The sequence below is a fragment of the Chelonoidis abingdonii genome, chromosome 9 (genome assembly GCF_003597395.2).
Source record: "Chelonoidis abingdonii isolate Lonesome George chromosome 9, CheloAbing_2.0, whole genome shotgun sequence".
Taxonomy (NCBI): domain Eukaryota; kingdom Metazoa; phylum Chordata; order Testudines; family Testudinidae; genus Chelonoidis; species Chelonoidis abingdonii.
This window is the reverse complement of record NC_133777.1, coordinates 41,076,761-41,147,280: the sequence shown is the minus strand read 5'-3', so window position 1 is coordinate 41,147,280 and position 70,520 is coordinate 41,076,761. Positions and strand designations below refer to the sequence as shown.

General features: G+C 53.2%; 1 protein-coding gene across 1 annotated transcript; it reads left to right on the top strand.

Moving 5' to 3' along the window:
* Nucleotides 1-27,923: 27,923 nt before the first annotated feature.
* On the top strand, nt 27,924-64,054 carry SHF (Src homology 2 domain containing F). The gene is made up of 6 exons (XM_032799747.2): nt 27,924-28,040; nt 39,064-39,282; nt 42,036-42,173; nt 51,506-51,659; nt 53,244-53,363; nt 62,986-64,054. The coding sequence occupies exons 1-6, from the start codon at nt 28,007-28,009 to the stop codon at nt 63,170-63,172; spliced, it is 852 nt and encodes a 283-aa protein (XP_032655638.2). The 5' UTR covers nt 27,924-28,006; the 3' UTR covers nt 63,173-64,054.
* The last annotated feature ends 6,466 nt before the right edge of the window (nt 64,055-70,520 follow it).

The following is a 70,520-nucleotide window of genomic DNA, read 5'->3' as shown; positions in this document are numbered from 1 at the left end:
CGCTCTCTCTGCCTGCACATGGAGGCAACCCCTAAATACCCACTATGAGCATCAGAAGTGTCATAGTGGACGACCCCAAAACTGTGTGTGTTCGCCTCTGATTGGCACAAGCAAGTGTTTACACCAAATAGGGAGCAGTGCCAAAAGTCTGCTTCGCCCCAAAAGGTGAGGTAATGCATATGTTTGTAGAATGGGTCGAACACTGAATGACAAAGAAGAAGGCCAGGGCAATACCGGTATGGCAAGTGATACGAGATGCAGACAGGAACCCATTCTAACACTTTTGCTTCAGTCTTAATAAGGTCTAATAGGAAGCTTAGGGATGGATGAAGATCAAAAGGAGAGGATATGGGGTGGATATTACCACATCTGAGGTAGAAGCCAACTTGAACAGCTTAATGGACAAAATCGGAGGGCCAGACAATCTCCATCCAGAATATTAAAGGAAACTGGCGCAGAAATTGCAAGCCCATTAGCAAGTAATTTTAATGAATCGGTAAACTCAGGGTTGTTCCGTATGATGAGAAATGCTAACTAGTAGTTCCTGTCTTCAGGAAAGGAAAAAAGTGATCCGAGTAATATAGTGCCTGTAGTTTGACATCTGTAGTATGTATAGGTCTTGGAAAAAATTTTGAAGGGAAAGTATTAAGACAGTTGATGGTATGGTAATTGTGAATTAACCATGGTTTTGACTAAAAGGAGTAGATCGGCAAACACACCTGATCTCCTTCTTTCGGAAGGTGAAGATTGATTGAGACAAAGAGCATCAGGTAGATCGTAATTCCTTCGATTTCAGTAAGGCATTTGCCACTGTTCACCATGGGGAATTCTATTAGTTAAATTCGGGAAAAGATGGGCATCATATGAAATTGTAGGTGCGTATAAGGACTGGTTAGAAGGGAGACTCGCAACGGTGTAGCTGATAAGGTGAAGTGTGCGAGGGGGCTGGAAGAGGGTTACTAGTGAGTCTCAACGGATCGTGTTTGGGCACATATTATTACCTTTATTACGACGTGTGCACGAAATCAGCATGGGAAGTGCTTATAGTTTGTCGTGAGACAAAGTGGCGGGTATTGCTCTAACGACAGAAAGGGACCGGATATAATACAGGAGACTGGATACGGCTCGTAGTCAATGAGAAAGTAGTAATAGGATGGAAATTGTAATAGTGAATAAGTGGCAAGGTCTGGCCGAGGATTAATGAACAATGAATTTTTTAGATTTAGCCATTGGGAACATCATTGGAGGTAGAGAGGGCGGAGGAAGACTTGGGAGTGATTGAGTTGATGACAGGATGAATATGAGCCGCCAATGCTGGTATGGCAGTTAAATAGCGAATGCAGGTTTAGGTGCATGCAGGCGGTGGTATCTAGAGCAAAGATAATAGGAGGTTTGTGTAGTGACCGTTATCAGACGCACATGGTGAGACTCATCTGGAATCTGATGTTTCAGTTCTGGTCTCCATGTGTAAGAAGATGAACTTCGGAAACGGAACTAGTTCAGAGACGGGCACTAGGAGATCCGAGGAATGGAAATGCCCTTTATGAAGGAGACTGCACAGAGGTTGGCTTGTTTACCTGGCACACAGAAGCTTGTGGGGGTGTTTGCTTCGCTTTTAATATACTTCAGGGAGTCGTACATATTAGGAGGGAGAGGAGATATTTAAGCTTGAGTGACCAATTGGTAAGAGCCAAGAAGTAAATGGGGGTAACAACTGGACATTCAGGAAGTAAGTTGACAGTACGATGGTCGAACATGTAGAGCATGAGGTTGGGTAACAGCCCAGAGAGGAGTGAGTGGGGAGCCTAGAGACATATGGTGCTGGTTTATGACTAAAAGCTTGATAAGTTTATGAAGGGATGATAGTGATAGATCAGGTTTAATTTGTGGCAACTGGGTGAATCTTTGATTATCAGCAGATAAGTCTCTCTGGTTCTGGAGGGATGTTTGGATGGGAAGGATTGAGTGACTGTCAGAGAATCTTTCCGAGGGTGCTGGCGTGGGATCTCCACAGTCAGGCGTCTAGCTGATCGGCCATATTTGGGGTCAGGAAGAATTTCCTTCGGAGGAATGCAGAGGGCGCGAGTTTTGTCGCTCTGCGTGCAGCATGGGCATGGGTCACTGCTGGTGGATCTCTGCACTTGGGTCTTCAAACCACAATTTGAAGACTTCAATAACTCGGACATAGATTAGGGGTTGTTACAGAAGTAGATGGGTAGGGTTCTGTGGCCTGCTTTGTGCAGGAGGTCAGACTAGATGTCATATTGGTCCCGTCTGACCTATGAGTCTATGAGAACATCAGGTCATGTCTCCAACCTCTTTCCCCTCGTCTGTATAATCACAAGCTCTTATTAACCAGATCCTCCCATGGCTCTCGTGTGCGACTCCTAGCATTGAAACGCACGGCTAGTGCTGGCACTACGGGACTCTCATGGGTCATTGCATATCGTGTCAGAAGCACCAGATGAACATTTCTAAATAGAAGTCCTGTTTGAGATGTGTTCTCGGTGTGACTCCTGGGCCAGAGTCGGTCACGGGAGCGAAGGGGTTAGGAATGCAGGAAAACAGTATCCGGATTTCAGAGACTGAAAAGCTGTAGAATTAAGGTAATGCACCCCCACAACATCAGTGCTGCCCCATCCATTCTGATGGATCGCAGCACCCCCACCAGCTCTTTCATTGCTGTACCCTGTCTGCAGATGAGGGCTGGGAGTTAGGACCTGTGCTTAGGGCTGAGAAGAAATGGGAGATTCCTTCATGTCTTTGGGAGGAGGGATCTTGCCTGAATCCTATTCTCTGGGGCACAGTGTTATCAGTCACAGGAATCCCCCATAGGGTCACTCCAGACCCTCTCACTGGGCTTGGTCACTTGGGTACTTGTCCAGCATGGCAGCTTCTCACCAAGGCAAGACCACGGAACATGCTTTGGTGTGGGTCGATCCCCTGCACAGCTGAGCCCACTGCCCAGGTCTCTGACCCCAACTCTCTCCTCTGCAGAGAGAGGCTGTAAAGCTGGATGAGACACCAGGCAGATCAGCAGGAGTAAGGGAAATGGGAAACCAGCAGGGAATGGGGCCTTGGCATGGAGCCTGTGGCCACATGCCTCATCTCGGTTTCTACCCAGACTGATAGGGCTTTGCCCTCTGTTCAGCAGGCAGGCTTAGATCAGTGTGACTGTAATCGTGGGTGGGGGCGGGGTCTGTCTTGGATTTGATGCAGTGAAGGCTCTGGGCTTTCTGTTTCTGTTAGGTATTTATCTGTCCCATGTTCTCAAAGTGTCTGAACTGCTCACCGTCTTTATGAATTCTCCCTTGCATAGCCCCACCCTGCCTCCCAAGGCTGGAGTCCCAATTTCAGAGATGGGAACTGAGTCCCAGAGAGACTAAGAGACTTGCTCAAGATCATACAGGATATGTGTGGCAGAGCTGTGAACTGAACTCAAGGCTCCTGTGTCCCAGGGCAGTACATTAATCACTGGGCCATCCTCCTTGTCTGCCGATGGAAATGTTTCTTGGTGCCCTGGACAGTCTGTGCTATGTCCTGCTCTAGGACTTTAGCTCAGAGGTGAGGTAGCAGGAGCAGGCTGAGAAGAGCTGCTCTGGCAGATGGAGTCTGATCAGCTGGCCTGCGAGCGCAGATGAGGGCTCAGCAGAGGTGAGGTGAAGCCAGCACAGTGCTAATGGCAATGCATGGCATTCGCTTGGTGAGCTGCTGCAGGGGTTGCTTGGAGCTCACCCGGGGCTTCTTTAACATCTTCGTTAAGGATCCGACACAGTGAGCTGCTTGCTAATGAAATTCACAGGCCTGCTGAGCAGGGAGGACGGGAAGGGACCCGAGGAGGAAGCTGGGCTGCGTGTGGGGAGTGATAATCACAAGCAGCAGGCGAGAGTGGGGCTGCGAGGCCTGGCTGAACATGGCCAATTCAGCCGCTTGCAGTGCTGGGACTGCAGGAAGAGGCTCAAGTGGTCTGGGAGCTGCGCCTCGGGCAGGCTGGTGAGTGCACTTTGGCAGCACTGGCTTTGCTGTGACTGCATAGGGTGCACTGTCCCACCCCAGGGGCCATGAGCAGGAGTGCTGGGCGGGGAGGGACAGAACATCTCAGGAGTGCAATGTGTAACTAGTGAGTCATGCCATGTGTCACTAGTGATGGCATGCGTGTGCATCAGCAACAGCTATGCCCATCAGCCCTTGGGGTTAGGCAGCGCTTAATTTGTAATGAAAGAGGTGCCAGGGCTCAAGCTGTTTTTTACATTGATAACTGATGCAGCAAGTCCAGAGGTGCCGGGGCTCTGAACTGTCAAGCCCAGAGGTGCCGGGGCTCAGCCCTGGCACAAAGTAAGCACTGGAAAAGTTACTGCTTGGGATGTGCGTGGGGCGAGGGGGGGTTATTTCTGCAGGGCAGGGCTGGCACCCCCAGTGCTGGAGGTGGCTGACATTCGGCTGGAAGGTGTGTAGTTGGCAGTGATTATGGAGAGGCTACTTGGGCTTTCAGGAGGTCTAGGGGTAGAGGGCACCAGCCTGGCAGCCTCTCTGTGCCCAGCATCTGCTTTTCTGGGGAATGCGATAGCTCGCCCACTCTGCCTGGTAAGCTGGGTGCAGTTTCCTGTCCCCAGGCGAGCCGCCTCGCCTCCCTGCATAATGCAGAATTACCGGTAGGACTCTGTGCTTGTGTGGGACGCAGCCTGTCCTCCAAGTGCAGGGCGGGCTTTGCAGGCTGCTTCCTGCTCTGCAGCTGGAAGCAGGACCTCACCCTCCCTCAGCTCTGCATGGCCTACCAGAGACACCTTCCCATGTGGTGGGGAGGGGGAGCACGGGGCCTGGCTCGGCCCTGCTCCAGTAACAGGGGTGGAGATTTCTCTCAGAAACACCCTCGCTCACGGCCTTTGGGATGTTGGCTTCACGTGGCCTTTGAGATGCTGGCTTTCTTGGGTGCTTGCTGGGTTGCTGACAGCAGCTGCCCTGGTAGGCTGTGAATAGCAGCTTGGCTCCTTTGTGCTGCCCACAGGGAATTACTCTGCCTAGTTCTGGGGGAGGGCACTTTTCGCAAAGAGAGGTCTGTGGTGGTGCTAGGCATGTCGGGAGGATCCTGGGTGTCCTCTGGCTCCATGGTGTGATGCTGCCAGTGAGGGGCACACAAAAGAGGTTCTGGGAGTGGTGTGGCAGGTTGCTGTCTGCAGGGGCAGGTTTTTCCTGCTTGTCTCTAGCTCTGCCCCTCTGAGGATCTCAAAGTGCATTGCTAGCGTTCCTGCGTTCTCTTTGTGCTGTGGAGCCAGTGTCATGGACCCCTTTGTACAGATGAGGAAACTGAGGCACAAAGGAGTGAAGTGCTGCACCCAGGGTCATATGGTGAGTCACTGGCACAAGTGGGGATAGCACCAGGAGTCCTGACTCCTTCTCCTAGCATTGGGCTATTCTGTTTCCCTTGATGGCTTGTGGTCTGGTGGCTCTGTGGGAGAAGCTGTGTCTCGAAACCACTCCCCCACCACCCCGAGCACTGGGGATGGCTGCCCTGGGGGAGTGGGGCCCTCCCGGTCTTGTCTCCACTAGCCCTATCTCTGAGGGGTCTCCCCTGGGGGCAGCTCCCTGGAGGTGGCGAAGGTGGGAATGTTCTTGTCGACAAGGGGCTGACGTCTCTCGCACTGCGTAGGACCCGCCCAGGGAAGACGCGGGTCTAGTCATAGGGACCTGCCAGGCTGTTACTCCCATTCCACCTTTACCTGCTTCTGTGGGCAGCTTCATTTAAACCAATAGGCTCATGTGACTTCATCGGCCAATAGCTGAGCCTCACCCATGACCCAAGCTCTGTTGGCTCGCGGTGATGGTACTGGGGCAATGCTCTCCTGCACCCTTCTGTTCTAGAAGTCACGTTGCATGGAAAAGCCGGCCTCCTTCACAGCTGAGCTTTACCTGCCCCCAAAGTGAAAAGCTGCAGTTCCTACGGCTCCCATGCCCTGAGCGTGTGTTCACTACGTGATCGTACAGCACACGCAGGAACACTAGCTGCTCCAGGGGAACCGCTGCTAGAGACATGGCCTTCAGAGAAGACAGCAGCTTGGGCTTGCGTTTTCCCAGCTCTGAAAAGCCCAGCGGCTTCTCTTCTGACTTGCCCCTGCGTTTCCCCTTTAGGCTAAGGCTGACAGTAATAAATATCAGCCCCAAAAGGGAAGTGTCGGAGATGGTTCTGAAGAGCCAAGGGCGCTCTTGCCTGTTCCCCAGGGATCTAAAGCTCTGGGGGTTGTTCAGTGGTTAGTGCTGTGTGCTAATCCTCTGACATTACAAGTCCTGCCCACCCTCCTGCCCACCCTCCTGGCCAGTGTCCTTAAAACAAATTCCTGCTTTCCATGCGAAGGGTGGCTGTATCCAGGGCTATCTGGACTGGGCACCAAGTGGGTGACTATCTATCAGGGAACTGGCACGGACCTTTGGAAGTAGCAGTAGTTCCGCAGAGAGCCAGAAATTAGGACATTTATAGTTCAGATTCTATAGGCACCCTTACCTCTGACCTCTGCTGCTAGGACACAAAGCCCCCTACTCAAGACAGCTGCAGCACCGTGCGCTCCTACATGCTGTGCAGCCACTACACGCTGCCGCTCTTCCAGCCCACCCCTCCATATCCCCTCTGCAGGCCAGACTTTCACACAGGCCACTTGTTCACAATAAGATTCTTTTATTTGAGTGTTTGCATAAGTTTGTATGTCGGGATGTGTGCACAACCTTGGTGTGCGTGTGTTGGAGTAAGTGCATTGTGGTGCGTGTACAAGTATGGTGTGTGTTGAATGTGGTGTGTGTGTATATGTGTGCACATTAGGGTGCTACACAATATATGCACCTGTGTGTTTGGGTTGGATTGTGCCTGTAACCCCCGGTGAACGCATGGTCCATGTCCATGTCTTGCTCAGTTCTGATCTGCACACGATGTGAGTTATTAAAGCCCCAGCTAAGGAGACCGGTTCTCCACCTCAAGTTGTAGCAGTGCTGGAGGTTCCTAATTCAATTCCCAGGAACTGATGAAAATAGTGCACAAACCAGCCTGTTTGTGTGCATTGGGGTGACGGGATGTGTGTGTTGTCACGTGCACAGGCCTGGTGTGTGTGTGGTAGTGTGAGCCTGTGCATTTGTGTCAGGGTGCGTGTGTGTGTGAGAAATATACATTTAATGTTCAGTCTCGTCTTTTTGTCCGGTTTGGTTTGTTCTTGTACAAAGTGAACGTAAGTACCCAAGCAAGATGAGGCTGCCAGTTGTGCTAACAGAGCTGAGCGCGCACACGTTTATACATCATAACACAGAATGAGTGTTGTTTTGAAAGCTCCCAAATGACATAAGAGCCCAGCAACAGATCCTGTGAGACCTGCGGGCTTGTCTGCATGTGGGGCTGTCCTGGAAGAGCCAGTGTGCTTTAAGCGCACCCCCAGCCTTAATCCCAATGAATGTTTCAGTGTCGACAAACCTGAGACCCAAGGGAGCTCTGTGGAGAGCAGGCATCACCTCCCTGGTCCTGTCTACGTCAGGGAGGGGCAAATCCTGTGCGCCGCCCAGAGTCTGGTGCTCTTCTAGCTTGGCGTGAGGGAATCACGTCACCTTTGTGTGGTTTTGAGTAGCTCCCATGTCCCCATTGCTGGATGATTGTCCTGGCATGGCTGCAGACAGAGCTATCCCAGAGCCAGCCCTGTCTCTTAGCCCAAGAGCGCCATGGCTGGGCCAGTTCTGAGCATGCTCCCCAAATAGTGGCAGGGCTGGGATCAGAGAGGAACATGGGACTGTTCTAACTATGTGTTGTTATGGGGAAGGGCTGGGCTTTTGTAAGCTCCTGCCGAGCCTCCATAGCATGCTCTGAATCATGGGAGCTTCTCGGGCCGAGACAGCGTCCCAGCACCAACAGGAGCTGAGCAGCATGCCACCATGTACCAGTAACAGGAGGCAGTTGAGTGCGGCTGCCACTTGGGAGCTGAGCTATCTGGACCTCTGCCCTCCTGTGCAGCTGGTCAGTGGAGTGACAGCCCCACTCCGATTCTTCATGTCTGCATGATGTCTTACATGCCAGCAGTGCTGCATGCAGGAAAGAACACCCTGCAGGACATGAAGCCCTAGGGAAAATGCCAGTTTTGCAGTTGTCCAGGTAACCTTCCTTTGACCCCCTTGTATGTTAGAGTTGTGATATGGTCTGTAACTGGCGGGACCCTTGCCTCATTCAGCACACAGGATGGGTGGGGCTCGGAATGGGGCTGAAGCTCAGGATTTCTTTGGATCCTTGACATGTGATGCGAGGCCCCTGCTTTGTGTACTGCACCCCCCTGTGAACCCTGCATAGAATGGGAGATTGTCATCCATTGTCTCCTGGCCTTCTCTGGGTTGCTGATCATCTGTGAAGGATCAGAGCAGCTCAGGTGTTAATGGATGTAACTTCTTAATACCCGTGTGTGTGTGTGTGTTTGCGCGCGCGCACGGAGGGGATGGGTTTGGGTTCGGGTTCCTCCAGATGGGACACTTGCAGATGGAGAGTCAGGTGCATGTTTTCACTATATTTGGGGCCCTCAGTGACTGAGTATCCAACAGATGGCATTGAGGGCCTGGTGTGTCAGAGCAGTTCCACACCCTGTACAGACAGAGGCTAATTAACCCTTACATCCCCAGAAGCAAGTGAGGAAGGGCCATCTTCATTTAACGGAGGAGGTGCGGACATATAGGCAAAGTGAAGTGCATGAGGCCACAGAATAGGCCAGTGAGAGGCAGGATTCGAACTTGGGGCCTCCTGACTCCAAGCTCTGGGTTTGTTCCTGCAAACCTTCCAGGTGTCTTGAGCTGGATGCCCATAAATGAGGCGCACACAACCAGAGGCGCCAGAACAGGGGAACCAGGGGGCCATGCCCCCCCCCTTTTACCGGCCATAAGAGTGAGCGATGCAGGGGAGGGGGCAGAGAGGAGTGAGTGGGGGGGGGCAGGGTCTGGGGGGAAGAGGTGGCATGGGCGCAGGGCCTCTGGGGAAGGGGTGATGCTAGGGTGGGGGCTTAGGGAGAAGGGGCAGCACACGGGCAGGGCCTCGGCAGTGCAAGGGCAGCACCTCAGGGGAAAGGGTGGTGTGGCGGGTGGGGCCACAGTTTGGGTGCCAGTGGCCCCCTACTTTTAGGGACCTTCTGCCACTCTTGCACACAACTAGTGATCACCCGTGAAAAGTTTGGTGCAAGTGACTTGCCCAGTGTCACACAGGAGCTCTGTGGCAGTCAGGGATGGGATCTGTTCTCTTTGGCATTCATCTGCCACAGCCATGAGGCCATCCTTTCTCATCTTCAGTCCTGCACTTTTTTCACTACATGCCTTCCAACTTCTGCAACAGACGTGGCAGGGGTCCTACAGAACACAGCCTCCTTCACGACACAGCCCTGATTCATCCCCACAGCAGCTCCAGCCTGCATAGTGAATGAGGCAGGGGGCCTCTGCAAAGAATAGTCTGTGATCCTGTAATTACAGGCTGTCATAATGCATGCAAGCAAGGCTTTTGAATTAAAGTTCAATGGCCAACCTACATTCTGGCATTTCCTAACTGTGAATGCTCAGCTTTGCAATTTAAATAACTTTTTAACATAGATTTTGTGTGTGATTTCCTAGTTTAAAAAAAATCCCCCCAAAACCAAACCACTTTCTGTTGCAGCTGTAATTCCTGCTCCCATCAGTAAGGCTGGTCCTTCTGGACCTTCAGCATAGACTTCTTGCCACTGGAGATACACCACTGACTCCAGTAGCTGGCTGCAGGAGTAGACTGTTATCCTCTGTGGATCAGCCACTCTGAGAAGATGCACAACGCATTGACTAGATTACATCTGCACAAGTAGTCCTCTTTTACAGGCAGCATAGCCCCACACTTAGATTTGGCAGATGCTGTCTGAGACACAGGGTGGCTAAGCTGTAGAAAGTGGGGCTGCTGTGTTAGACTCCTGGACTCTGTTCCCAGCTTGGTAACTGCCCAGTGGGGTATGAACTCTTTGCTCAATTATTAGAGTTGTGAAGTGCTCTGGAGGTGCTCTGTGCAGCTCAGTGACAGTGTGTGCGCACAGGTGTGCATATATGTGTGTGGGGGGGGTTAATAGAGCCCAGGGGTTTTGGCAGCAAGCCAAGTCCAAGCTATAGTGAGCACAGTGCAGATGAGAAATGGTTATTTTCAGCAGCTGGTAACTCAGCCCAAGCTGCTTGGATTTAGGTGGACTCAGCAAATGGCACCTCCCTGACCCCAGGGCTATCCCTCTGCTGAATTTCATAGCCCTGGTGCAAGCCATGGAGGCATCAGAGGTCTTCCAAAATACTGGAGTGTTTACAGTGAAAGTGTTAGACGGCCACTCCCCTGGTCACAATTAACCTCCTCAGTGACCTCATGTGCTGTTGTGTCAATGATATCAACCCACTGCCCCACAGTCCGTGCGGTGGCGATGTAATTCTTTCTCCTGCTGCTGAGGGCACTGCTACAGCTTTATATTGGAGTGACAGTGTGTAAAAGATGAGATCCCACATCGCCTTTGGGTATCAGTTGGGGATGAAGTGGAAGGGCTGGAGTGTGCCCTTGAAGGGGGTGAGGAAGCCACGGTCTTTTCCCTTATATTTGTGTCTCCCTGCTGTTGAGGTTCTGGGGAAATAGGGCATATCATGTCACAGTTGCCGTGTCTGAAGATTCTGGAAGTGAACCGCTGGCTGGGTGAGTGGTGCAGGGTGAAGAACTTTGGTTCTATGGGAAATGATCCACCTTCTAGGGGAAGGGGGCTGTATAGGCTGGATGGCCTCCACCTCGGTAGAAAGGGGATCAATCTCCTCGGGGACAGGCTGGCTAGAATAGTCAGGTGTAGGTTAAACTAATAGCAAAAGGAGAGAGTAAGAGAGGGAAGAAATGGGCACTCAGCACAAAATCAAGTTGAGAACAAAATTAATTAAGGAACCAAAGGAAATGAAGAGAGGAAATTCTTGAATTGTATGTACACCAGTGCCAGGAGCCTGGGTAACAAACAAGAGCAATTGGAATTGCTCATTTATGAGCATAAATTCAATCGAGCTGGTATTGCTGAAACCTGGCAGGGTGATTCGCACAATTGGAATGGTAAAATCAATGGTTATAACCTATTTATGAAGGATCAAGCGGGAAAAAGGGGAGGGGGGGTGGCACTCTGTGTCAAAAATGGCATCATCGTTTCCAAGTCAGTGATAACTGGAAAGAAAACTATCTTGAATATGTATGGATCAATGCCCTGACAGATAAAGCACAAGATGAGGTCCCAGAAGAAAGCTGATGTTATGCCAGGGGTTTAAAAGGGTGACACAGGTAACTGTTGGCCTGTCAATCTGATGCTGATCCTGGGCAAGATAATGATGCGGTAGGAACTCAATTAATGATGAAATCAAGGAGGGTGATGTAATTAATGCAAATCAACATGGGTTTATGGAAAATAAATCCTGTCAAACTAACTCAATATCTTTTTTTTTTTAAATGAAATTTGGTTGATAAAGATAACAGCGTTGACGTAATAGATTTAGACTTCTGCGAGGTGTTTGACTTGGTCCCGCATGACATTCTAATTAAAAAAGCTAGAATGATATAAAATTAACATGGCACACATTAAATGGATTAAAAACTGGCTAACGGATAGGGTTCAAAATGTAACTGGAAATGGGGAATTGTCATCAAGTCTGTGTGTTTCTTGTGGAAGTCCCACAGGGGTTGGTTCTTGGTCCTGTGCTATTTAACATTTTTATCAGTGACCTGGAAGAAAACACTGGTAAAGTTTGCAGATGACACAAAAACTGGAGGAGTGGTAAATAATGAAGAGGACAGTTCTTTGATTCAGAGCGATTTGGATTGCTTGGTAAACTGGGCACAGGTAACCAATGTGTATGTTAATACAGCTAAATGTAAATGGATACATCTAGCAACAAAGAATTTTGGTCATACTTACAGGATGGAGGCTCTGTCCTGTTCCAGTGACTCTGGAACAGACTTGGGGGGCGAGGTAGAGAATCAGCTGAACATGAGCTCCCAGTAAGACCCTGCGACCAAAAGAACTAATACATCCTGAGATGTATAAACAGGAGAATCTTGAAGTGGAGCAGTGCAGTTATTTTACCTCTGTATTTGGCACTAGTGGGACTGCTGCCGGAATGCTGAGTCCAGTTTTGGTGCCCACAATTCAAGAATGATGTTGATAAATTGGAGAGGGTACAGAGAAGAGCCATGACTATAATTAGTGTATTAGAAAACCCGTGTTCTAGTGATAGACTCTAGGAGCTCAATTTATTTAGTTTAACAAAGATAAGGTTAAGAGGTGACTTGATCACAGTCTATAAGTACCTCCACCAGGAACAAATATTTACAAGCGGGCCCTTCAGTCTAGTAGGGAAAGGTCTAATACCATCCAATGGCTGGAAGTTAAAACTAGACTAATTTGGACTGGAAATTCAGTGTAAATTTTTAACAGGGAGAGTAATTCTGGCCTTTGAATCTCTGTACCTCAGAGTCTATGCTGTGGTTTGCATTTGCCAGTGACACTCGATGCTCATGATGGGTTTGAGGCTGGCGGGCCTTTTCAGAGCAACTGTCCAGGACATCCCTGAGGAGATGGGGGTTCAGAACCTTACTGCTTTTAGGTGGTCCTGGAGACTGCCTGCCTAGACACTGCATCCCCTCCCCCACCCTGCTCACAGCTAAGCCCCTGACCTGCCTTCCTGGCTTTCACGCAGCCCAGCTCATCGTGACAATTTATTGCTAACATGAAAGGAAAGGCTTTGAACTTTCAAGAAAACAGATGTGGCTCTTCTCCCTGCTAGGAAGCTGCCTTATTGGCTGTAACTTTACTGCCACCATAAAGGGCTCTGAGATGCCGCTGTGGCCTGGATGAGCCAGACAGCCTGAATATCTCCCACAAAGTAAATGCAGTGTCTCTGCTCTCAGAGCCCCAAGGGCGCTGGGAAACCCCAGCCCTGTGCTTCCTCCCGAAGGCTGATCAAGGAAATTCACTCTCTAGGAGCACAGGCCGAGTGAGGGTTGTGTGTAAACGCTTGCTTCTGGGCATTATGTGTTTGTCCATGCCCACCTGTGTGGCGTGCGCATGTCTGTCTATTTGTTCATGTCCACGCGTGTACCTGCCTCTGAGAGCGTTGTGCGTGTGCACATTGCAGTCGGGGTGTGTGATTACAGCATGGTTAGACATCGTGTGTGTGTGTGTGTGTAACAGGGAGGGGGATTGTGTCTGGGTCTCTGTGTATTTGCACATTGGATGTGAATGGGATGCATGTTTATAAGATATAACTCCCCACCCCTGTTACTCAGCCCGGTTTCTAGGGCTACAGGAATTGCCAGACTGGATCTGACCCAAGGTCCATCTAGCTCAGTGGTCTGCGCCAGCAGCTGCAGACGGAGTGCACCAGATGTGGGGTAAGCTGCCCCCATGCTTGTCTCACTGACCCCTAATGGTGAGAGGGTGGATCAGCCCCTGCGTGTTCTTTAAGGATCCGTGTTCACACATCCTGTGTGGCTGGGGGGGTCTCACCACCTCATTGTGCTAGTGACTTGGGCTTTGGCCTTCAGGTCTGACCGGCACTGGGCTTTGTCCTGGCTGTGAAAGGACCAGCACCATCTGAAGCCACCCCTTGTCTGTGTAGCAGATGCGGCAGGGACACGCAGGCTCCTCTGTCTGTGCACAGTTCCCACAGCCCTGGGTTCTAGGCACTGCTGAAAACCCAGAGTGCTTCCTGTGCAGCGGCTGGAAGCTGCTTGACTCTAGCAATTTCTAGCTTGGCTGGGGAATGTGCCCTATGGCCCATTCCTGCCCTGCCCCCATAAGTTGACTGTGGGCCTTACTCCAGCTCTGATCGTGGTGAGTCTGTGGCTATGGTCCCAGGGCCCAGCAGCTGTGGTAAACCCGGCCTCTTCTTAGTGGCAAGCTGAGCCATGGGTTTCCTCCCCATGTTGCTTTGAGCTGCCTGCTGCTCAGCTCTGTGGGCTGTGCTCAGCTCTGTGCTGGTTAGCCAGCTGGGAGCCCTGCGTTTAGGAAATGGCTGTAAATAGAGCGTGGCTGGGCAGGCGCTGTGCTAGGAAGTGCTGTACGCTGCTTGTTCCTAGGTTGGCTTTGAGCTGCCAGAGAACAATGATAGCAAATTTCCTGCCTCCTGATGCAAGCCAGAGGCTGGCTGTTCTTGGAGAGCTAGCTCAGCTTACTGGCAGAGGGCCAGACTGGATTGATTTAAATCATCATTTCCATTTGTGCGTCAGTTACTTGTATAAAGTTATTTTCTAAAGAACAGTGCATGCTCATTGGTTGCTTTAACTATCAAAACGTGTTGACTTACAGCGAAATACAGCCTTTACTCTAGATTTGGTACAGCTTTTTACTCTCTAGGAGAGTACACTATAAGTATATACATTTATTTAAACAATTATATAGCTTCATATTTTCATTCTCATTAACTTTTTTAGTTAATTTTTTAGTATGTTGGGAAATGGTATATTGCTTATTTACTAGATAATGAACTTTTTGCTCATGTTATCACATCTAGCTGCATTAGCGTGGTAACTGGAATTTAATTAAACACACAGCACAGCATATAAAATGTATTTTTAAGTAAAACAACCTTCAGAGTTTTGGATACATAGACTTCTCTTATCAAAACATGTTTCGCATTTACAACTAAATGATTTATGAAACAGAAGGGTTAACTGTAGTCAGTGAATTAAACTGATTAATTGAGGTCAGCCTGGGAAAATGTTCAAATATGCCAGAGTGAAAGTGACTGGAGCTTAAATTTCCTAGTCTCACCAAAATCTCTTGAAAATGAGACAGGCTGCAAAGTTGTGTAGACTGACCTATGCACCCTGTTTATGAAGCTTGACCTCAAAAGTGAGGTGTTTCCCCTGATTCTTTCTTTTATATAGAAAAGCAGCTCAGTGTTTTCATAGAGGCTCATGGATTCGGTATTTTTTTTTTAATTACATGTTTTAAGAGGTTATAAGAAGTTCAGGCTGAATCATATTTTGTATTAAATTCTGATTTCATTTTAAACAGGTTTATTTTTAAAAAGAAAAAATTATTAGCATTTAAATGAGAAAATAAAAAATCTGATTTACTTTTTTTTTTTCTTTTTTAAAATCATTGATTTTTATTCCCCCTGCAGAGGGCCCTGTGTGCTCAGGGCCAGGAGGTGCAGGCTGCTGGAGATTTACCCTTCCCCTCTCCTCCCAGCAAAGTTGCTCTTGGCCCCAGAACTGACTGACTGGCCTTGGTAGCTATGTCTGCTTGTCTCTGTCACTGGGGGAGTGGGTAACGGGCCAGGCACAAAGGAGGATGGGAAGTGCTGGTGTCTGAGCATGAGGTGTCTCCCAAGACAGCTGCCCCCCGGCAGGTGGAGCCCCTTCCACTCGGGCTTGTGGCAAGTTTGCTCTGAGGACTGCTGGGTGGCTCCACCTGGTCAGTCCAGCTCCCTCCATGGGGGAGAGGCTGTGTCAGGCTCCGTGGTAAGTTCCACCTCCACTGCTTTGTTTCCATTCAGGCTCTTGGAGTGCTGCAGGGCTTGGGGGTCAGTCACTTTCACCTCCTGGCACCCGGGTGGCCTGTGCCAGGCAGGGTGTTTGCCATAAGGCAGAGGGGCAGCTTTGAGATCAGCCTCAGCTCCTTGGGCACTCAGCCTGCCTCCTCCCTCCTGGCCGGGCCCTGCCTGCTCCCCGGTGGAGCAGCTGCTGTGGTGCCCCCACCCCAGGGATCCTTGCTGCATCTGGGGTTCGCAGCCTGGCTTGTGCAGGCACTGCCCAGGGCAAACGGAGCCGCGTGGGCGTAGGCAGGAGGCGCCCTGCGGTGGCGGGTGTGAGGATTGCTCTGCCTTTGGCTCACCCCTACGCGAGCGTTGAAGGCTACAGGCACCTGTCCTGCTGGGCATCTGCAACCCCCTTTACTCTGGTGCTGTCTCTGCTGTTGCTCCCAAGTGCTGTGGCCCTGATGCTGACACAAAGCATCCCTCCACTGGATACCTGCTCATGCTCCACTCCCTGGCTTTGCTCGTGTAAGGGACTGGGGCGTAGGCAGTCTGGCCTAGTAGGCACAGCTGCGCTGGTGTCCGCAAGGCGAAGGCGGTCCTGAGGTGACAGTCAGCAAGCAGATAATTGTTAGAGCCAGGATCAGTAGGCAAGAGTCAGGGTCACAGTCAGGCCAGGGTTGGAGCTGGAGATCTGAAAGCAAGGTGAGGTCTGGCGTTGCTGCAGACTAGAAGTCTGCATGGATGCCCAGATAACTTCCTGCCCCCCTGTCCCGCCAGTGTTTAATAGTGAGCACAGGCCAATCAGCACACCACTGGGTGCTGCTTTCCCTCTGGAATCTTTGGGCAGTACTTTCTTCAGCACCTAATATCACAGCACTCTTTGGATGTGGCTCCTCATTGCTTCCTGGCGGTGATGTGGGAACATCAGCTATGCCAGGTTCCGGATTCCCAGGTTCTAGTCCCATGGATCCTTGCTTTACTGATCCCTTTCAGGGGTTCCTTTCCTCCGGGTTGGCCCCAGGCCTGGTTTGGCCAGATGGTCTTGATAAAACCCTTTTACCAGTTCCAGGGCATGAACATGGGCAGCAGGTTCCCAGAAACACTCTTTGCTTTTCATCCCTCCCAAGGGATGAGGTAATAGTCTCCTTCTCTGCAGTTTAAAGTCTAGCATAGCATGGACGATATTCCTCATGCCCTTGGACATAGTATGGGAGGGGAGGGTCGCTGTTGGAACCAGCTGGGAAAGGAATCCTCTGTGTAAGGCTTCAGAAGGGATACATGGAAAGTAGGCTACATCTTAAGGAATTGAAGGAGCTGCAGTTTGAAGGTGTCGGTGTTGATTTGATAACCAATCCAGAATGGGGTGAGGAACAGGTGGTCTGTTTTGCATGATGGCCTGTTTGTAGGCTGGTGTTTGGCTGCAATCAGCCCACTGTCAGAGCCTTCCCGGCATTGGCGGTTCACCTACTGCTTGTAGTCCTTTTTCACATCTTCAAGGTGGTCCTTAAATGCCTGAATGTGATGAGTGCATTGGATCCAGTTGGTGGCTGCTAGGCTGGGGGAGGCTTCTGGCAAGGCTGGGTGGAAGCCACTGTGGAATCCATAATTTGCAAAATAAAATAAAAAGAAGATGACGACTATTCTGCCCCTTGGAGGCCTTGTCAGCGTTGTTATATGAGAACTCAGCACAAAGCAGGAGGGAGAACCAGTTATTTTGATGGCAATTGATAAAGCACCTTAGGTATTGCTCTCCCTCTCTGTCTGTCCATCTGTTTGAGGTGGTATGCAGAGGATTTTCATGCCCAAAAGCTTGAGACAAACTGTGGATCTCAGTTGTCATGGCAGAGAAGTGAATATAGCCAAACCACTAGGTAATAGTGACCAGAATGTAGTTAAATTTAACATCTTTGGGTGGGGGGGGGGGGAATACCAAACGAACCCCACCACAATAGCCATTAAAATGGCCTAGTAAATGCCCGCAAATTAAAAGGCAACAGCTCACAGAGCCTGAAATTCCTGCCAAGCTGCATGTGAAAACTTTTAAAAACACCATTAATAGAGGCTGTAATTAAATTTGACCTCAAATAAAGAAAAAACAGTAGAGGACCAAAAAAGCCACCATGCGCTCAAATAGAGTTAATTCCACTCATGTTTACTTACAAAGGGAATGTGACATTCTTATGAAATATGCTATGATAATTGCATGCGCATAGTAGACATTACTTATGCAAGATGTGTGTCGCTAGCTCCTACTCAGATTTGAACGCTTAGCGTTCATAACTGAGAAGCGTAGCATGAACCTCCCCAAGCTTATTGCCAGCTTGGATCTGATCTCGCTGCACCAATCAGGATTCTGAGTATCTGATAAACTCCCTGCGTCTCCCAAATCTTCTCTGGTGGGACCCCCAAGACTCAGAAACCTGGAGTCTCACACCAAAGGAAAACAACCTCCTCCCTGTCTCCTCTTTATCTCATCCCCAGCTCTCCCTCCCTGGGTTATCCTGGGCGGATATGTACTTAAACTCCTTGAATGCAAACAGAGTGTGGCAATTACCTTCCGCCTCCTTCCCCCCTGAGGCTATGCATTCAAATCTAGTCAAGCTAACTCAAGAGATTTTCCCCCTGCCTTCGTTCCTTAACCGTTAACCAGAAAAAAACTCTCCAACAGGTTAAAAAGAAAGCTTATATAAAAAGAAAGAAAAACATCAAATATAAACCTCGCATCAGATGACAATATAAGCGCTATGCTTCTGAAACGATGATATTTAAACAGACTATTCAAAAAGGTATCCAATTTGAAACAATGTCAGCAGCTTACACACATGTAATACAAAATACAAGTATAAACCTATTCGTTCTCTTTTGTACTCACAATGCGGAAACAGGTAGAAGCGAGAGAAAAAAAAATCAAAGCGTAGAAAGGAAGGCTTGGAGGATAGAAAAAAAAAAAAAGCGTCTTCACCCTCATAGCGCCAGAGAAAACCTAAACAGGCAGAACAAACCCAAACCACGAAGTTCCCTGCCCTCACTTTGGAAAAAATCCATGGTTTCCTGTTAGATTGGATCCTGGTCAGGTGTTTGGTTCCCTTTGTTAACCCTTTACAGGGAAAAGAAACATTAACCCTTAGCTATCTGTTTATGACAGATGGCTCATGTAAGATATCATTGGAAAGGTTATGATTTACTGAATGTGATTATCCAATTTGTATGCCTGTATCATTTCTGTATCTGAAGTTAGGAATATTAACTATGTATCTGCAAAAACAATGAGGAGTCCTTGTGGCACCTTAGAGACTAACAAATTTATTTGGGCATAAACTTTCATGGGCTAGAACCCACTTCATCAGATGCATGGAGTGGAAAATACAGGAGCAGGTATAAATACATGAACAGATTGGAATTGCCTTATCAGGTGTGAGGTCAGTCTAACGAGACAATTCAACAGGATACCAAGCAGGACTGGCACTAGGGTTTCTCGCGCCCTAGGCACACGGCCATTTCGCCGCCCCCCGCGCTGATCCCGCGGCTCCAGTGAAGCTGCCGCAGTCATTCCTGCGGAGGGTCCGTTGGTCTGTGGCTCTGGTGGAGCTGCCGTAGGCATGACTGCGGCTGGTCCACCGGAGCCGCGCGAGCAGCCAGCCCTCCACAGGCATGCCTGCGGCAGATCAACCAGAGCCGCCTGCCGCCCCCCCCCGGCAAAATGCCGCCCCCCGAATAATCCTGGCGCCCTAGGCAATTGCCTAGGCTGCCTAAATGGTAGCGCTGGCCCTGATACCAAGGGAGGAAAAATAACTTTCATAATGTTAATGATAGTGGCCCATTTCAAACAGTTGACAAGAAGGTGTGAGTAACAGTAGGGGGAAATTAGAATGTGGGAAATTAGGGTTCGGTTTTGTAATGACCCAACCACTCCAGTCTTTATTCAGGCCTAATGTGATGATGTCCAGTTTGCAGATTAATTCTGGTTCTGCGGTTTCACATTGGAGTCTGTTTTTGAAGTTTTTTTGTTGAAGATTTGCCATTTTTAGGTCTGCTATTGAGCGCCCAGGAATACTGAAGTGTTCTCCTACTGTCTTTTTAATAATTCGTTTTGTCAGATTTGTGTCCATTTATTCTTTTGCATAGAGACTGTCCAGTTTGACCAATATACATGGCAGAGGGGCATTGCTGGCACATGATGGCATATGCCATATTGGTAGATGTGCAGGTGAATGAGCCCCTGATGGTGTGGCTGATGTGGTTAGATCCTATGATGGTGTCTCTTGAATAGCTATGCGGACAGAGTTGGCATCCGGGTTTGTTGCAGGGTTTGGTTCCTGTGTTGATGTTTTTGTTGTGTGGTGTCAGAGTTCCCTCCCCACTCTGAACTCGGGGGTACAGAGGTGGGGACCCGCATGAAAGACCCCCTAAGCTTATAAGTACCAGCTTAGGTTAAAAACTTCCCCGAGGCACAGATCCTTTCCTTGTCCTTGGACAGTACTGCTACCACCACCAAGTGATTTAGACAAAGATTCAGGAAAAGGACCACTTGGAGTCCCTATTTCCCCAAAATAGCCCCCCAAGCCCTTTCACCCTTTTTCCTGGGGAGGCTTGAGACTAATACACCAATTGCCTTTAATATAAGTACAGACCGGACCCCCTTTATCTTTAGGACACTAAAATCCATCAGGTTATTAAAAGAAGAACTTTATTATAACGAAAAAAGTAAAAGAATCACACCTGCAAAATCAGGAGAGAAGGTACTTTACAGGGTAGTAAAAGATTTAAAACACAGAGGACTCCCCTCTGGACTCAACTTTACAGCTACAAAAACAGGAATAAAACTACCTCTTAGCATAGGGAAAATTCACAAGCTAAAACAAAAGATAATCTAACACATTTCCTTGCTATTACGTACAGTTTCTGTAATTTTAGATGTATCATTTCAGGATCTTTTTAGGAGCTGGTTTACCTGCTTGGTCTCTCTCTTTGTCCCAAGAGGGAACAAACAAAGAGAGCACAGACAAAACCTCCCCCCACCCACTCCCCGCCAGATTTGAAAGTCTCTTATTTCCCCATTGGTCCTTCTGGTCAGGTGCCAACTAGGTTAATTGAACTGATTAACCCCTTACAGATAAGGTGATGCTGTACCTCTGGCCAGGAGGGATTTTGTGTTACTGCATATATAAAGGTTGTTACCTTTCCCTTTATATTTATGATATGTGCTGTGTAGTTGCTGGTGAGTATTTGGTTCAGGTTGAGGGGCTGTCTGTAGGTGAGGACTGGCCTGTCTCCCAAGGTCTGCGAGAGTGAGGGATCGTCCTTCAGGATAGGTTGTAGATCCTTGAAGATGCGCTGGAGAGGTTTTAGTTGGGGGCTGTAGGTGATGGCTAGTGGTGGTCTGTTACTTTCTTTGTTGGGCCTGTCTTGTAGTAGGTGACTTCTGGGTACCCTTCTGGCTCTGTCATTCTGTTTCTTCACGTCACCAGGTGGGTACTGTAGTTTTAAGAACTCTTGACAGAGATTCTGTAGGTGTTTGTCTCTGTCTGAGGGATTGGAGCAAATGTGGTTGTATCTTATAGCTTGGCTGTAGACAATGGTTTGGGTGATGTGGTCTAGATGAAAGCTGGAGGCATGTAGATAAGTATAGTGATCAGTAGGTTTCCGGTATAGGGTGGTGTTTTGCCCCTACTCTACTTGTGCTACATTGATGACATCTTCATTATCTGGACCATGGGAAGGAGTTCCCTTGAGGAATTCCACCAGAATTTCAACAATTTCCACCCCATCATCAGCCTCAGCTTGGACCAGTCCACACAAGAAGTCCACTTCCTAGACACTACAGAGATAATAAGCAATGGTCACATAAACACCACCTTATACTGGAAACCTACTGACCGCTGTACTTACCTGCATACCTCCAGCTTTCGTCCAGACTGCATCACATGATCCATTGTCTAGAGCAATGGTCCCCAGTGCGGTGCCCGCGGATGCCATGGCACCTGCCGGGGCATTTATGTGTCCGTGCTTAGTGCCCAGCAGGGGAGAGAAGCCACAGCCCGGTGCCTGCCAGGGACAGAGAACTCCAGGGCTGCAGACTGCGGGTGCCAGTGTTCCCTGTCCCCGGCAGGCACGGGACTGCAGCTTCTCTCCGGCTTCTCCAGGGCTGCAGGCTGTGGGCGCAGTTCTCTGTCTCTGGGAGGGGCGGGGCCGCAACTTCTCTCCAGCGGTCGCCAGTGTTGTTGGTCCCCGGCAGACGCGGGGCTGTGGCTTAAGCTGGAGAGAAACCGCAGCCCCATGCCTGCCAGAGACAGAGAACTCCGGGGCTGCAGGCTGCGGACACCGGTGTTCTCTGGCCCCAGCAGGCACGGGGCCCTGCCTAGTGCCCAGCAGGGAAGAGAAGCCGGGCCCCGCGCCTGCCGGCGACAGAGAACACCGGCACCTGCAGTCCCGGAGAAGCCCGAGAGAAGCCACGCCTGCCAGGGACAGAGAACACTGGCGCCCGCAGCCTGCAGCCCCGGAGTTCTCTGTCTCCGACACGCACGGGCCATGGCTTCTCTCCAGCTTCTCCGGGACTGCAGGCTGCGGGCTCCGGTGTTCTCTGTCCCCGGCAGGTGCTGGCCTGCGGCTTCTCTCCAGCTTCAAAGCCAGAGAGAAGCCACGCCCCCCACTGCCGGGAACAGAGAACTCCGGGGCTGCAGGCTTAATTCTGTGTTAAAGTAAGAATAATAAATATATTTGGACCAGCAGTTCAACAATCCTCCAATCAGGGCCCAGCTGGCTCTTATAAGAGGGCAGTGGGCCAGGGCCACAGACACTCTCTCTCTAGATGTGGAAAGGGATGTGCCTGGCTGCTAGGAGCTAAGCAGGGTATCGAGGCTGGAGTAGACCTGGGGGATGGCCAGAGGGGCTGGGATGCTCTGGCCTAGAAACCCCCCAGACTGCAGATCTTGTTAAAGGCCAAGGAAAGGGTACTGGGGTTGCAGAGGGCAGCAGGTCCAAACTCCCCTTGTGTGTGATGAGTGGCATTTACACTGCAGTCTGCCCCAGGGAACGGGGGCTAGGTGATGACTGGCAGTACCCATAGACTGAGGTGAGGTGGGGATAGCGGGTGAGGGTTCCCCGGGGAGGGGAGACCCAGACCTGTGAGGGTACTGCCAGGGGGCAGCACCCCAGCCTGAAAGGGGCACTGGGGTCCAGGAGGGACTTGGGCCCAGCAGCAAGCGGGACACTAGCCTGCGGAGGATGCTCTGGAGGCTGGAAACACTAATTCCCCGGACGACCAGCAGGAGGCGCCGCAGGGATGAGTCCTGCCCCGTGACACAGCCCCAGACTGAGGTGTCATTAGAGGAGGTTTTGGAACAAATTGATAAATTAAACAGTGATAAGTCACCAGGACCAGATGGTATTGACCCAAGAGTTCTGAAGTGAAATCGCCACCTCAGTCCACCACCGAACAATGGGGGCTGTTCCTGCCAATCTTTGCTTCTCTGGATAGAGACAGAGTGAGTCACAGATGCTCTAGATCCAGAGCCTGTCACTGCTGCAGCTCCATCCGACCACTTGTGGCCATGCAGCTGAGCTGCAAGCTTCCATTTTGATGTACGTGTGGCCGATTATTCGGAGGCGTTGTGTGCCGCTAAAGAGCGGCTGTGCTCCTCCCCAGGCATGGCTGCATTGCAGCAATGATGGCTGTGAGTAGAATGATTCCTTACTGTTCTCCATAAAGGGCTTTAGGATCGTCTGGCAGAGAAAACAGTAGAGAAATGTAAGATATTATTTATAATAATAATAAATTGTCAGTCTCCTTTTTGTTGTGTTTTGCCACATCACTGACAGAACATGTGTGCACGTACACATTCCTGCACTGCCAGAAAATGCATTTCCTGCACTAATGCAAATGTCCTGTGCGCTCTGGGACTAGTGAATCCCATGGTGAGCTGGGGGCCCTTCATGGTAGGATAGGAGCTCCAGGGCTTAGAATGGACAGCATGGGAGGTCACTTTCCTGCTGTGTTCCTAGGCTCTGGCTATTGTTACTCAGTTCGCAGGACAGGAAAGAGGAAAAGCGTTTGTTTTAAACAGATTATAATGAATGCACATGACTCTGTGACTAGCCCAGACCTGTGTCACACAGCAAGTGACTATGGGATGGCGCTGTGGCACCCAGGGGCCTCATCCACATGCATCCTCTGAATGCAGCATTGGTCCCTAGGGAGAGAACTATCTGAAGTGGAAATGCTTGAACAAATATGACACTGTGCACAGGGGGCAGGGGTGACTGCTTAGTGCTGATGCCGCAGGAGATCCAGTGAGCACTGCAGGTCTGGGATGACTGTGCAGTGGTGATACCACAGGAGATCCAGTGAGTGATGCGGGGCTGGCGTGACTGTGCAGTGGTGATACCACAGGAGATCCAGTGAGTGATGCAGCGCTGGCGTGACTGTGCAGTGGTGATACCGTAGGAGATCCAGTGAGTGATGCCGGGCTGAGGTGACTGTGAAGTCGTGATACCACAGGAGATCCAGTGAGTGCTGTGGGGCTGGGGTGACTGTGCAGTGTTGATACCGTAGGAGGCCAATGCGTACTGCACCTGGAGATGAAGATGAGAAGTGGAAATGAAGCGCATCGTGTTTGGAGGGCCAGTGGAGGTGGCAAGGCAGGTCAGATACTATCCTGCACTCTGCACAGCTCGCAGGGGACAATGGAGGAGTCTGGGAAGATGGCGGCACAGTCCCTGAGACAGTGGGGTTCGATCATCCTAAGAGGGAGGACGAGTCATATTCATGGTGTGGGAAGATGAGGCAGGTTTGGGACAGAGCGAGGTTTCAGACTGGTGTTGGGGCCATCTGGGCTCAGGAGTGTGTGGCCTTTTGGCCCTGGGGCTGGTCACTTTTTGTTGAGCTCTTCAGAGGCATCTGGTCATGGGACAAAAGGGAGGGGGCAGGGTTCTGACAGTACTGAGTGTGGGCTTCTGACTGAAGAAAGGCTCTGCAGGAAACCGGACTTCAAGCACAGAGCCCTGGCCTGTGCTCAGCCCACGTCTGAGGATCCCATGTTAGACCTCCCCTGGAGGAGCATGGCCTTGCCTGAGCCATCGTGAATCCTGGTTCTAAGGGCAGATCCAGGGTGTCTCCCAAAGCCACCATGTGCCTCCTGGAGCAAGCCAGTGCAGCATCGTGCGTGGACTGGTGTGACCCCTGTAGCCAGCCTCTGCCTGGGACGATGGGAGGTCCCAGTGTCAGGAGTCTGAGGAGGGGAGATTGGGTGCCATGTCTGGGGGCACTGGCTGGCTCTCAGGGTGGATGCGGTCTGAAGAACCAGAGTTGGAATAGACCCACCAGCTCCCACCTCACGCACCTTCCCTGGGTCCTGGGCAGGCCCTGGGCCTTACAGTGTGTCACTGCAGGTCTCCTGTGCTGGGGACATGGGTGGGGGCTTCCCCCCTTTCCTGGGTTGTGGTGATAATTCCACAGCCCAGCCCAGTTCATTGTCAGGGCTTGGCTTCAGGCTGGCTAGGCTAGAGTTTGGTGGAGGGAGGTAGCTGAATTGCCTAACACCATTATCAGTGCCAGTCTGGAAGTGCCACAGATATTGGATTCTGCTCAAGACTCAGCTGTACCCACTGAGATTATAGCCCAAGGGGGTCTGGCTGCTGCTCAGGCCCCAGGTGCAGGTGCTGAGCCTGGTGCAGGGGCTAAGGGGATGAATGCGCTTTCCCATCTAAGGCTGCTCCAACTGCTCTTGACTGTGCCTGCCCCTGTGGTCTTTGGGCACAGGGCCTGGGCCCTACCCTCCACCCCATAGGCCCCCCCCAGTTCTGTCTCTTGGCACAGGCCTCTGTGGCAGGGGAGTTCCCAGTGGGCCTGTTGCTCTGTGCAGCAGTTTGCAGACAGACCTTAGCAGGTGGGAATCCTGTCTTGTGTGCGCTGGGTTCTGCCAGCCTGTGAGCAGAAGGAGATGGGGGCCTGCAGTGTCTGGAGCAGAATGGCATGTCTGCAGCCCCTCGTTCAGCCTGGGATTCCCCTGGCCCAATCCAGGCTTCATGTGCCGAGGCAGGGATTCCTCTGTCTGTGCTGTGCAGCAGCCCTCCCTTCAGGTGTAGTGTTCAGTGGAGCTCTGCAAGAGCCTCACCCTTGGGAGAGCAGAGGGGACAGCCAGGGCTTTCAGCCCCTGCCAGGAATAATGCTGGGGCTCAGGCTCCTGTCTCCTCCCTCACACTAAGATAGCGTCTCCCCCGCCTCTGTGTCTAGGAGCGAGGCTTGTGGCCCCCACACGCTGAGCTCTGCCTGGGCTTGGCAGCTGTTGGTTTTGTTGTGCAGGCGACAAGTGGCAGCTGCCTGAGGGGCTAGTGCGGTGGGACCTGCTCCAAGTAGCAGGCGATGCCTGAGCTGGCCAGAGCCCAGGGCAGAATCCAGCCCCACAGGACACTGGCTTGTCTGAGTTTAAGGATCCCAAGCCGTGGGGCTTCCATTACTTGCCTAGTGCAGTTTGTCTGCAGCCTCCTGGCACAGAGCACCCCTTCCTAATTAGCCTACAGGTTCCCAGCTTCAAATCCATCCCAGTTAACCCCCTTGTAATTCCCCTATCTCTTACCTGTTCTTGCCCTTCAGGTGCTGCTAGGAGTGCCCTTTGGCAAGGCTCTGGCTGGCTGATTCTTTGGCTCTGTCCCTGTAATTTGGTTCCTGGGTTTCCCGCCATCTCTTCTGTTGCAGATAAAACTCGCGGACTCTCTTTCCGAATACCCTCCCCTTGTGGGCTCTCTGGTCTGTGTTATCCAGAACTCCGGGGCTGGGAGCTCCCATATCTCCCACCTTCTTGCTGCCCAGGGACGCAAATAAAAACACTTTCACGGGCTCTGCTGCCTTTGTCATGAGGCCAATTCATACCTACTTGTCCCGAAGTGGTGCAAATGCTGGGATATTCAGAGCTGGTCTGGAGGGAGCCCTAGAAAATACCCAGCGAGAGCATTGTTGACCTGCCACGTCTCCTAACTGGTGTTTGCAGTATTCTTGATGTGGGGCTGCCTGCCCCCCAGTGTGTGCAGGAGGACTGTGCATTGTGTCTGTTGTGGGGCAGCGGCAAGGTGTGCATGCACATGTGTCTTTCCAGACTTGCACATGATAACTTGCGCAGCGCCTGGTGCTGCAGCCCCCCATGGTAGGTCGGTCAGTAACCCAGCCTTGCACACCCCCAGGCAGGTAAGCGCTGTGGTGAGTGTGCTCGGGAAAGCCCAGTGCTGGTACTGTGTGATTGACAGTTGTGTTATCAGTGAGCATCTGATTAATAAAAGTGTCTTCATCTGTTTGGTCTCCGAGCCTGATTGGTGGGGGACAAAGGCTGGGTGGTTCCCATGGCTGGGGCCCCTGGCTGGCGTCTGGAAATGCAGTCTGGCTGCAAGGTGTCCTGATCTGCCCTGCCGCTTGGTCCGTGGAGCCAGCCTGGCTCCTGGCCAGATCAGTGGGTGATAGGCGTATTCTGCCCACGATTGTGCCTGTGCTCTTGGCGGTTCCTGATCCATTACATGTTAGCTCCCTGGTGCGCTGAGCACTTTGCTGGCCGTTCTCCAGGCCATGCAGACCTGCCCAGGCACCCTACCCCTTTCATTCACCAGCTCACTCCATGCTGGACAGAGGTTTAGTCTGCTCCAAGCAGGGCTTAGGGACATCCTGGGCATTTGGCCAGTGACTTCCCTGGGCCAGGATCATGGCTAGTGGTATGAGCCAGGGCTTCTCTCCAGCAGAGCTCCCACATAACTAGCACTGGGGTGGCAGAGCCAGTGGGAGTGACCCAAGCCTTTGAGTAGAAGTTCCTTGGATTTGCAGGGTTGGAGAGAGACAAACATATTAATGTGCAGGGGACAGGATGTTCTAAGGCTTTTCTGCTGCGCCCATCCCCCTGTGGGCACTGAGATACTGTAGGGATTGGGGAGCTCTGCTGGACACTGATCATTTAGAGGCTAGACCCTGTCCCTCCCCCTCCCCAGGGACCCTCCCCTGCGTCTAGCTGCCTGATCCCGTGTACCGTCAGTAGGGCTGGTATGAACCACTGCTGGCGGCATCTCTTATTCTATACTGCACTCACTGCCCCACCCTGCTTGGTTCCCATAGCGGGTGGGAGACCCTGTGGGCCTGAGAGGCAGGGGCAGGTTGCGACCTTCAACAGAGAAATGCCGGGCAGCTGGAATGGAGCAGGAGAGGGCAGCTGCCCAGCTGCCAGGAACTGACTTGGACATTTCAGCAGCCCGCTGGCCAATGGCCCATGAGCATATTTATTGGGGCCTGCTGCTCTCTTTGTGACCTGTGCAGGCGTAGAGAGTTTACCCAACCTGAGGAGTTTACTCACTCCTTGGGGAGTGTCCATGCTAGGCAGAGTGGGGCAGGCTATTGCGGGGTCCAGGTCTCTAACCCTTCTCGTCTCCTCCCTGCTGGCAGGTGATTGTCCTCGAGGACTATGCAGATCCCTTTGATGCCAAGCAAGCAGCCAGTGGCCAGCCGGGGCAGGAGAAGGTGGCAGAAAATGATGGGTACATGGAGCCCTACGAAGCCCAGAAGATGATGGCTGGTAAGGGCAGTGTTTTGTACCACAGGAGCAGTGCTGCTGAGCTTCGCCGTCTCCAGGCTGTCCCTGCTGACCTCTCTTCATGCAGCCTGGGACAAGGGCCTGTGCTGGGCTGCAGGGGAGAAGGGACCTTGGCATTGCATAGACTTTGGCCCTCGCTGCAGGGGGAGCTGCCCTGGTCTGGCGTACGGCTTTCCTACTACAGCTATAGCTAGCCCAATGGGCAGAGCCTGTGCTGCCAGGCATGCCCTGCTCAGCCACTCCGCACGGGGACTGCTGTGTCCATGCAGTGCGGTGCTGGTTTGGTTCGGGCACAGGGCACTCGGGTAGGGGGACACAAAGTGCTGCTTCCAGGCTCTGTATGTTCTGGCTGGTTTTCACATGTTGGGGGGTGCCTGCCGGCGCTGTGTGAGACTCTGAGACAAGCTCCCATTGTTCCTTCTGTTGCATCCCATCATTCATCTGGTTCCCAGGAGCTCAGGCCATGTTCAAACAGCTGAAAGCAGCACACAGGAGTCTCTGCTGGGCGCTGGGATACTGACCCCTGCCAATCCTGCACCTGGGTGCAGCTGGGTGGGATTGCCGATCACTATGATGGTGCCACCCCAGGCAGCCATCCCCAGGGGAGAGACATGCACCTAGGCAGATACTCCTTGATGTATTCCTAGACCAGCTGCAGTTGGTGGACCAATGTTTCTTGGCCTGGGCGACAAGCAAGTATGGGCTTGGCAGGCTCATGGGGCAGAGCTGGGATGAGCAGCAGGGGCAGGTGGGGGGGTTCATAGGGCAGAGCTGGGATGAGCAGCAGGGGCGGGTGGGGGGGGCTCATGGGGCAGAGCTGGGATGAGCAGCAGGGCTGCAGAAGGCCACTGCCCTGCACGGCTGTGCTGTGCCCCCAGGGGCGGGTTGGAGGGGCTCATGGGGCAGAGCTGGGATGAGCAGCAGGGCTGCAGAAGGCCACTGCCCTGCACGGCTGTGCTGTGCCCCCCAGCCCCACCCCAGAGCTGCAACTCCAGGTATCAGCACAAAGGTTCTTCTTTGAGTGATTGCTCATATCCATTCCAGTTAGGTGTGCGCGCGCTGCGTGCACATTCGTCGGAAGATTTATACCCAGCAACACTCGGTGGGTCGGCAGGGCGCCCCTGGACGTGGCGCCGCTATGGTGCGCGGAACTATGACCCCTGCTGACGCAGGCCGCCCTTCAGTTTTCCTTTCTTACCGCCCTGTCCGGTCGTTGGAACAGTGGTGAGCGCAACATTAGCTGACCTCACGCTTCTCTAGCTATACTCATAGTCTTGGACCTGAAGTCTGGTATGCCGCCCTCCGATATGAATGACCGTACTTCACAATGCCATTTCCTCTGCACCGGGAGATACTCCAACTTTCTAGCCAACTGTCGGGTACTTCCGGTTACGGTATTGCTGTTTGGCCTTTCAGCAGCCCCACAGGCATTTCCCAAGTGCGTGCCATAGCGCCTCCCATCTCCACCGATGGCGCGTATGCGGTTTCCGTATCTGAGACGATGGCTCATCTGGGGAGACTCCAAGACACAAAGTCGCTTTCAGCATGGTGGGCATCGTCGGGGACCTAATTTACATGATGCTCACTATGGGAGCCCTGATGCTCAACTTATGGGGACATCCCTCTCTGGTTCCCACGATTGGGTAGAACTTTCAAGGAGCTATCCTGTGACTCCGAGCGACCGGGATCCTGCTTTACACACAAAGCTTGCCGGTTATTCAAGCATGGCACTGATCATCCGAAGTCCTGCAAACTTCCACCCGACAGGCGGCCTATTGGTCCACATAGTCACATTCCTGAGCACCTTAGACTCCGTTTAGACCCGGTGGGCTAACCCCCCTCCCTGATGCTGGGCCAGGGAATCTGGCTCCATCCGCATGACCCCGGCAAGTCGCCCTGGCGTGCCAGGGATTCCAGCAGGCAGCTCGAGGCCGTGACGACTCAGTGTACGGCCAGCAGCAGCGGGCCATGGCTCCATGAAGAACCTGGGAGGAACATGGCCCTCCTCCTTATGTCATAGAAAAAAATAACAAAGAAAATGAAGCCATCCATCTCTGGCTATTTTGCATAGCCCACCGATTAATTCTGGTAGCATTTTCTCCCGGCATTCGGAACGCCCTTACACTCAACTCGGCAGCCTTCCTGTCTCTTGAGTGTTCGTCCTGCCGTAGTGTGCTGCATTTTGTTGCTAGGAAGTGGAGTTTTTCCCCACATATTGGACCGGTTCGCTTACCGCGAATAACAGGAACATGTCCGCGGTTCTGCCCTACAAGGTCTCTCCCGGACCGATCTCGGACGCTGTTTCATCGCGCCATAGAAGGGCCAACACGCTCCCCCGCTCATTGGGTCCCTTGGCCAAACTTCGCAGGCAGGAATGCGCATTCAATCATGGTCACCCAGCGTGGTCCAGACAGTCACTGATATGCCCAGTGTTGCTCGGCCTGTCCATAAGCCAACCAATTACCCTGCCACTCCACCCACGCCTCTACCTAGACCCGGCAGACTTCGCCACCCGGACCTGCAGTCCTTCACCTCACGGTGTGGCTTGCTGCGGACTAGAAGGGTCGCAGGAAGCCTTCCACTGGTCAAAGTACCTTGCCTGGGAAGCGTCTTCTTACAGGTGTGATAACGCTTAATCTTCACTCCTGCTGAGGTCTTCGATTCCCTCTGATTTGGACTACCCCTGCCTACAGCAGCAGGGCCTAGCGGTGGTCATCGCTGAGGGTACAATTGGCAGCCATCTTTACCTTCCTCCTAGCTGCGTGATCGTTCTGTGTTCTCACTCTCTATGGGTTTCGAGTCTCAAGGGCCTTGGAGCCTTCACCCTTTAGGTACACGCCTTATGTCCTATACCTGGGACCTCAACATGGTTATTAACCAAGCTTAGTTCTTCCCCCATTCGAGCGTTAGCATCCTGCTCGTTGCCATATCCTGTCTTGGAAGACAGCTTTCCTCGGTCGCCATTAATCAGCCAAACGAGTCTCCGAGCTCAGGCTCTTACGGTGGTTCACCATGCCTATTTTCTCCACAAGACCGAGATGCAGTACGTCCTCACGTGGCTTTCTCCCCTGAGGTGGTTCTGCCTTTCCTGTCTTTTCCACAGCTCAACGCGTGGTGGACACCCAACAGTTGCACTCTCTGGCGTCTGTAACAGCGCTCGCAGTTATGTGAATGGACAAAACCCATTTTCCTAACACGCCACTCCTCGGTCGGCGGTAGCAGACCGGAGGAAAGGGACACCCGTTTCCTCTCAGAGGATCCGTTTATCTTGGGGGTGATAACGTGCACCCCGCACTTGGTTATGATTTGGTCTCACTTCCCAAGCCACATCACTATGCTATCTACCAGCGGCTCAGACTCGTCGCGCACTGCTGACTCGTGTCCCTAACCACGAGAGCTACTCCGTGGCTCCATTGGTCCTTGATCCATACCTTTGCTTCGCATTATGCTCTGTTTAACAGTCAAGGGATGCTGCAGCCTCTGGCTCAGCGCTTTTGCATGTGCAGTATCTCCTCCGACCAAACCGCCCTACATAAAGCTTGGGAATCACCTAACTGGAATGGATTGAGCAATCACGTCGGAAGAAGAAAAGACGTTATCCCTTAACTTGTGTCTTCGAAATGTGATTGCTCCATATTCCAATTTCCACACCCGCCCCTCCTTCCCCACTGTCGACGTTGCCGCAAGAAGGAACTGAAGGGCGGCTGGGTCGGCAGGGGTATATATCCGGCACCATAGCAGCGCCACTCCAGGGGGCGCCCTGCCGACCCACCGAGTGTTGTAGGGTAAAAATCTTCCGACGAACGTGCACACGGCGCGCGCACACCTAACTGGAATGGATATGAGCAACACACCTCGAAGAACAACAGTTACAAAGGTGAGTAACCGTCTTTTATCCTCTGAGGGGATGTGCATGGCTGTTACCATGGCGAAGCCCCAGCTCCCAGTTGTTCCTGGTCAGTAGCCAACTGTTTTGATGTTGGTAAAACAGGTATCAGGGCTGCTGGCAGGGAGAGTGGGCTGCTGCCCAAGCAATGCACAGGAGGGTGGCAGCTGCGAGATCTTGCGGTTCCCAACATGTGTAGGGGAGTGACACAGACCTGCCCAGGTGGGTATATTACCCCTGGATCTAGCCGTGTTTTCAGTGTGTCACTGAAAGGTCTGGGTGGGGTCTCTGCTGAAAGCTGCAACAATTTTAGAGCTACATAACATAGAATATCTTCCCCGTCGACCCCGGGTCAAAGGACAACAGTCTGTCACTGTGTAAGAGGAGACAGAGAGCACAAGGCGTTATCCACTGAGGTGACTCTGCCAGAGAGAGCCATCTCAGGAGCGCTGGCTCCCAGCCTCCTTGCAGACAAGAGCTGTTCAGAACCGGTTGGGGTGAGAAATTCCGGAGCAGACAGGAAAGGAACTTGTTAATAAGAGAAGGTGCTAGTTTGCATCATATGTTTTTCTTTTACTTGGAACCTGATTTGTCCAGATCTTTTCCTCACCTTTATTTTGAATCTGCACTTCGAGCTTTCTCAAACTATCGTCACCAGAGAGATGTCTGAGTGCCTCGTGCTGAGGAGATGTTGAACTGAGCTGAAGCTGGTGAAGTGGGGAGCGCCACTTCTGCAAAGGCAGCGGGTCGGTGTACCTTGCGGGCGCCCAGAAGAAGGGGAACTGGCCATGCGAGTGTAACAGAGCAGGGGTATACATTGCAGAGAGAAAGAGGGGCCTGGAGTGAAGTGCCTGTGTTGCGTGCAGCCAATGGCTGGGGAGAGTTTCCTTGGAGGCGAGAGGGCACAGACAGTTCCCTCCTGCTGTGAACAGATGGTAGCAGTTCACCTCAGATCTGAGGTAACCCTGACAAGTGTCACACGGGGCCATTGCTGGGATCCAGATGCCTGTTATTTGCTCCCCCTCCAAGCTTTGGAGTTCGTCTACAGAAAGGGGTGTTGGTCCAGGTCCTACCAGGCAAGGCTGATTGCCTGGGCAGGGTTATTAACATGCATTTGGCCCCTGATGCGAGGATCTCAGAAACTCACCCACTTCATGCCATGTAAAAGGGCAGTGGACATTCCCATGGCCGTTAATGATGATGTGGTTCCAGCTGTGGTCGCTTCCCCAAGTTAGGGCCTCTCATGTGGCCCGGAGAAGGTGCCGTGAAGGGACCTGTACAGCTGCAGAATTGCTGGTAGGGAGAGGTGTTGGGAAGCCTGAAAGGAAGGTGGAGGTGTCTCGTAACAGCTGGAGACCTCTGAGAGCTCTGCCTTGTGTGACTGGCACTGGGTGTGTCCCACTCAATGCTGCCCCACTGGCAGTGGCAGCATCCCCTTCGGACTGGCAAGGAACGGGTGCTCAGTAGGGACTGAAGGATGAGGTGCAGCAGGAGGAATGATGGTAGTTTGACCCTGAGTTCCACAGGCACAGGTGACTGCTGGCTGGAGTTGGAGGTGGATGGACCCTTCTGCTCCTTCTGAACAACCAGAAGACGGGCCACCAGACCCCCAGGAACTAGGGTTAGGGAAGCTTATAGTTTGAAAGCAGGGTTCAGGAGAGGCCGGTGAGTGTGTGACCCCTTATGGACGTTAGCATGCTGGACCTGCATGCCAGAGTGTATTCCAGTCCTCCTCGCTGCACTGCTGTCAGGTGGCTTCCTAGCCCCACACAACTTGGAAACATCTGAACTGCTCCTGGGAGGGGGAAATTGTTTTGTGCTAGCACCGGCGAGATGCAGCAGGGGTGCAAGGATGGGATCTGAAGGGGAAATTCTCTTCTTGGCAAGCGCTCCAGCATATGTTCCTCCAGGGAAGCGCCATCTGTTCACGTTCTCTGTTTCCAAAGCATTGGCCCTAGTTTTTCAGTAAATGGGACTGCGTGCCAATATAGGCAGCGACTTGGGTTTCTCGAGTGGTCTTGTTCGTGCAGATTGCCTTTGAGGTTCAGGCGGAGCAGGCACCTCTCGAGTGGGATCCACGTGCCCACAGGCTGGAAGAGCAGCGTAGTCAACTATTTCACTGAGTTAGATCCAAACAAGGCCCGATGCTGTGCAGAGAACCAGCACTCTCCTAGGGCTCTCATGATGCTTCCTGCGCCGTTGGCATGACTGATCCTCTGGCAAAAAGGAGGAAGAGAATTTGCTCTCTCCTACCTTCCCAGCCAGCTCTGTTCAGTCAATGGCTGAGAGCGTGCAGCCTTCAGAACAGCAGCATGCCACAACCTGTGGATGTTTGGGTTGTAATTGTCCTTGCGGCGTTGGATGGGAGACACTGTCTGCCCCGTGTGGTTGTGGGAGTGACTGGTATCCGCTGTGCTTTGTAGCACCTGGCTTGTTTTGGGGGCTGGGGCCTGATCAGAGAGCCCTGTGTCCTCTAGCAAATGGGTTTGTCTGGGTCACGTCCAGTGTCCTTTCTGGCACATCTCTGTTCGCCCCTGCCTGGCCCTCTGCCTTGGTCACCCGTCCATCTGTTGCTCGTGCCTGTCTGGCCCCATGATCATTTTCCTTTGGTCTTCTGCCCTCTTTGCCATTTGCTGGGATTCTTCACTGCTTCTCTGTCTTCCCTGCTCCGGGAACTGGCCAGTGGGAGTGCAGAGCCAGTTCTCAGAGCGGGGACAGCCTTGTGGCTCCCCCACCTATGAGCCGGACCTGCTGATCGCTTCCAGGTTGCAGCGCGGAGACAAAGCCAGAGGTAGGGACTAGCCTGCCTTAGCACCACAGTGCCGCCAACCGGATGCTTAACAGCCCAGGTGGAGGTGCTGACCAGCACCGCCAGGGTCCCTTTTCAACCAGGTGTTCCAGTCAAAATCCAGACACTTGGTCACCCTACCTGCACCCCAGTGTCACTGTCAGCAGTGACTGTCAGCCAGTGTTGTAAAACAGAAGGTTTATTAGTCAATGGGACACAGTGTAGAACAGATCTTGTTAGCACAAAAATCAGAAACATTCAGTAAAGTCCATCTTGAGGGGGTGGGGCAGCAGGGGCGACTCTAGACATTTCGCCACCCCAAGCACGGCGGCATGCTGCGGGGGTCACTCTGTCAGTCGCCGGGAGGGCAGCAGGCAGCTCCGGTGGACCTCCTGCAGGCGTGCCTGCGGAGGGTCCGCTGGCTCCGCGGTCTGCTGGTCCCGCGGCTTTGGTGAACCTCCCGCAGGCACGCCTGCAGCAGGTCCACCGGAGCCGTGGGACCAGCGGACCCTCCACAGGCACGCCTGCAGCAGGTCCACCGGAGCCGTGGGACCAGCGGACCCTCCACAGGCACGCCTGCAGCAGGTCCACCGGAGCCGTGGGACCAGCGGACCCTCCACAGGCACGCCTGCAGCAGGTCCACCGGAGCCGTGGGACCAGCGGACCCTCCACAGGCACGCCTGCAGCAGGTCCACCGGAGCCTTGGGTCTTTTGGTCCCTCCACAGGCACGCCTGCAGCAGGTCCTCCGGAGCCATGGGACCAGCGGACCCTCCACAGGCACGCCTGCGGCAGGTCCAGTGGAGCTGCTTCCGCCCTCCCGACGATCGGCAGAGGGCCCCCCGCAGCATGCCGCCCCAAGCACACGCTTGGTGTGCTGGGGCCTGGAGCCGTCCCTGGCGGGGCAGAGCCCTGGGCTCCCCTCCCTCCCAAGTCCCAAACCAGGAGACTGATCAGTTTCCACCATTCCAGCCTCAGTCATGTCCAGCTGCCCTGCCCCCATCCTTTGTGTCTTTCCAGGGCACCCAGGTCACCTGGTCTTTTTGGTCTCCAACCTTTGGCTGGCTCCTTGCAGAGGAGGGGACCCAGCCCTCAGTTGCCAGGATACAGAGTGTTGGCCATTCTCTGTGCCCAGGTAGCCAGTCACCAATCACACCTGCCCTCTTGGGGTCTCTGCAACGATCACACACCCTTATCCCGCATCAGATACTTGAGTAATACATGGGGGAAACCGAGGCACACTTAGTATTCAGAGAAAACATTAAGAACATTCCCAGTTCGTCACAGGGCCCCATGGACTGATACACTGCACTGCGATGTACCAGGCTTGTGCTGCAATGAGGGAGACCCCCATTCCATGGGCAGCCCTGGTTGTTATGCTTATAAGAAGCACACGAATCTTTTTAAAAAGGGGATAAGGCAATATGCCATGACTGGCGTCTTATTGTCTCACTCCCTTCTTCTTGCGATTAGGCTCATCAGCTCAGCTGGCCTCTCTTATTTACTCACATCCTTGCATACTTCACTCGTACAAAGAACAACTATACATCCGTCCACTAAGCAATTAGAGGGAACAGCACAGAGACTGTAGAATAATTTGCTATCAAGCAGCCCTGTAACAGAGCATCATGATTTTGAAACATATCCATCTCATTTACTACTTTAATTCATAAGACAAATTACTACTAACTTAATAAATCAAGGCAACTTTGTCAGCGATTTTTATTGGGGATGCTTTGGCTAACGTGGTCAGTCAGTGCTGCCTGGTGACATGGGGAAACTCGACTGTTGCCTTTGCCTGCAGTGCTCGGGTGACAAACCGGGGGAGGGAGCTGCATTCAGGGCACTGGCTAGCTGGAGATTGAGACAGCTGCTCTGTGTTCTTTTGGTCCCTCTCACCTGTATGCACAGGCCTTTTCTCACCTGCTGCCCCTACCCAGCCTGTCTCCTACAACCCAGACACACTGCTGGTCCCACTGGAGTGAACTCACTCTTGCAACTGCAAGTGCACTAGGGACATAGGCCCCTCTCCTCCTTCCTGGCAGAGCTCTGCCTCTTGGCGCTGTGCCAAGCAGCCTGGGCTCGGGGCCCAATTGGCACTGTTTGCCCCTGGGTCACTGTGCTCCAGTTGCCCTGGGGCATCTACATGGCGACCTTTGCTCTGGAATCTGGGACCTTGCAGCATTGATGACAGATCTAGAATTGCCTCCCTCTTTGAACCTGCGGACGCTCCTGGGCCTGGCACAGGGTAGGGGAAAGCAGAGGGACACTTTGCTTGCCATGGCTATGCCTGCCTGCACTGTGGCTGCCCATGCTCCATAGTGGGTGAATGTGCCACCTCTGACCTCAGAGAGCACACTGGAGCCAAGGGGCAGGGGCCACAAGTGTATTTCAGACCCCTGGTAGCCAGCATTTTGCCCTGCACCATGGAGAGATGCTGAAGCTTGAGTTGTGCGCCTGGCCCTGTTCACAGCACCACAGACGGGCAGCACGGTCTGACACAAATGTGTCATTCTGCACAGAGTGACACCAGGGCTGTCCCATGCTTCCGCCTGCAGAGCCAGGTGTCGATTCACTGACACTGGTGAGGGCTGGGCATCCCAGGGGATTGCTCTCTGGGTAATATAACATGGGTTTATGGGAAATAAATCCCTGTCACACTAACTTGATATCTTCTTTGATAAGATCATTGGTTTGGTTGATGAAGGTGCCGGTGTTGACGTGAAGATGCTTAGACTGCCGTAAGGCTTTGACTTGACACCACACGATCTTCGGATTAGAAATCTATAAAATAACATGGCACACACTGAATTAATTAAAAGCTGGCCAACTAATAGGTCTGAAAATGTAACTGTAAATGGGGAATCCTCATCAGTTGGATGTGTTTCTAGTAGGGGATTGGTCCTTGGCCCTACACTATTTATCATCGTTATCAATAACCTGGAAGAAAACAAAATCATCATGGGTCAAGTTTGTAGATGACATACACATTAGGGGAGTGGTAAATAATAGAGGACCAGGTAACTGATACAGAGCAATCTGGGTTGCTTGGTAAATTGGGCGCTAGCAAACAATATGCATTTAATATGGCTAAATGTAAATGGATATATCTGGGAGCAAAGAATATGGGTTGTATTTCTGTGCTGGGGGCTATATATTGAAAAGCAGTGACTCTGAAAAAGTTCTGGAGGGTGTGGTGGATAATCAGCTGAACATGAGCTCCCAGTGTGATGCTGTGGCCAAAAGGACTAATGTCATCCTTGGATGCAGAAATGGAAATCTCAGGTAGGAGCAGAGAGGTTATTTTGCCTCTGTGTTTGGCACTGGTGTGACCACTGCTGGGATCCTGTGTCCAGTTCTTGTGCGCACAATTCAGGGAGGATGTTGATAAGTTGTAGAGGAGTTAGAGAAGAGCCGGGAGAATGATTACAGGATTAGAAACCTGCCTTGTCGTGATAGATGGAAGAAGCTCAATCTGATTAGTTTAGCCAAGAGATAGTTAAGGGGTGACTCGATCACAGTCTATAAGTACCTACATGGGGAACAAATATTTAATAGTGGGCTCTTCAATCTAGCAGAGGAAGGTCTAACACCATCCAATGGCTGGAAGTTGAAGCTAGACAAATTCAGATTGAAAATAAGGTGTAAATTTTTATCAGTGGGAGTCATTAACCATTGGAACAACTTACTGAGGATCGTGGTAGATTCTCCACCATTGTCAATTTTTCAATCAAGATTGGATGTTCTTCTAGGAGATCTGCCCTAGGAACTATGATGGGGCAGATCTCTGGCCTGTGCTATACAGGAGGTCAGACTAGGTGATCACAATGGTCCCTTCTGGCCTTAGAATCTATGAGGAAAAAAACCCTGAATCTTCTTCCAGGGCCAGTTGTTCGTCTCTATGGTTCCTGGCTTCTCTGGAAGGTGTGTGCAGGGTTTTTTGCCTTGCAGGCTGGGGATTATGGGAAGCGGGGCTGGAGCATGGGAACCTTGGGATCAGGAGCTGGGATGCGGGTTACAGGGACGTTCAGGGCACCCATGGAGGTCACAGGTAATTTCCCTTATGTGCTGGTAGGTTCTGAGACTCAGTCTTGTTTAGCGAAACGTCTCCCACGCCCCAGAGTACCTCTCATGCTGTCTGGGTCTCTGTCTCCAGCCCCAGCCCTGGCAGTGCAGGTGTCAGCCCTGGCCCAGCGTGGAGGGGGCTTGGCAAGCTGTGACTGCAGCCGGTGGTGGAGTCCTATGCCATGTGGGACGGGGCGCTCAGCCCTTCAATGACATGGTCAGGGCTTGGAAAGGAGCTCATGGTGTTCTCCCTTCTCCCTCCTGCCAGAGATTCGCCTGAAGGGCTCCCTCGAGGCCCCCGGCCAGCCGCTGCCCCTGTACGACACACCTTATGAGCCAGTGCCCAATGGGCTACCCCCAGACAGCGAGCACCCATCCTGTGTCCGGCCCCGGGAGTCGCGGCTGCCCCAGGACGATGATCGCCCACCCGAGGAGTACGACCAGCCCTGGGAGTGGAAGAAGGAGCGCATCTCCAAGGCCTTTGCAGGTGAGGGGGGCAGGGCCCTGGCATGAGACTTAGCTGCCCTGGGTGGGAGAGGGGCAGCCTTGCTGGGTCAGGCGGAAAGGCCTCACCCTGCCAGAACCCCGCTGGGTCTTGTGCTCCAGAAACCCCATCCCTAGGGGCTCCCCGTGCCCCCCCCCCCATCTGTGTGGCATGGAGCAGTTCCAGCCTGCCCCTGGGCTCACATGCACACTCATTGCCTTCTGCTGCCTGACTCAGTGTCCAGGCTTCCTGGTGAGGCCCTGAGCCCTCCAGCGGTGGGGCATGAGCACCCGTGCTGCTCTCATGGGAATCATGGACTTGGGATCTGGCAAGGAAACTTTTTGGCAGTCTCCGCGGTGAAGCTGCCCGTCTGCTCTGGGCCTCCCTGGGAACCAATTCCTGCATGTTCCGCCTGGCTGATCGTGGCCCCCCGTGGTGCTGGGGGCGAGTGGCAGATCCCTAGGGCTCTGCTGGCTGCCATGTTATTGTTCCCTTCTTCCCTGCATAGTGCTTGGTACTGCCCCAAAGGACAGGACATCCACAGCTCCCCATCCTGGGCTTCCCAGCCCTGGGCTGTCTCTGGGCCTTCGGTTTGGGAGTCCCAGCCCCCCTCCCCCCCAATTATCTCCCTGCTCGGGATTGATTGCGTTTGGGCTGGTTAATGGGGAAATCCATGCAGCGCATTAGCGCCCGGGTCCCCCAGCAGCACTCGCTAATTGCCCAGCTCTTATCTTAGCTGCAGTTTAATTGCAATAGCTCAGCTGTGCCAGGGCATGTGAGTGAGTGATGGGGACCAAGGCTGCCTGGGCCTGGGCACCTCTCTCTGGCGCGGGGTGCCAGCAGCATCGGGCAGGAGCCAGGGTTGGGGCTCAGCACCAGCCACACTGATTCCTGCACTCGGCTTCACTGGAAACTCCCCAGCTTCCCTGGCTTTGCCTGAGAACCCCATCCCCTTCTCTCTCTGGGTCCACACAGCCCGTCTCCCTGGTGGACACCCGCTCTTTGTCCAGGCCTTTGTGAGGAAGTGGGGCGATGCCCTCCCCTTGGCACTGGGCCTGCACCCGTCCATTCCCCACAGCATGAGCAGAACAGGTGCTTCACTGCATGCCCTACTGAGGATATAACTGAGTGCCTGTCCTGCCCAATCAAACACCCCAAATCAGGCACTTCCTGTCTGGCTTTGCAAGCACCTCTCCCTGTGCACTGCGTTGGGGTGGGGGACATGGCGCCTCTCCCTCCCGACCAGCCGGCCATGGCAGTGGAGCTGGGTGGGGCCTCCGTGTTCCTTGTGTCTCATGCCACTTGCAGCCAAGAGGCTGTACGACTGCCCTCCACCGCTCCCTGCTGTTCTGTCGGCCCAGGGAAGGAGGGAGCTGTGGCCCACTTGCCTGTACATCCATGCCCCAGGGTCCTGGAGCAGTACCCCCCCAAAAAAGCCCCCTGCAGAGATGTCAGTAAAAGCGTTGGGGTGGTTTCCCCTGTGCCCAGGCTGTGCAAGGGCTGGCATCCTGGGCATAGGCTGGCTTGCTGCTGTCCCTGATTATCTGGAGGAGCGATGTGGGGCTGGCATGGCACATTCTAACAGCAGCCTGGGGTGGCAGGAGAGGATTGGTCCTGTGCTATGCAGGAGCTGCTGTGGCACATCCCCTGAGGCTCTGCTCATTCAGCTGAGCTCGGTGTGTATGATAGTGCTTGCTCTGTGCTCACTCCCTTAGCACCAGGCTCTGCACCCACAAGAAGCTGAGGGCTCGGCACTAACCCTGAGCCGTCCCGTGGGCATGGCCATGTTTCCTGGGCCACTGCACTTTCCCCAGAGAGAGGGCATCATTCGGTGCTGAGATGGAATTGGGTGGGACAGGTGGCCAGCCTGGGCTGCAGGTGGGAGGGGCAGACAGGAGTGCTCCAGGGGCTGGCTGCATTGGGAGCTGCTGAGCTGTGGAGGGGGCAGGGCCCCAGCAGGGGGAGCATGGTAGGAATGTGGATGGGCACCAGCCAGGTAGGAGGAGGGGTGGGCTTGTCTGTGCTGAGCTCCAGGAGAGGCCACAAGGCTGCCATGGAGGATGAGGTGATTGGGAAGGGTGGATGCAGTGCAGGGGGTGCTGGGTCTGTCCAGAATGGGATTTAGGGTCTGGGTGTCCTCTGCTCTCTGGCAAGAGCCTTGGTGGATGGAGGGGCGCTCAGCTGGAGACACTGAGTGTGGGTGGCCAGACGCTCCCGCCCAGGGGCCACAGTGCTGCGACAGCCAGATGTGTGGTGTGCTGGGACACCAACGATCTGTCCCTGGCTCTTCCCCTGCCCGGGCAGCCCCCCTGCCCTGGTCCATAATGGGGCAGCTGCTGCCAGGCTGTGGGTGCAGCAGGGCAGTTTGCTGAGGACTCTCAGGTGTGTGTAGCGCTGCCCTAGCAACTGCACAGGCCCCGGCCCCTCGGCGCAGCAGGAAGATCCAGGTATCTCCCGTGACTCCCCTTGTGCCTCTACCCTGCCCCATGTGGGCACTGCCCTGCACACTGGCATCTAGGGCAGGCCCTGGTTTGCAGTCTTGACCAGCCTGGGAGTGCCAGCCTGCAGAGAGGAGCTGGAAGCCAAGTGTGGGGCAGGGCACGTGGGGACTCAGAATGGCCAAGTGGCTGTGTCCCCCAACCCTCCGCTCTCCCCACACCACTTCCTGCCCACCTCCTCCAGACCCTGAGTGCCAGAACAGCTCCAGCCAGCTCATGCTTTCTCTCTCTCTCTCTCTCTCTGCTGCCTCTGTCCAGTTGAGATCAAAGTGATCAAAGACTTGCCATGGCCTCCCCCCGTTGGACAGCTTGACAGCAGTGCAAGCCCCCCCGACAGCGAGGCCCACGCCCCTGCGCACCCCCGCCAGCCCCAGCACAGCCATGAAGACACCAACGGTGGGTCACCCTCAACTGTACCTAAGGCCACGTGCTCCCACAACCAGGAGAGGGGGGGCACAGGGGGTGGCTGGGAAGCTTCAGCCGGTGCAGTGCATGGGCCTTGCCCCAGATGGACAGCTTCCCACCACCACACACACGCCCATTGACAGGACGTCTTTAATTGTGTCAGCAAGAGACAGATATGGAGACTGAGTTATTGCTTGGCAGTGACCACATGCTGCGGGGGGCAGGGGGGCAGTGCCTGACAGGGGCACACACTGCAGCACAGAGAGTGGCCCCATGCTGCCTGGCACAGACCACAACCCCCAGGAAGCCAGATGCATGGTGCCCATAATGCGGGGAGCACAGTGCAGTGCCAGACCCCGAACCAGACCTGAGTGACATCGGGGTGAACATGAGACCCACAAAGGAGATGGTATGTGGGGGGGAGGGAGGACAGCGGCTGCGGGAGGGGCAGGGTCATTGTGACAGCTGGATGTGTACATGCTGGGGAGGGCCCCTGGCACTGGGGCCCGTGTTCGGGGCACACAGGCCTGACTAGATTATTCTGATGCCCCCAGACAATGAGGGGCAACCCCATTGTGCCTGGTGCTGCTGAGCCTGTGCCAGGAAGGACGGAGAGACCAAAGGAAGGTGCCAGAGCTGTCCTCCCCAGGTGGGCCGCCCTGCTGCAATGGAAGGATCAGGGCTGGGGCTGAGCCTCACAGTCCCACTACCTGGGACTCTGCAAGCCTGGCAGCACCCAACACTGGCTGTAGTGCTCATAACCCAGGATGCTGGGAGCACCTGCTGCTGCAGCAAGGCGTGCCCCAAACCCCCCCTGGATGTGCCCTGGGCCCAGGCCTGTTCTCAGCAGGGTCCCAATGCTCTGGTCTGAGACAGGCAGCCTGCATTGACACTGAACAAAACAAGCTGTTTCCTTGGCCTGCTGGGGCCCTGTCCAAATCCCCCAGAATGCGCTGTTCTGGTAGCTGTGCTGGGAACTATGGGGTAGGTACCTAGAGAGCATGGCACTGGAGATGGATTAGGGCAGCTTGAGTGTGACTGCAGGGCCCTGCCATGAATTAGTCGGGCTGGTGCAAAGTGAACCCTGGTCACGCTGGGCAGTGTGCACAGGGGCAGTGTTTGTCCAATGCCTGAGCAGAAAGACAAGAAGTGGGGGTTAGTTCCTGCAGGGGGGTGTGGGGCATCTGCCGTGCTGTGCTGAAGGACGGCACTGATGGAGCAGGCTTCCCAAACCCCGCTTCGAGTGGTGGTGGAGGAGGCTGATCCCTTGAGCAGTCCCACTCGCTGTAGCTCTGCGCCACTGGTGGGGCTGCCCATGGGACCAGGGTTCACTTTGCACCAGCCCAACTAGTTCATGGCAGGGCCCTGCAATCACGCTCAGGCTGCCACTATTTCTCCTCAGGACTCCTGTTCTCTGCCTGTGGCTCACAACCATTTAATCTGCTGAGAACTGAAATGTTTTGAACTAACTATAGTTCTTGGGCTCAGTGCAGAGGTAACTTGCTGTGTGTTATACAGCAAGTGAGACTCGACGATCTAATGGTCCCCACTAGCCTGAGAAGCTGTGAAAATAGGAAAAAATGGTCCCTACCCCGCACAGTTACAGACTGACAGGAGATGACAGATTTCTGGATTCACAGCATTTAAGGCCAGAAGGGACCATTTGATAGCTAGACTGACCTGCTATGTAACACCAGCCATTACATTTCCCCCTGTATTGAACCCCATAACTTGTGCTGGGCTAAATCATCTCCCAGAGGCCCCAGACCAGATCTGGAGACCTCAGGAGACAGATGCCAACATTCCTGTGCTAGTTTGTTCCAGTGGCTAATCACCCTCCCTGTTAGCAACCTGTGCCTGATTTCTGATTTGAATTGGTCTGGTAGCTTCCAGCCATTGGTTCTCATTCTGCCTTTGTCTGCTAGATTCTAGAGCCCTTTAGTATCCAGTCTTTTCTCCCCAGGAAGGTACTTAGACACCGTAATCAAGTCACCTCTCAATCTTCTTTTTGATAAGACTTGAACAGCATTTTCTCCATCCTTCATTACGTTTGTGGCTCTTTTCTGTACTCTCTCCAGTTTTTCAAAATCCTTTTTCAAATGTGGGCACCAGAACTGGATGCTGTATTCCAGTGTCTCTCACACTAATGCTGCATACAGAGGTAAAAATCACAGCTCTACTCCTGCTCAGTGCTCCCCTGTTTATACATCCCAGGATCTCATTAGCTCTTTTTGCCACAGCATCACACTTGGAGCTCACGTTCTGGATCCTTTCCAGAATTACTGCTTTCTAGGATATCATCCCCCATGCTGTAGGCATGGCCTGCACTCATTGTTCCTTGATATATAACTTTCATTTGGCAGTATTAACCATTCCATAGTAACCTGGCTCATCCTGCTTGCCACTTTTGAATACTGGCACAACATTAGCACTCTTCTAGTTTTCTGGAATTTCCCCAGTGTGCCAAAATTTATTAAAAATGAACATCAGCTGTCCAGAGATCCCCTCAGGCAGCTCTTTTGGAACGCTGGAGTTCAAGTGATCCAGACGTGCTAATTTAATAATGTTTATCCCTAGTAGAATCATAGAACTGGAAGGGGCCTCAAGAAGTCTTCTAAGCCAGTCCCCTGCACTCAAGGCAGGACTACGTAGGTATTATATAACATCCTCCTTGGTTACTAATGGGCTAAAAAGTATTTGATCATTCTGCTTCTTTCAAGTAGAGAGAGCAGCAATATTTCTTGAATGCTTCTGCCTCTTCTGTCTCATTATAAAGAGTGTTCCCATATCCAGCTAACAATGGGCCCATACCAGTGCTAGGATTTCATTGTTGCTAGTATAATTTAAAAACTTATTGTCCTTACCCCTGCCACCCATGGATTTTTCCCTAATGCCCTTAGCTTTAGTTATTAATTTTCTGCTGTTGCTGAATTCTAATTGATATGGGTTTCATTTCCTCCTTTTTCCGACTTATATCTAACTTTGGATACCAACAGATCAATGAGGGAGCACAAGGAAACAGTGTATTAGTCAGCATGATGGGTATTGAGCTTGGCACACCATGGCCTGACTTTGTCTAGTTTTTGTAGGCATCATGACAAAGGAGAGTTTTCAGAAGGAGGTGTTTATGGGGAGCTACTCTGTGACAACCAGACTAGTGGGAGGCTGTGTCACCCCTGCTCTGCACCCTGGGGTGTCTTGAAATGCCTTGCTGAAGTGGCTTCCACCTGGGGCACTCACAAGCAGCCTTCCAGCATGCAAGTCACGCCCTGAGTGTCTATGTGTAATTGCTGGACAAATACACATATTTCAAATCTGTTTAAGGGAATAATATACCAGTTTATTATTTTAAATAGTTACCCAGGCACTTCAGTTTAAACACACTGGATTAGATAAAACAGTAAAACAAGTTTGTTAACTACAAAGAGAGAGATTTTAAGTGAGGACAAGTCAGAAATGGTTACAAGAAAAATAAAGATAAAATGCTTCCTCGGCCCTAACTTAACAAACTATATTAAATTCAAGCAAAATTGCTCACCACATGCTTCCATCAAGGTTACTGACCAAACTCTTTAGGTCAGGAACCACCTACCTCCAAGTCCAATGGCTATGTCCTTTTGTCTTCTCAGGTGCAGAGAATGCAATGGGCAGGGAGCAGGAGGGTCTCTTGGGGTGCTTGCCTCCATCTTTTTATAGATTCAGTCACTCTCTTGAAAAACATTTCCAGCGGGGCACTAGGAGACAGAATCAGTGTGGAAGGATGTTCCCTGCTGTTTCTTTTTCACCTGTTTTGAGCTTCCTTTGTTTTCCCTTCCTGCTTGGTGAGGCTATTTAAATGCAAATTAAGGCAAACACACACTCCTTGGGCCAAGACAGACCTGGTGCTGCGTGAGTTTTGAACATCACACATGGGAATCTTAGAACATCACATACAATGTTGCCACACACATTTTACTGAGGTGATGCTGACCAGGAAATGCTGAGTTTTCAAATGCTACCGTGTGCAAAGATCATTATATTGGTGTGAACAGATGGATGTAATTCCATCACAAACTCCAAAGAAAGAGGGGCACCAAGCAGCTTGTGTGAAAAGGTAACAAGTGGTGCGATGGAGCCTGGCATCATCTTGCTAGAGAGTGAGAGCTACAGGTGGGTGGGTTAGGTCATACAGGACCTTGAAAGTGAAGACTAGTAGCTTATTTTTCATGCAGTAGAGACGGAGCAGCCCGTGGAGGGATGTAAAGACGGGGATGACATGGTCAAAGTGACGGGCTGGGAAATGATCTTTGTGGGGGCATTGGGAAACGCTATGGGAGGAGCAAAGTTGCATGTGGCAAGGCTAGAGGAAAAAATGATCTTGTTGGGAGCAGGTCATGGGACAGGTTCTCCCTCCTCCCAAGCATATCATAACCCAAGGCCCATAAGCTCCTGGGACACTCCCAGCAGCTCTGGCTGCCAGTGAGGAGCAGGCAGCAGGGGCTCCAGGGAGTGCCTGGAGCTGAGATCCTGGCTCCAGGGAGTGCCTGGAGCTGAGATCCTGGCTCCAGGCACCCAGCTGGCAGGTCAGGGATAACCCTAATGCACCCCTCTCACCCCCACAGCGCAGCAGCACCTCCACCCCTCCCTGCCATTGCAGTGCAGAGGGGGACTCAGAGCATGTCCCACCCACTTGGACGTACCCATCCCACGCACATGGTTCTGCCCTGCCCTCCCCTCTCTCCTACTCATCCTCTGGCTTGCAGCAGAGGGAGCAATGGGGGCTCCCCAGAGAGTTGTGGGGCACAGACTTCCAGATAGGCATAGGACACAAACCCCATGAGTTTTGGTAGGGTCTCCAGGGGGGCCTGTTGTATTGATTTAAATCAGTATTTACCATTGTGGTCCGCATACGCAGCTCTCTGTGTGTTATGTGGGCCGCAGCCACACACTATATATATATATCCACACTACCTGTATGGCCCCGAGGATGTCACATAGGCCCCAGCTGTGTGCTGATTGGGTCGCAAGCGGCCCGTGGGTTGGGAACCACTGATTTAGCTGGAATATATGGGGCAAAGGTATTAACCTAGCCACTGCCCAGCATTAAACAGCATCAAAGGAGGTTCAGGGTGTGGGGATAAAGAGACCTCAGCCTACTTCGTACCACGGCAAAAGCACCATTAAAAATCCTTTTTATCCTTTTATTAAAGAGACAAAACAGAAGGAAAAACAGTTAAAGCCTTTGAAATGTAAAGATATTATCTTTGATTGGACCAACTTCTGAAGAAGAGCTCTGTGTACCTCGGAAGCTTGTCTCTTCCACCAGCAGAAGTTGATCCAGTAAAAGGTATTACCTCCCCAGCCTTGTCTCTCTCAGTATTAAATCTGGTTTTCATTTTAGCATCCCGTGTTCCCTTTCACTGGAGAGAGTTTTTAGCAAGTGTCTGGCAGTCTCTTAGATGGTATCAAAGCTGGTAATAACTGTTCTGTTGGGGACGGAGAAGTTGTTAGTTGAGCTGGGCTGGAGCTGTCATTGCTGCTGTGGTTAAAGTCTGATCCTGCTTCCTAGAAGACAGAACAAGAGAAACATACACAATGGGGGAGAGAAAAGAACAGCAAAGAGAGAAAATGCAGCTTCAGTCTGTGGTTGTGATTTTCACTTGCAGCTTCACTGCTGCAAAAACACAGGCCCAGTGAGCGCTGCTGGAGGTGACTGTGGGGGGAATGAGCTGTGGGGGGAGGTGTAAGTGGCTGGAAGGGGCTGTGGGGGGTGAGTGTGGCTGGAGGGGGCTGTGAGGGAGTGAGCGAGGCCGGAGGGGGTTGGGGGGTGTGAGGGAGTGAGCGAGGCCGGAGGGGGTTGTGGACAGGGCCGCCCGGGGCGGGGGCAAGTGGGGCAATTTGTCCCGGGCCCCACAGGGGCCTTCACAAGATTTTTTCGGGGCCTTGGAGCGGGGTCCTTCACTCCCGGGGCCCCAGAAAACTCTCACTGGGCCCGGGCCCCTGGAGTTCCTTCCGCTCCCGGTCTTTGCCGGCAGGGGGGTCCTTCCGCTCTGGGGCGGAAGGACCCCCCTCCACCGAATTACCGCCAAAGTGGGACCCACCGCCGAAGTGCAGCTGAGTCTTCGGCAGTAATTCAGCGTCGGGTTCCGGAGCGAAAGGACCGCCCGCTGCCGAATTACCACCAAAGACCCGGCTGCACTTTGGCAGCGGGTCCCGCTTCGGCGGTAATTCGGAGGTGGGTGTCCCCCGCTGTGGGTCTTCTGGGCACTTCGATGGCGGGTCCCAGAGTGGAAGGACCTCCCACCGCCGAATTACCGCCGAAGCGGGGGCCACTCACCGCCGAAGACCCCAGGCCCCCAGAATCCTCTGGGCAGCCTTGGCTGTGGAGGGGGAAGGGCAGGCTGAGCTGTGATGTTGAGCGTGGCTGGAGGGAGGTGTGAGGAGTGAGCGCGGCTCAAGGGGGCTGTGTGGGGTGAGTGTGGCCGGAGGGGCTGTGAAATTGAACTGTGTTGGGGGAGCTGTCAAGGCTGATTCCCCACTCTGGCCCTTTGAGTGGAGAAGATGGGGGCTTGCAAGGATTCTAAAAATTAATACTGGCCACTCCAGGCTTGTATTAAACTCCCAAGGTCACAGCTTCTCTCTGACCTTGGATGGGTAGATGCTGCCACCACCCAAGTGCAGAGCCCCTTTGAGAGCCCCGGAAGGCACACTTGGGAATTCCTTCCTGTGGGTACCCTCAAGCCCTTTCACCGCTCTTCCAGGAAGAGCTGAGAAAGAAAACAAAGGAAATCAGCTGTTGCCACCAGCTAATTAAACAACATATGCACAAACCTCTTAGATACATTTTGTTAAAAACAAAAAAGAAAGAAAATACATTTGGAACTTAGGCTTTTTGCTAGATTTAAAAAAAAGCAATTACAAGGATTAAGCATCAAGATAGCTCTCTTGAGGTCCATCTTAAAGATTACAAGCAAAACAAAAGCACCAACCCATAAAGAAATAAGAGAGAAACCTAATTATGTCTTCCTAGACATTTTCTGATCTACTTACATAGCTGGGGTTTCAAATGAGTTGTTTCTAGTTATGATCTGGTGATTTTCATACCTGGCCCACAGCTTTTTACAGCATAGCTCTAGCCCTGTCTCTGCTCTGTCCCCTCTCTCCGGAGAACAGTGACAGACAGACAAAGGGAATTTTTTTCCCCAATTTTAAAAAGTTCTTGCCTTTCCATTGGCTCTTTTGGTCAGGTGTCCACTCCCTTCCTTTTACCTATGGACTTTTTAAACCCTTTACAGGTAAAGCAAGTAGAGAACAGTTACTAACAGGGATTTTATAGCTCACTGGCTGGCTGGGTGTCCATAAATGGAAGCTTCCCCCCTCAAGCTGCGGATCCTTGCAGTGTTGTGCCAGTGCCATGGCCTACTCTGTGCTGTGTGGGCTGTGCCAGCCCTGGCCATAGGTCTGTTCTGCACACTGGCTCCATCAGAGCCCAGCAGGGGACGCTCAGAAGTGTGAGGGCGAATTAGCTTCTGGCGCAGTGGCCGCACATTAACCCTCTGTGGATGGTGCAGCAAACTATGGCTGGCGACTGCTGACGGAAAGCGCCTCCCCACCCTTCCCCTGGGGTTACTGTGCCCTGACTGCACATCACCAGGCAATGTCGCTCAACTTGCCTCAGTGTCCCATATAGACAAGCCGCATAGCTGGGGTGACCAGACATCCTGATAAAATTGTGGCTGTCCCAATATGTAGGTGTTTGTCCCGCGTCCCGACTGATCTTTGGTCGGGACACAATTTGTCCCGATATTTCGTTCTGCTGGCAGACTCGCTTTATTTATTTATTTATTTATTTATATTTGCTGCTCTACTGGCAGCACTCGGCTTTTTTTTTTTTTCTCTCGCTGCTCCACCGGCAGCACTCGCCTTTTCTTTTTTTTCCCCCCCTCCACCGGCGGACCCCCACGTGTCCTGATATTTCCTCTCTCTCATCTGGTCACTCTACCCATAGCTGGCCTCCCTGTGGTGCTGGGCACGTGTCCCCGGGGGGCTCTGTGTAGCTGAGCTGGCCATGAGGTAGGGTGACCAGATGTCCCAATTTTAAAGGGACTGTTCCGTTTTTGGGGAGTTTTTCTTATATAGGTGCCAATTACCCCCCACCCTTTGTCCAGTTTTTTCACAGTCGCTATCTGGTAACCCTACAGTGGGGCTGTGTGGAGATCAGCCAGGATGCGCTGTTCTGGGTGTGGCTGTGTTGAGGGGCTGGGAGGGCAGGGCACTGCTCATGCATAGCTTGGGGCTGTGGGCAGCACTGGGGAGATGCTGGCCCAGATCCTGGTTCCTGCTGTCCGTGCCCAGGGCCATGGAGCCTGCACTCTGAGGGGATCTGAGCCGGGTGAGTTACACATTGCCCGGGTTGCCCTCTTGCCACTTGGGTGGGCCTTGCAGTGGGTATGAAACGTCCCTGAAGAGAGCACTGGAGAGTTTTAATGATTATATTGGATCTATTTCCTGTGTCCTTCCGCCAGGCACCTCAGTGAGGCCTTGTGGGACCTTGGGAAATATGGCCTCTGTGCCTCAGTCCACCTGTCACACTCCCTCCCATGCTCCCTCTCCTCAGCCAGCCGCACTCTTTCCTGCTTCAGAGCCCTGGTCTGAGCTCACCACCCAGCCCAGGCAGTGCCAGTGCTGATCTCCCTGCCCAATAGCCTGTGTTTCCCTGCATCCCAAGCCGCGCCAACCCTCTCCCTGCTGGAGCCAGGCTGCATGGAGTCAATGCCCCTCAGACAGGAGCCTCTCAGCAGCGATATTCCTTGGCGCACCACACTGTGCCATTCTGACCACATGCTGACACGGTGCTACTCAGGCTGCAGGTGCTCACTCCCTGGCTCCAGTGCAAACTGCAATGTGGGTGCAGGCGCTGCTGCAGACAGCAGTGTGAAACTAGAACAAGGGCATGCCTGGCATGGGGGACAGCTGCACTGCACCCTCTCGGTGGTGCATTGTGCAGGGCCTGCGTCTCCCCTGTGCCTGCAAGGAGGCTAATAATGGCAGCATGTGCCTCCTCCCCAGACAGAACCCTCTGCAGCACATCTCCATGGGAACTGGCATACATGCGCCCCAGGGCCTGCATGGGGGTTCATGCCCCCAGGCCCGGTGCAGCACTTGGTGTGCAGGGGATGCCCAGCAACACTGTCCCCCCTGGGGCCTGCGAGCCAGGACTGGCAGGCTGCCTCAGTGCCCCAGAGCGGCCCTGTGGGGAAGCTGGGCAGGGCAGCAGGACGCGGGAGGGGAGCAGCACCCAGGGCGTGCCAGCTGCCCCTTGACACTGCGTCTGTCTCTCCCAGGCCACTGTGAGGGGCCAGGGCATGGCCACTTGTCGCCCAGCAGGGAGGAGAAGGCCCGAACTGCGAACAGACATGTGAGTGGGAACCCCAAGACAGAGCCCAGCCCGGCCCTCGGGGAGAGGATCAACCCCACCCTGCCTCTGGAGAGCCAGTGGTGAGTCCTGTACTGGGCAGGGATGCCACCAGCACCCCAACCAGCCTGCTGCTCCTGTGGGCCTGGCCTCTGGGCACTGGCCTGGCTGTTAATCCGTCATGCTGGCCCCTAACTCCCCAGGCCAAGGGACCATGACTGAGCATAAGGGAACCCTAACAGCAGCCTTTCTGCCATGCTCCCTAACCTTCCCTGCCCCCCGTGTCCCATCACCCTGCCCTGTTTCTGCCTGCCGCCCTGCCATGCTTCCTCCCTGCCTCCCGCCATCCTGCCCTCCTTCCTTCCTGCTCTGTGTCCCGCCACCCTACCCTGCTTCCCACCACTCTACCCTGCTTTTCCCTTGCCCTGCTTCCCCCGTGTCCTGCCGCCCTGACCTGCCTCCCCCTTGCGTCCTGCTGCTCTGCCCTGCTTTCCCTGCCGCTGCCCTGCTCCCCCTGCCTCCCACTGCCCTGCCCTGTCCTGCTCCACCCCACCTCCCACTGCCCTGCCTTGCTCCCCTCCGCCGTCCTGCCATGCTTTTTCCCTGCATCTTGCTGCCCTGCTCCTCCCTGCATCTCGTTGCCCTGCCCCGCTTTTCCTCCTCCCATCCCTGCCTTTTTTCCCTTCCCCTGCAGCCCTGCCCTGCTCCCCGTGTCCTGCCGCCCTGACCTGCTTTCCACCCTGCATCCCACCACTCTACCCAGCTCACTCCCTCATCCCATCACCCTGACCTGCTTCCCCCTGCCTCCCGCAAGCCTGCTCTACTCCTGCATCCCGCCACCTGCCCTGCCTTCCCTCTTGCATCCTGCTGCTCTGCCCTGCTTTCCCTCCCGCCGTCCTACCCTGCCCCCCTGCCTCCCACAGCCCTGCCCCACTCCCCCCAACACTGCCATGCTCCCCCCTGCCATCCTGCCCTGCTCCCCTGCCGCTTCCCGCCGCCCTGCCCTGCTTCTCCTGCTATCCTGCCCTGCTCCCCCTGCCTCCTACCGCCCGCTGCCCTGTCCTGCTCCTCCACCCACATCCCTCCACCCTGCCCTGCCCTGTTTCCTCCCGTGTCCCGCTGCTCTGCCGTGCTTCTACTCGTGCCATGCTACCCTGCTCCCCCCACCTCCCACCACCCCCCATGTCCTGCTGCCCTGCCCCGCTTTTCCCCCCACATCTTTCCATAGCCCCTTCACTTCCTTTCATGCCCAGCCCCACTCCATGTTCTTTATTCCTGGGAACCCCAGCGCTCCCCTTCACCCCTCTTCACAGCCTGTCCCCTTCCATGCATCCTTCCCTCAACTTGTTGTGAGACTAAAGAGTCAGGCTGCCAGCCACCCATCCATCCTTCCTGGAGCTTGGCGACACTCCCCAGCCTTTCCCAGTCCGCTGCGCCCCAGCTCTCCTCCCCCTTGCACAGCTCACTACACAGGGCCTGGGCATCGGCATGCTTAAGAACCCACCAGGGCACTCACTGATCTTGCTGCTGCAAGATCCATGCAGAGAATCCCAGTGTTCTGCCGCAAATTGCTCCTACTACTTGCTGTGGCTTTGGCTTGCCTGTCATCACCGCATCACTCCGTGCCTGGGCAGTGCCCCTGAGCCAGCCTCTCTCTCCCCTGACAGCTGGTACCATGGGGCGATCAGCCGGACGGATGCTGAGACCCTGCTGAGGCTGTGCAAGGAGGCCAGTTATCTGGTGCGCAACAGCGAGACCAGCAAGAACGACTTCTCTCTCTCCCTCAAGTGAGTGTGCTTGGCCAGGCCATCGGGCAGGGCCTTCCCCCACTGGAAGTACTGGGGCAGGACACAGGGCGGGAGAGGGGCTGCAGGATCAGTGGCTGGCCAGGCTACTGCTGTGTGTACCAGGCTGCGTCCGTCCCCTGTGTGGGGAGGCAGCAGGCACAGGGCTGTGGGAGGGGAGGGGAAGCCAGGCTGTTGTTTCCCTTTCCTGTGATGTTGTCCTTGCCCTTTGCTGGCAGCTGTCCCCAGGGCGGCGCTGTCTCAGAGTGGCTGGGTGCATGGAGGCACATGAGAGCAGTCCTATCTGCACATGGCTCAGTGAGCTTCCGGGAGAGTTGCTGCTTCATGCCTGCAGGATGGGCCTTTCTGCACGGATACCACCAACGGCATCTAGTCACACCTGCCCTCTAGGGGTGGCTGCAGTGATCACACACTCATCCCACCACCTAAACACCTGAGTAACACATAGGGGAAACTGAGGCACATGCACAGTATTCAGAGAAGACGTTAAGAACATTCCTACTTCATTACACACATGCACACACCCCAGGACACTGCATCCTAGGTTGGGAGCGCTGCTGTTCTGGGGAGTGAAGGAAGCCCCAGAACAGATGGCGCTATGGGTGGAAAGAGTAAGGAGGGAGCAGAGAACAACACGCTCAGTAAAGCAGGAGGTGCGAAGGAATGAGTGTGTATTGTTATTATTGACATATACTTCCACATGGACACGCATGCACACACACGCATAGACACGTGGATGTGCACACACAGACAACTTTTTTAATCATCATTGGCATCCCTCCCCTGCCTTCCTCAGGCCTTTCCGTTATAACACCCCACCCCTTTAGCCGTCTTCTGGGGCAGTGAGCTCAGCCCTGTGCTGGGTGGAGAGGGAGCCATGCCAGGTGGCTTTTGGAAAAACATCCAGACTTGACTGAAAAGTTGTCAGTGATGGAGAATCCACCACACCCCTTGGTAAGTTGTTCCGATGGTTAATTATTCTCACTGTTAAAAATTTACCCCTTATTTCCATGCAAACAGGGGTCTGGGCAGTGCCTCCTACAAGATAGCCCAGGACCAAAACAGCTCCCTGGATCTGCCCGCACAGCCACTGTCTTACGGGACTGAGTTCCCTTGTGCCTGGGCCTGTCACTTGCAGCATGCACGCTGTGAACGGGGTGGAAAAAGTGCATGAGGAAACGTTGTTTACCCCTTCACATAACACACAAACCAGGGGTCACCCAATGAAATTAATAGGCAGCAGGGTTAAAACACAAAAAGGAAATACTACTTCACATAATGCACAGTCACTCTGTGGACCTCATTACTAGGGGATGTTGTGAAAGCCAAAACTATTACTGGATTCAAAAAAGAACTCGGTCAGTTCATAGAGGCTAGGTCCATCAATGGATATTAGCCTAGATGGTCAGGGATACAAAGCCATGCACTGGGTGACTGCCAGATGCTGGGAATGGGTGATGGGATGGGTCATTTGATGGTTACCTGTTCTATTCATTCCCTCTGGGGCACCTAGCGTTGGCCAGTATCAGAAGACATGGCACTGAGCTGGATGGACCATTGGTCTGACCCAATATGGCCTCTCTTATGACAGGTGGCTGTGGTATTTTAATAGCACGTCTCAAAAGTGCTCAATTCCCTCCCTTGCATGCAGCCCAGGGCAGAGTGGCCAGCACATGGTTATTGCACTCCTTGGCCTCACAGGTTATTGCACTCCTTGGCCTCACAGGAGACTGGGAGGGGTGCTTCCAGAAGTGACTCACTGCCATCAGTGGCCAGTGTTTGGGCTCCCTATTTCCACCCCAGCATCCCTGCCTGTGGGCTGGCTTTGCTGCTTGGATCAGGGTCTCTGGTGCCACCAGCCATGATGGTGTCAGGGCAGAGTGATCTGAAGCACCCAGTGCTGGCTCCGTTGGGGAGGGCTCCCTGCCCAGCCTCGCTCCCCATCTGTACAGCAGGTGCTTTCGCAACCCCATGGCACCATGCAAAGTAACTGTGACTCCACAACCTGCCTTCCCTCACCCTTGGCTGCTGTGCCTCGTGGCAGGAAAAGCAGCGGGACTGAGAGTTCTGCCGGGTGGACGGCAGAGAGAGTAGAGCGGCGCTGGACTGCTCTACCAAAGACCAAACAAACAAGAGACATTGGAATTGCTCATTTATGAGCATAACTTTGATTTTAGTTGGTATTACTGAGACCTGGGGGAATGAGTCACACAATTGGAATGTTAAAAACGAACAGTTATAACCTATACAAGATGGCTCAAGTGGGCAAAAGGGGAGGGGGGAGCACTCTGTCAAAAATGGCATTATCTGTTTCCAAGTCACTGATATCTTGGGGAAAAAAATGATCTTAAATGCTTATGAATCAATGTCCTAATAGAAAAGCACAAGATGCGATATTAGTTGGTGCCTGCTACAGACCACCAAATCACGCTAGAGAACAGGAGGACCGGCTCCTTATGCACCTATCTACAATGTGTAGGAATAACACTTGTTGGTCATGGGGGACTTCAATTTGAGTGATGAATACTGGAGGTTTCATGGTCCCAGTACTGAAATATCCTTGGAATTTCAAAACATAGATGACAATTTCTAAACTCAGAAAGTGTTATAGCCAACATGGGAGGATTCTGTATTAAATCTCATCTTGACAGTTCAAGAGAAATTGATCACAGAACTAAGACTTAATGGTAGCTTAGGTGTAAATGATCATGACTTGATCATATTTATAATGTGCAAACAAAATAAAGTTCAGACCAGTGAAACAGATATAATATTTGGTGCTTTAATAGGGTCAGTTTCACAGAGCTGAAAACAATTATGAGCCAAATCAGCTGGGAGGAAGAATTTAATCAGAAAAATATGACTGAAAATTGGGAATCATTTAAAAAACCTGACTAGATGCTTCAAAAGCCACAATCTCACAATTGAAGAAAGAAGGCTGAACTGGTTAAAAAAACAACCTTGTTTAGAGGGAAAGTGAAAGCAGCTGTAAAAAATAAAAATATTTTCATAGCTGCTTATATAAAAAAATAGAAGAAAGATAGTAATGAATATAAATCAGAAGTTAGGAATTATAGAAAATTGATAAGGGAAGCCAAGAGACACAAGGCAAAATCTATTGCCAGAAGAGTTAAGGACAATAAGAAAGAGGTTGTTTTAAAACAATATTCATAACAAAAAGAATCCTGACAATGGTCCATTACTAAATGGAAATGGTAGAATTATCAATAATAATGCAGGAAAGGCTGAAGTGTTCAATAAATATTTCTGTTCTGTATCTGGGGAAAAAACATGATATAGTCTCATCATGTGGTGATGAGAACACACTTTCCATTCCACTAATATCTCTGGAGGAAGTTAAACAGCAACTACTAAAGTAAGACATTTTTAAATCAGCAGGTCCAGATACCTTGTATCCAAGAGTTTGAAAAGAGCTGATTTGGGAGGTTGCTGGACCTTTAATGTTGATTTGCAATAAGTCTTGGAGCATAGGGCAGTAAACTCATGTTGTGTCAATTACTAAAAAGGGTAAACAGGATGACCCAGGTAATTACAGGTCTGTGAGTCTGAATTGATCCTGGACAAGGTAATGATGCAACTGGATACGGGACTCGATTAATAGTGCACTAAAGAAGGGTAATGTAATTAATGCAAATCATTATGTGTTTATGGGAAATAGATCCTGTCAAATTAATGATGTCTTTTTTTGATGAGATTACAAGTTTGGTTGATAAAGATATTAATGTTGACATAATATATTTAGACTTCTGTGTGACATATGACTTGTTGCCACATAACATTTTGATTTAAAAACTAGAACGATATAAAATTAACATGGCACACATTCAATGGATTAAAAACTGGCTAACTGATAGGTCTCAAAATGTAACTGTAAATGGGGAATTATCAAGCAGTTGTGTTTCCAGTGGGGTCCCACAGAGATCTGTTCTTGGCCCTGTGCTGTTTAGCATCATTACCAATGACCTGGAAAAGCACACAAAATCCTCACTGATAAAGTTTGCAGATGGGACAAAAATTGGGGAGTGGTAAATAATGAAGAGGACGGGTCACTGATACAGGGTGATCTACATTGCTTGTTAAACTGGGCATCGGCAAATGGTGTGTTTTAATACAGCTAAATGTATATGGATACATCTAGGAACAAAGAATGCAGGCCATACTTACTGGGTGGAGGAATCTATTCTCAGAAGCAGTGACTGAAAAAGATCTAGGGGGTGTGGTGGATAATCAGCAGGACATGAGTTCCTGGTACAGTGTTGTGGCCAAAAGATCCGATCCGATCCTGGGATGTGCAAACCTAGAAATCTTGAGTAAGACTTTGAGAAGCTATTTTACCTGTGTATTTGGCACTGGTGTGACCGCTGCTGGCATCCTGTGTGCATTCTGATGCCTCCAGTTCAAGAAGGATGTTGATAAATTGGAAAGGGGTTCAGAGAAGAAACATGAGAATAATTAAAGGATTAGAAAACCTGCCTTCTAATGATAGATGCAAGGATCTCAATCTGTTTAGTTTAACAAAGAGAAGGTTAAGGGGTGTTTAACGCCATCCAATGGCTGGAAGTTGGTTAGACAAATTCAGACTGGAAATAAGGTGTAAATTTTTAACAGCAAGAGTCATTAACCACTGGAACAACTTACTGAGGGTTGTGGTGGATTCTCCATCACTGACTATTTTTCAGTCGAGACTGGCTGTTCTCAAAGCTCTGCTCTAGGAATTATTTTGGGACTGGTCTCTGGCCTGTGTTGCACAGGAGGTCAGACTAGATGACCACAGTGGTTCCTTTTGGCCTTAGAATCTATGACTGCATGAGTCTTGGAGGGCAGGTGGGGCCAGTGTGGTGATTGGAGCATGACAGAGCTAGGGGGCCTCGTGTGGGAGGCGAGGGGCTTGACATGCAATGTCCATCTCCCTGCATTGGGCCCCATGCACTGCGCCATTGCAGTACAAGTGCTGCTAGCTCCTGTGAGATTGCCTGCTTCTGACACAGCCTCGGTGTCCCGAGTCAGGGGAAGCTCCCAGCTCCTGCTGAATGGAGGGACACAGGGCCCGAGTGTGAGCAAATGGCACCAAGCACAGGCAGCCAAGAAAGACCTGCCAGTGGTGGCCTCCTGAGCCTGAAGCCAATCAAATGGTGCAGGGGACTACCTCTAGTCTTTGCATGGGGCAGCGCAACTCCCGCAAGGGGGGAGTGAAGCTAGTTAGCATGAGGAAGGCTGCAGCCCTGCCCAGCCCCATCCAATGCAGTGGGATGGTGCCGTCATGCAGGCCGGGATGCAGAATATAGCCACTCTGCCAAGCTGCGTTCTGTTCTGGTTGTTGCGGGGCCAGGCAGGGGAAGGAGCCCCCCAGGGGGGTTGAACTCCAGGTCACTCCCTCCCCGCTCAGCTGCTTGGAGCATCAGAGCTGGCCACAGTGTGCCCACAGGATGCTGGTGTCTTTCTGATCTGCTTGCATTAGTGAGTCAGTGTGACTGGCAGCAGCAGGGCCAAGTGTGCCAGGTCTGTGTTGCTAACACTTGTCCCAGAGCTATCCTTTGGAGGGGGAAGCAGGGCTCCAGCCATCTCACTGCCCTGTGCGTGCTGCCAGCAGCTCCTGTCGTGAACCCAGTAGGGCTGAGCCCAGGCCTTTTATCATAGAATATCAGGGTTGGAAGGGACCTCAGGAGGTCATCTAGTCCATCCCCCCTGCTCAAAGCAGGACAAATCCCTAGACAGTTTGGGGGTTTTTTTTACCCCAGTTCCCCAAATGGCCCCCTCAAAGACTGAACTCACAACTCTGCGTTTAGCAGGCCAATGTTCAAACCACTGAGCTATCCCTCCCACATCACTGGTGGGGTGGGAAGGGAAAACGGCCTGGTAATGTGCCACCAATCCTTTGGGTTTCCCTGGAGCATTGCTGCTATTTCAGCTCCTCCTTGCACTGGGCCTGTCTGGACAGCTTGGGGCTGGGTGCTGTGGGGTCTGGACGGTGACCAAGCGTGGGACATTACCCTAGAGAGGGGCCCAGATCTGCTTCAAGAATGGATTTGGGGCAGGCCCTGTGGCCTGTATTGGGCAGGGCTCAGATAAGATGGTCACAGTGGAGCTTGCTGGCCTTGGAATTGCTGAATCTATCGCTGGGCAGGCCCCATCTAGCTCCTCCCAGCAGGCCTTCTTTGGGATCTCTGCAGCAAGATCTCTGTCTGAACACCCATGTGGTCTGGTCAACACAGGCACATCACTGCAGGGCTGGGTGCCTCTTCCTCTAGCTCAGTGCCCTGAGCATCAGAAGCAGTCCCCAGCGTGTGCCCTGGATGTGTTACCCTTCAACGTCTGGCTGTGGCTCCCTACCTGGCCAGTGAAATCCCTTTCCTCCTGCCTGGAGTGTCTGCAGCTGTATAGAGACCCCAGTGCTCAGCCCTGGGCAGGATCGAGGTCATGGACTCTGGCCACCTGTTTTCCAGGCAGCACCACTCCTCTCCTCTGGCCTGACTCTTGCCTGGAGCCCTGGGGCATTCAGTACTTGGATTTCCTTCTCCCCTCTGGCTCGGGTCAGTGGCAGGCAGGCTGAGCGGGCCCTTACCTGAGCAGTGGGCCTCTGCAGAGCCTGGTGAGAGGCAGTGGGAGAGATGGGAAGTTGCTCTTGTGACCAATTGAATGCCATGGACTCTAGCCCTGCTCCCTGGGGTGTTCCTCCATGTGCCCCCACGCAGGGGCTCACCAGGATTGTCCCCCTGCTCAGCAGCTAGGGCCATAGCCCTGGTCTTTGCTCCCTTTGTCAGTTCCCACGGAGGTATCAGGTATCTGGCAGTCATTGTGTGGGATGGCTGCCTGCAGGGCTAATCCATTGCCCTCCGTTCCCCAATCTCCTCCATCAGGAATTAAGCAGGCAGTTTGTATGAGCCATTTGGAATAACCCGTGTGGTTAGTAGGAGTCTATGTTCACACACACACACAGGTACCCCATGCCAGAAGTAGGCATTGGTGTCACTGCCTGCTCATGTCCTGGGGACCGTCTGCTCCACATTTGCCAGCAGGGATCCAGGCGTGGGCAGAGGGTGGCTGGGGTTATGTCTTTGCTGAGCCAGGCGTTCCGAGCTGGATGCAGGGCTCGCTGTGGACAGTCTCTGGTTGGTCACTATGGTCACTTCTGGCCTTAACATCTTGGAATCGGCAAATCAGCTCTTGTCATAGGTATTAGTAGGAGTGTCTCCCATACATCCAGGCTGGAGCTGGGCTCCTTAGATGGGAGTCATTTAACCCGTACAAGTGGGTTTTGTTGTCTGCCTCTGAGAGCCTCTGAGGGAAGAGGAAGGTCGGCTCTGGAGGGAGGGTAGGTGGCTGAGAATCTGCCCTTTGGCTCCATGTGACCTGGCACAAGTCACTTTGCTGCTCTGGGGTCAGTTTCCCGGTCGGGGTGGGGTGGGGGGTCCTGGCTGTGAGGAGTTGTTAGGGCAGGGATTGCTGCTGCCAGCTCCTATAGGGAGCACCAGCGATTCTGCAGTTATGGCTGTGCTTTGGGCTCCCTCGTGGGTAAAGCTCCCATACTTGCCTTTCAGGCTGACATTGTCCAGGCTTGGCTCTGAGCAGCATTGGTTGGAAGCTGCAGCTCTTCTGAGTTGCAGGAGAGGGACAAAATACCCCTTTGCAAACGGAGCATCCCCTACACAGTCCTCAAGCAGAGCTGGCGGGTGGGGGCTGGGACGTAGCACCTTCCACCACACTGCTGGGCTGCTGCTGGGTATGCTTGGTGTCTTCACATGGGGCTCCTGCTGCACTCCTGCTGCCCCGCTGCAGCACTAACGGTTGGAGGAGGCTCTGCTCTGCCCCGCAGCTTGGTTGAGTCCCCAGCTAGCAGGGTCTGCTTCCCCACCTCCTTTCTCACAACCCCTGCCCACAAAGGACTGCGGCAGTCCCCAGCTGGCACATGGTCCTGAGGGGCCATGGCTAGCTGGCATACCTCAGAGCAGTCCCCAGGCTGACTGGAGCTTGGCTGAGAGCAGCCAGCATCAGCTGGAGGCACAGCGAATGTGGACAGGCAATCAGTGCCTGGAGTGCTGTAATGATCCACAAGTGGGCAGAAGAGAGGCTGGGCATTAGTGCTTCCTGCAGGACTGGTGTAGCCCCAGCTGGTTCAGTGCATGGAACGGAGCTGGGTTTCACCTCAGGCCTCTCCTGCCTCCCCTCCTTGGGAGCCGCCCGCTTCAGCTCAGTCACTGCAGCAGCACAGCCCCCACCCCAGAATGGCTCAGCTCCTGAGCTCGCAAATGGATTTGAAACCCATTCCACTAATGCAGCCATCAATCCATCGCGGGCACGGCCTCCGGTTGAGTCGCAGCTGCTGCGTGCCAGCGGCATGGGGGAGGGGACTGGCCTCAGTGCAGAGCTGGAGATGGCTCAGACTAGCTGCTGAGGCTGCTCGTAAGCTATCAATATTTTGCGGTAATGTGCATTCCAGACGCTGCAGACAGGCTGTGGTGCTCCTCGGAGACACAAATTAATAGCAACAGGGCCATTAGCCCGTCACTTGGAATCAGCAGCTGTGGCATTATCTTCCCACGTGGCTCAGCTGGCACTGGGCCCTCGCTGCTCCTGAGAGAGGCTAATGGGATTTTGCACAGGCCTAGGCAAGAAGCAGAGACGTGACGGGACCTGCTTTCTGGGTCAGGCAGAGGCCCAAAGAGAAGAAGCCCCTGCCCAGGAGTGGGCAAAGTGTTCCTGGCTTGCGGGTCTCAGGCTGGCAGTGACAGACTGCACACTCCCCACTTCTACTGGAGGGGTTGTGGGCAGCAGGTGACGGAGCTCACAGACAGCTCCCTGAATGCTAAGAGAGCACGTGCCCATCAGCATGCTGTCCCGCAACAATTCACCACTCGGCCATATCACTGCAGGTGGACCTGCAGAGCCCTTCTCACAGCAGGGAGTGGTGTCTTGCCAGTGCCCAGGGCCTGGCCTCAGTGGGGCCTCTGGGAGCGACTGTAATCCAATCACCAACGGGGAGGGAGCAGAGGGTTGTGAGAAATCGCCAGGAGGGCTTAGATTCCCCCCTGCCCCCCAGGGATCCGGACAAGGGAATTGGCTGCTTTCCAAAATGCTGCTAGCCCTGTGTTCCTGGCAAAGCCCTGCTCCCCAGCACCTACTGAGGCTACCTGACCACCAGGCTGTGCAGATTCTGCCTGAACCCAAAAGTCCCGTTTGGTGTCACTGGCGTACTAAGGCACCTTCTGCTCAGACGGCTGCTCGGTAGGCCTGGCACGAATGAGGAGTGACCCTTACTTGGACCCAGGACCCTGCTGCAGGGGGCCAGCAGGCAAGAGCTCCCACTAACTGGGATGTTTGTTTTCTGAATTAATTTAGTGCTGCGTGGGGGCTGCAGGTGTAGCAGCCAGCCAGGGCTGATGCAGCCTGGTGGGTGGAGCTCAGCAGCCCCGTGATGCTGAGTGCCTCGGCACCCCCTTGCACTACGGTCCCATGCTAGAGGGCGGGACCAGCTGGCGGGTGGCACTAGTGAGCTGTGCGAAGGGCATGCTGTGCTGGTGCTGGGCAGAGCAGGGCAGTGGCGCTTCACCACTCTAATCCTGGCTTTGTCTCTTTCTCCCCACAGGAGCAGCCAGGGTTTCATGCACATGAAACTCTCCCGCACCCAGGAGAACAAATACGTGCTGGGCCAGAACAGCCCCCTGTTTGAAAGTGTGCCCAAGATCATCCACCACTACACCAACCACAAGTTGCCCATCAAGGGGGCTGAACACATGTCCCTGCTCTACCCAGTGGCTATCCGAACTCTATAGCCTGCTGTGCAGCAAGGAGGTGCCCAGGGAGCACCCAGCTTGGGCCTGGCATGCACGCAGCTCCCCCAGGCAGAGCCAAGGAAGGGCTCTGGACAGCTGGCCAAAGTACAGACTCACTGGTACAGCTGGCTCTGGGCCCGGCGCTGGGAGTGGCTGGACCACAAGCTGCACTCTGGATTCTTGCCAACACAGTAGGGCGCTTCCCAAACCCTAGGGGATGCGCCCCTTCTCTGGGACCAGCTTGTGTATATACCCCATGGAAAGGGCCAGGTATGACTACCACTGTGTCTACCGCCCGCTCGCCGGTCTTCTGCCTGCAGGCCTGGCCCAGGTGGCTCCCACGGTTCCCGTTGCCAAGACTGGGAAAAGAACAGGGGCGTGGGCTTTGGTGGAGTCCCAGAGACCAAGGGGGGAATTGGGAGATAATTTATTGCTAAGACAGGTAAGTGGCCCCTTTCTGAAGGTGCTGAGGCCCCTGGCAGCACCGGCCTGCCTGCGGGGAGTGTGAAGGAGCTGAGGGGATGCGCCCGTTGTGTATGCTTTGATAGCCCTCAGATATCACTGAGAATTCCTAAAACACTTTTTTTCCACAGCAGGAATAAGAGCAGGGGTGGGGGGTGTTGGGCCTGCTCCTGACCCATCCCCACCCCCATTGCATTCAAGGGGGCAGTGAGAGCTGGATCGAGCCCACTGGGCTGCCACTGTGACACTGTTTCACCATGGAAGAGGTTGTTGGAGGAGGACCGCTCCGTGGGACAGGACAGGCAGCCAGCTGGCGCAGCTCACTGCAGACTTGGGTCCATGGGCCCGGGACAATCCGCCACCCTCCTTGGCCAAATGTACACACTGAGTGTGCTGTACCAGCACCCAATAAAGTCATGCAAAGCTGACAGCCACTCTCCCTGTGAGATGCAGTGCTCGCGTCCACCTGTGCAGCTACAGCTCATGGGGTCTCCAATGATAGGTCTTCCCGAGGAGCTGGGCTGGGAGGGGACACCTCTCAGAAGGTTACTGCTCCACCCTTGAGGACACTTCCTGCACCTCCTCCCCTGACATTGCATGGCAGTCTGTTCCCCCCGTTTGGGGCTGGGGGGGGGTTATTCCTGTAGCGTCACCTGCCCAAGTGGGAGGCTCCCGGCCCTTCCCTTTGGAGGGTGGCAAGGGTCACAGGGCCAGTGCTCAGGCCTGTCTCACCATCAGTGCACACTTGGCCCCATAGCGTCGAGGGTCCTTCCCCCCAGGACCAAGGGCCATCCATCTAGGAACACCCCTCATCCCTGCAGAATGGGGGCCTGTAGCCCAGGCACCGGGGACAATGGAAAAGAGCCATTGCTGCAAACAGCTGAACATGAACTCCTGCCGCACGTGAGAGCTGGCTGCACTAACATGGGAATGCTGAACAAGAGCAGGGAGCTGGTGTGGCCTCCAACCAAGAGGTCAGGGAGACCCATGCTGGGGAGGGCTGCTTGGCAAATAAGACTGCTGCTTCACAGAAAACATTGAGGTTTTGGTCTGCATCAGAATTTGTCACAGCAAACTACCCCAGCATGGCCAATAGCCCCATGAACTCCCCTGAATCAGGCGGAGTAGGGATTTAAACCGCATCTTCCATACCCCATGCACCAGCAGGCTATAGAGCCAAATCTTTCTTGCTGAAGCTGTTCCCTGTGTAAATCACTCTATAGTCATTGGCCACAAGCAAAGGCAGCAAATGATTCTGCAGTCCAGTACTTGTCCGGGACATGGGAACCCCAGGTTGAAGGCCTTACTCCAAATCAAGCAGAGCTGTTGGCTCGTCTGGGGTGCATCTCTACGCTTTTGCCCACAGATTTTCCTGAGAAAGTTTGGTTGAAACAGAAAGTTGGCTTTGACGAATCACCATTTCCCAACAAGAGAACGTTTTGATGCCAATCTCCATGCAACACTTCAAAGAGCACAGGGACAAATTGCTGAAGGAGCCATGGGACTGAGAGGTGGTGGGAGACCAGATTGTACAGTGAGGGTGTCATGGTATAATTCCCCACCCTGAACCTTAGCGTCCAAAAGATGGGGTACCAGCATGAATTCCTCTAAGCTCAATTACCAGCTTAGTACTTGTAGCACTGCCACCAACCAGGAATTCCAGTGCCTGGTACAACTCCTGGTCCCCTCAAGAACCTGCCTGGGGACGCCCAAGACCCAGATCCGCTGGAAGTCTTAACACAAGAAGGTAAATCCCTTTCCCCCACCGTTGCTATCTGCCCAGCTTCCCCCCTGGTTGACCTGGAACGATTACTGTGATTCAATTACCTTGAATCACAAACAGAGATAGAAAATTCACCTTCCTTCTCTTCTCGTCTCCCCTCCCCAGACTCTCCCGATGAGAGAAAGTGTAATCGCTAACGACAGAGAGAAATTAACCTTTCTCTCCCTTTCCCTCCTTTTCTCAACACCAACGTCCCTGTGAATCCAGACAGCTAGTCTCACGAGGATCCACAACATAAAATCAAGGTTCTTAAACACAAGAAAACTTTTTAATGGAAAGAAGGAAGTAAATCATATCTTTGTAAATTTAAGAATGGAGTAGAGTACAGGTGTTTCAGCAGTAGACCGCAGCTGGGAACCCTCCCAGCCGTAAAGTAAGATGTACAAATAGAAGATCCTTTCAGCAAAATACAAATTTGAACTCCTTTCCAGCCAAATACACAATTCGAACTCTCTCCAGCAAATGCAATTTGCAATATAAAGAAAAACCAAACATAAGCTCAACTCGCCTTATCTAACCTAGTAGTTAACTATTTTGAACATAAAGAGCCTGTAACTGGAGAGATTGGGAGAGAGAAATACCTGGTTTGACGCCTGTGGTCATCTCAGCCAGAGAGAACACCTCCAAAAACTAACAGCACACACAAAAACTTCCCTCCCTCAAGATTGAAAGTATCCTGTCCCCTGATTGGTCCTCTGGTCAGGTGACAGCCAGGCTTACTGAACTTGTTAACCCTTTACAGTCAAAAGAGATATAAAGTACTTCTGTGCTATTAACTCCTACTATCTGTTTATGACAGAGGGACTAATGGAGCACCAGCTGGTTAGCTCAGCAGAGACATGTACCCACGGGGAGAGCAGGGGGAAGCTTTCTAGCAGCTGAGGTGAGGGCTCTTTAATCTCGCAGCCAGAGGCAGAGTGAGGGCCAGCGGCTGAGAGGTGAAGCTGGATGGACTTGAATGGGAAACAAGGCCCAAATGTTGAACAGGGAGGGGAATTTAGCACTGGAGCAGCTCCCCTTAGGGACACTGGGAGTCTCCATCATGTGGGGTCACTCAGTGAAGACTGGTTCTCTTTACCACTTGAGGGGGATGTAGGAATCCCTGGGGAGAGTCTCTGCCTTGTGCTGGCCACAGCCTAGTTGGTCACGCTGGGCTTTCTGGCCTTGGTATCAAGGAAAGAAAATGGCAGAGAATCCCAGGCAATGTTTGCAAGCCCCCACCTGCTACCATGTGTAGTGGGGCTGTGCGGGCATTAGAGAATACAGGCAGCATAGCAAAGGCCATATGAGGAAGCAGCCAACCTCATCCGGGCTCAGAAATCTGGTAGGGACACGGGGCGGGGCAGCTGCAGGTGTTCTGCCTGGGAACGGGCTGTAGTGTGTGAGCAGGACAAGTGTCCATGCCCAGTGCACTGTGTGGTGGAGTTCTGCTCCACATCCCGTGCGCAGAGTCCTGCTCCGGTGACAGGTGCCATGGGGGAAGACAAACAGAAATACAAGTGGTAGTCGCAGCCCCCACTGACCCTTGCACAGCCCCAGTCTGGGTGCCCAGCACATGGGGCAGGAGGCAGGACACTGGGACAGAAATGCAAACTCCTAAGCCAATCAGTACCTGACCCCCAACCTGGGCCAGTTAGTCCCTGATTTCCCCCTGCCAACATAGGATAGTCAGTTCCTGATTCTTCCCCCAGTCGGGGTCAGTCAGTTACTGACACTCCCTCCACCATCTGGGCAAGTCAGTCACTGACTTGCTGACCCCCCCCACCCGACTCCTTCCCAGCAAATTTTGCTGAGCTGCCTGGGGTTAGACACTCATGGCTGGCCCCGGCTAAGAAGCTGTTTAATTGCCATGTAGCTGTTTCCACTTGGGCTGCAGGCTGAGCTCTGGGCCCCTCCCAACTCGCAGGATCCTAGAGCCTGGGCCTGAACGTCTACACTGGAATGAACCAGACCCTTAGCCTGAGCCCGAGTCAACTGGCATGGGCCAGCCACGAGTTTTGAATGGCAGTATGGACATGCCTGAGTGTGCAGGGCCATGGGCCAGGTCACAGAACACCTCCAGCTGTGACGACTGGTGGTTCCCTTTGCTCTCTGCTGGGAGTCTAGCAGAGTAGGTGCAGGGGACCCCAACAGATGGCACTGTTGGGACAAATATTGCTCCTGACACCAGCACCTGGATTTTCCAGCTAATACTGGGTGAGCTATGCTACTGTCCTGGCCTTCCTTGGGGGCTGGCCGGTGCCAGGCATCCCAGCAGCATAAGGGTCACCAGCCAGGCCATTCAAGAGAGGCTGAGCCATCAGGGCCAGCCCCAGAGCGCAGAGTTTTGGCCAAACCAGTCCCTGGAGCTGCGTGGCAGGTGCTAGACTCAGGTGCTGTCTGGAGGCTGGACACTGTGCTCACAAAACGCCCAGCTGGAGACACTGCCAGCTCAAAGGGCAGCCTGCCCATTCTCCCACATTGTCCTTTGTTAACGTAGCGTTTGCCCTCAGCACACGCTTCTAGTCTTCTTGTAAAATGAAATAGGCAAAACCTCAGCACTCCTCGGCAACCCTACAATAACAAACCGGCATGCATAGCCCAGGGCTCCTCAGCAAGCCTATAATAACAAACCTGTATGTGCAGCTTAGAGATCATCAGCAACCTTACAATAAAAAATCATGTGTGGGATAAAGATTGAAAAATCAGATGGCTCTTAAAGGGCAGCGGATTCCAGCTGCCAGGGTGCACTGTCCCTGCCATGGCTGTGGCCTTGGCGGGGCATGGGTTGGTGAATGCACCCAAACTGCAGGGAATGACTCAGGGAGTGTGCCAGCAGGGGCCACGCTACAGCTGGGCAACACTCTTTCAGAAAAAATAATTAGTCACTGAAAAATGCGGCTGTGGCTGACCTCAAACTGTTGTCAAATTTGCTGCATAGTTTGGGCCTCAAAGACATAGTCTGCCAGGTAGTGGCTTCCTTGGGAGCTGTTAGCCCCATGGTTAGAGCACTTGCTTCACGTGTGGAGCCACAGGTATAATCCCCCCCCAGTGTAGGCTAGTAGATTTGATCCTGGGTCTCCTACCGCCCACCTCCTAACTGAACATGCTGACCCCTGAGCATGAGAATGACTTGGTGGCTTGCGGACAGAGCTCACGCTGCTGATCAAGAGGGCAGAATCTTGGATTTGGGTGGGCCGGGAAGCACAAGGAGGAGTGGGCCATGAGCCATCCATGAATCTCTGGGTGTCCCCTGTGGCTTCAGCCCTGAATATTGCATTGGATACTGGTGCACGCATGGGATGGGATCTGGCTTTGTGAGTGGCATAAGGGGGCCACTCCATGATCTCCACAATCAAGGCAGCAGCTAGCGGGTGGGTTTGCTGTGATGGCAGGGAAGAGACTGACCCCATTGCCTCTGCGATGAGTCAACCTCCCCGCCCCAGGCCCCATACCCTCCCAGGAACAGAAGCTGCTCTGATGGCAGCAAGCCGAGGAGCCCAACACAAAACCAGCGTATGAATGAATCACTCTGCGCAGTCCAGCTGCTGTGCAGCGACATGAAGGGGGCCATGGGCTTCGTGCAGGGGCGCGCGCGTGTGTGTGTGTGTGTGCGCGTGCGTGCGTGCGCGCGCGCGCGTACGCGCGCTCTGGGTGCTGGGTAGAAATTTGTGAGGACACTAAACTGGCCAGAGCTCCAGACACTAAGCAAGGGCCAGGGAAGAAGGAATCCCAGGGGGCTTCTGTGGGGAACTGTAAACTCATTCATCAGGTGGCGATGGGTCTTTGCAGTGCAAGGTGGTCAGCCTAGAGCTCCACCTTGGGTGCCTGCAGGCTGATGTAACAGCCCCCGTTTTCCTAGAGGGAGCAGGAAAGAGAGACGTTTTGGGGCAAAAATCCCTTGGGGTTCCAGGGAAATGGCTTCTGCCCATCCAGCCAGGCGCAGTCTGAGCCACAGGAGCTGCCATAGCATTTCAGAGGCTGCACAGAGGTCAGGTGCAGCAGGGGTTGTGCTAGGGCCTGCCATGGGGCCAGGGGACCAGCAGGCACCCAGTGTGTAACAACTCTCAGAGCAGCCCTCAGGTGGCACCAGGGCCCTTCTGCCCCCCCGGGGCAGCTCCCAGCCTCAGCCACGAGCAGAGGAGGATTATGGTTTCCTGTGGCCCTGGCCCAAAGCAAGTGGGGGGGGCCCCTCTCCACCCCCTTCTACCTATGGTCCGCCCTGCTCCCATTCTGCCCCACCCACAGCACCACCCCTTTCTGCCCCATTCCACCTAGTGTCCCCTGCATTCTGCGCCCCCCCCACTGTGGGTCCAAGACTGTAGAAGCTTTTCCCTCCCTCCCCTCCTCCCCCTCAGCCTGAGGCTGCAGCATGGCGTGAGAGCTCCCCCAGCCCTAAGTCCACGGCAGGCAGTGAAAGATCCCCCAGCCCTGAGGCCACAGTGGAGGTCTGGGTACTGGGGCTTCCCCCGCCAGCCCCGACACTTCTGCTGGAGAGCAGGGTCGGACACAGGGGCTTCCCCTGTAGCCCCGTGGCTTCTTCCGGGGATGGAGTCGGGGTGCTGGGGCTCCCCCCACTCCACAGCTTCTGCTGGGGTCAGGGTCGGAGGGCCTTCGGGTCCACACTGGTTAGTGTATCAGTCTGAAAAGAAAGGCCTTGCATCTGCCATGGCCCTTCAGATGAGTAGCAAACCCTCCCTGACAGCCGATGAGCCCCAGCCTGCCTGCTTCTTCCCTGCAGCTACCAATGGGACGTGTTTCATCATGGAGATTCTTCTAACAAGTGGGGAACCCTCTGAGTCAAGGTTCTCCGAGCTCTTCGATGGCTCCCCCTGCCAAGAACACTCTTGGCCTTTCTGCGTGTGCCCCAGAAACACGCTGCAGCTGCTCATGGTCACCAATGTGAGGCGAGCTACTTTCATCCAGCCCTAAGGATCTAACAGGACCTTATGGCTCTGAGGTCAAAGGGAGCTGACTTGGAGCCCAGCCAAACTCCCACAGGCTGGGCTGTCCTGTCAACTTCACTACAAAGTTTCACAGAGAGGTGGCACTTGGCCATGAAGACCCCCAGCCTGGTGCGCAGCATGTGGGCACACAGGGATGACCTGCTTGGACTGGGCAGCT

Excerpts from the sequence above, each read along its gene's own strand:
- SHF (XM_032799747.2), top strand. The coding sequence starts at position 28,007 with ATGGAGCCCTACGAAGCCCAGAAGATGATGGCTG. Across the intron at positions 28,041-39,063 it reads AGCCCAGAAGATGATGGCTG|AGATTCGCCTGAAGGGCTCC; the intron begins GTAAGGGCAGTG and ends CCCTCCTGCCAG. Across the intron at positions 42,174-51,505 it reads CAGCCATGAAGACACCAACG|GCCACTGTGAGGGGCCAGGG; the intron begins GTGGGTCACCCT and ends TGTCTCTCCCAG.